Source organism: Hyaena hyaena, unplaced genomic scaffold (assembly GCF_003009895.1).
Source record: "Hyaena hyaena isolate Hyena2069 unplaced genomic scaffold, ASM300989v1 scaffold_39, whole genome shotgun sequence".
Classification (NCBI taxonomy): Eukaryota; Metazoa; Chordata; class Mammalia; order Carnivora; family Hyaenidae; genus Hyaena; species Hyaena hyaena.
Genome location: NW_024080671.1, coordinates 256,416 through 328,255, shown reverse-complemented (window position 1 = coordinate 328,255; position 71,840 = coordinate 256,416). Strand labels below are relative to the sequence as shown.

General features: G+C 46.4%; 1 protein-coding gene across 1 annotated transcript; it reads right to left on the bottom strand.

The window, feature by feature from the left end:
* Positions 1-18,451: 18,451 nt before the first annotated feature.
* On the bottom strand, positions 18,452-61,238 carry GNA13 (G protein subunit alpha 13). The gene is made up of 4 exons (XM_039229779.1): positions 60,824-61,238; positions 58,215-58,441; positions 29,830-29,880; positions 18,452-24,004 (listed from the first exon to the last, which is right to left on the bottom strand). The coding sequence occupies exons 1-4, from the start codon at positions 61,104-61,106 to the stop codon at positions 23,432-23,434; spliced, it is 1,134 nt and encodes a 377-aa protein (XP_039085710.1). The 5' UTR covers positions 61,107-61,238; the 3' UTR covers positions 18,452-23,431.
* Between the last annotated feature and the right edge of the window lie 10,602 nt (positions 61,239-71,840).

Below are 71,840 nucleotides of genomic sequence, written 5' to 3'. Positions count from 1 at the left end.
GCCCACTCAATCGGTGACCTCCATGGAAAGACTGAAGACACCCTCACCATCCCCTTCCACTTGCTGGGGGAGGGAACGGCCCGAAGCAGCCAGCTTCCCTCCGGCCGGGTCACCGTGGGGAGGGAGCCCCGGGAGACTGGCGGGTGCCTCCCGGCCCTGGGGTGTCCTTCAGGGCTTCCTCCCCTCTTAGCGCACAACCTGGAGCTGCCCAGGAAGTGGTAGATGCAGGTGCCGCCTGGGGGGGCCTCCCCTAGGATCCCCCTGAGCCCTTGCCTCCATCTCACCCTCTAGGTCATTCAGCAACAAGCCCCCACCCAAGCCTGCGGGGGGACTGATGGGCCCCTGAGGGAAAGGACGTGAAGACAGATGACAACATGGTGATTGATATAATCAAGTGTGGCACAGGAATCAGGAGGCAAAATGTCACCAGAGGTGACCCTTGAGTTGTTTAAAGGACGCACATTTCTGGGGCGCCTGGGGGGCTCAGTCGATTGAGGGTACAACTTCGGCTCAGGTCATGATCTCACGGTTTGTGAGTTCGAGGCCCACATCGGGCTCCTCATTGGCGGTGCAGAGCCTGCTTGGGATTCTCTCTCTCTCTCTCTCTCTCTCTCTCTCTCTCTCTGCCCTTCTCCCTCTCCCTTGCTCTCTCAAAATAAATAAATAAATAAACAAAAACACATACTTCTGTGTAGTAGTGGGGCGCCTGGGTGGCTCAGTCGGTTAAGCGTCTGACTTCGGCTCAGGTCATGATCTCAAGGCTCATGGGTTCGAGCCCCACATCGGGCTCTGTGCCGACAGCTCAGAGCCTGGAGCCTGCTTCGGATTCTGTGCCTCCCTCTGCCTCTGCCCCTCCCTCACCCACACTCTGTCTCTCTCTCTGTCTCTCTCTGTCTCAAAAATAAATGAACATTAAAAAAAAGAAAGACAGTAGTAAGACATATGTATAATAGAAAAAGATCTTCAAAACAGAATCTACAACTTGAGCCTATTTATGGAGCAGCATGAGTGTGTGTCAAACATGATTATCTGCCAAAAACTGTTAACTTCCGTCTTTATATCTCTTAGTACTCTTTAAATATTTACTGTGATGAGCACTTAGTAGGTTTATACTTTTTAAGTATTTGTACTGAAAAATAAATCTTATGTAAATCAGTACTGGTTGATATAAAATATATCCATTATATGGTGGATGGAAATGAGTTACAAATCCCATACACCGTATGACACCGTTTTGATATTTTACATTTTTCTCTACAAATGTACATAGTTTGTGTGAAGATGTATAAACACAAAAACATAGAAATTACAAATATTAAGGATAAAATTCGCATATGCGTGTTAAATGTGTGTCTAAAAGACACATTGAAAAATGTGTTACCTCGTGCTTGCTTTTAAAAATAAGGATGCTGTGTTATATTTTAAGCAATAGTGATATTTCCCCTGTGCAGAGAAAGAAGCAGTATCTGGGGCTGAGTCGGGGGTGGGGTGTAGGGACTGGCCGGTTCCGGATAGTCCAGACGGAGGGAACAGCATGTACCCAAGACACAAAGTCACAACAAAATGGGGCACATTATCGGCCGTATCACCCCTAGCATCTGACAGCATGGAACATTCCTGCCTGGACACTCTCCTCCTTGCCTTTCTGGGTCACTGGTCTCCCTGGCCTGCCCAGTGGCATTGGTCAGCTGAGCAGGCACGGGGGGGGGGGTGCGGGGAGTAGGCTCAGGCTGACAACCTTGGTGGGGGTGGTGTGGAGGGTTCTGTAGAGTTCATGAGGATGAAACCAAACTACTTCAGGGGCACCTGAGTGGCTCCGGTTAAGCGTCTGACTTCGGCTCAGGTCACGATCTCACAGTTTGTAGGTTCGAACCCCCACGTCAGGCTCTATGCTGACAGCTCAGAGCCTGGAGCCTGCTTCGGATTCTGTGTCTCCCTGTCTCTCTGGCCTACTCCTACTTGTGCTCACTTTGTCTCCCTCAAAAATAAGTGTTAAACCAAACTACTTCATAATATTCTGGGGGCACCTGGGTGGCTCAGTCAGTTAAGCATCCAACTTTGGCGCAGGTGATGATCTCACAGTCTGTGAGTTCCAGCCCCACGTCGGGGTCTGTGCTGACCGCTCAGAGTCTAGAGCCTGCTTCTGTGCCTCCCCCCCACTCTCAAAAAAGGCTTCAGGCCTGCACACCACAGGCAGGGAAGCTAGAATCCATGGTCAGAGGGCTTGGGTTTAAGTTGAGGCACCACCACCCTCCCCCTCAGTAGCCCCTCTCGGACAAAATACTTTACCTCCCTAAGCCTCAGTGTCTTGAACTACAAAATGGGACAGTAGGAACCTGTACCCCGTAGGGTGCTTAAGCGGATGAAATAGAACTTGGGAAAGCCCCTTCCAACTGTTTATGATCAGAGGAAGCCGGCCACATTACGAACAGCATGGCCAAACCACAAAGGCAAAAACACGAAGCCCTAACATGTTAGCAGGTCATCTCTTTGCTGATCGACCGGCGCGCACGACAGGTCCGTGTGATGCCTCCTCGTGGTTTGACTTGTCGGTCACAAGTTCTGATTATGGAAATGCTCTCTGACAAAACAGCCTGCTGGTGTGAGTCACTGTGGCGGTTGAACTCTGTGGGCCCGGTGCTCTCCTGGGAAGGGCTCGGGGTATGTGTATTCAAATGAAAGGAGAACAGTGATTTATAATCCTTTCCCTCCAGGGGATGAATTTACAGTCCTGACTGTGACAGGCTTCTGAAACGGCAGGTGTCCACATAACTGGCCAGGGGTCTCCCACCTTGGGCTGCCTTCCAGACCCTTCGTTTCTTCTGTTTAGAGTCTCTGATTTCACATACACCCCTGGGTTGATTCAGGCTCCAGCCTAGTAACCTGGGTAAAGCCCCTTAAATAGTCATTCAAATAAATTTGGCCCTCTCGCAAAACACAAAACACGAGAAGATTCTTAATGCCGGTGGCTGCACTGTGGCTTTAAAACTGACCAGGCTTTTACTGATGGTCTTGGATGTGACAGGGCCTGAGGCTGTTTCTTTCAAGGCTGAATATTTCTTATTCCTTAATATTTGGATTTCACATCTGGAGTCTTCTTGAGCTTGTGTTTTGGGCTGTCCAAGTCTCTGCTAACCTGGAAAGCTCTATTCTGCGTGATTCTATGGCATTTCAGTAGGGACCACATACATGGAGGGATGTCCCCCAAATCTTGATGAATTAAAACAAAAAGGGTTCAAAAGAGTGTATATAACTTGAGCCTATTTATATAAAAACGTGTGTGTGTGTGTGTGTGTAAAGAAAGACGCTTGCACAACTGTCGATAACGGTCAATCATCATAGGAAGAGCCCACGGTGTTTGAGTCCCAGCTGGCCCACGTACTGGGCGTGTGACCAGGGACAAGGTGCTGTAAAATCTCTCTTCTTGATCTCTACAGCTGAGATAGAGTTGTTCAAAGGTTGTGGAAGAGATAGGAGGCGCTTAATAAATGCTACTGATGGGGCACCGGGGTGGCTCAGTTGGTTGAGCATCCGACTTCGGCTCAGGTCATGATCTTGCAGTTCACAAGTTTGAGTCCCATGTTGGGCTCTGTGCTGACAGCTCAGAGCCTGGAGCCTGCTTCAGATTCTGTGTCTCCCTCTCTCTGCCCCTCCCCCACTCGCATTCTTTCTCTCTCTCAAAAATAAACATTCTTAAAAATTTAAAAATAAATAAATAAATAAATAAATAAATAAATAAATGACCCTGCACTTAGACCCTGAAGAAATGGATTCTGGGGGCACCTGAGTGGCTCAGTGGGTTAAGGGTCAGACTCTTGATTCCCATTCAGGTCATGATCTCACACAGTTCATAAGATGGAGCCGGCATTGGGCTCTGTGCTGACAGTGTGGAGCCTACTTGGGATTCTCTCTCTCACCCTCTCTCTGGCCCTCCCCCGATCACATCCTTGCGCGCTCTCTCTCTCAAAATAAATAAACATTAAAAAAGAAAGAAAGAAAGAAAGAAAGAAAGAAAGAAAGAAAGAAAGAAAGAAAGAAAGAAAGAAAGAAAGAAATGGATTCTGCCATGTGCTGTAGCAGACAGCCCGCAAAGCAGAGTGCAGCAGTTGAGATAAAACACAACTTGCTGACCCTGGGTGTCACCTGGGGGTGATCCAGCACAGAGAAGATGGTGTAAAAAAAAAAATCCCCAATGTCATTTAACAGTTACCCTCAGAAGGCTGAATATGATACACGTATTCCCAGCCCAAGATGTTCACTCCCGGGAGGCACCGAGTGCCAGATTCCAACAAGGTTTCCTGGTGAACACGGGCACTTCACGGTGACCCCGGGGGCCACCCAAGGCCTGGTAAGTCTATCTCCACAACGAGATCAGGGCACCCTCCATTCTCCATTGCTGGCCGACCCCTTCCTGACTGGCACATATGTCACAAGAGAAGGTGCGAAGTGTTTCTGTAAATACGCTTTCCTTATATTCTCTCATTACAGTCCAGTCTTGCTGAAGGACCGATTTCTGACTTCCTAAGCTGACTTCACATTTCTTTCCCTTTTTTTTTTTAAATGTTTATTTATTTTTGAGAGAGAGACGGAGCACAAGCGGGGGAGGGGCAGAGAGAGAGGGAGGCACAGAATCTGAAGCAGCTCCAGGCTCTGAGCTGTCAGCACAGAGCCCAACGCCGGGCTTGAACTCATGAACTTCAAGATCATGACCTGAACTGAAGTCGGACACTTAACCGACTGAGCCACCCAGGTGCCCCGCACCAAGTAGGGGCTGCCAGATACAACGCGGGGTTCCCAGGAATTTAAATTTCAGAGAGGCAATAAATAGCCTTTTGGCATAAGCGTGCTCCAAGTATTGTATTGGACATACTTTATTCTAAAAAGTTATTCATTGTTTCTCTGAAGTTCCAATTAACTGGGCATCCTGTACTTCTATTTGCTAAATCGGTTAGCCTGATCTCCAAGGGAAATCTTATTTTCCTATATGCAAATTCTTGGAAGTGGGGGTGACCTCATGGCTGCTCACGTAACCTCACATACCCACTTCTGGAAAGATAAGAAAGGTGATTTTATATGCACAGAGACAAATTCCACACAAATAGCAAGTACTTCGCCATGCAAGGCACCGGGCTAGGTGACTCAGGGAGAGCAAAGTCTGGTAAATCACAAGCCCTGTCCTCAGGGACCTTACAGTGTAGAACACGCAAGAGACCCCATACCGGGCCCACACGAGAGGCACACAGAATATGCCTCAGGTGTTCTGCGCTCAGAGGAGGCGAGATCACATTTCCTCGGGGGGACTGGGTGAAGAAGTCTCCTCGCAGGAGCAGCATTTGTGTAAATCTTAAAAAATATCAGCAGGTGGGGGCGCCTGGATGGCTCAGGTCACGGGTTCAAGCCCTGCCATCGGGTTCTGCTGACAGCTCAGAGCCTGGAGCCTGCTTTGGATTCTGTCTCCCTCTCTCTCTCTGCCCCTCCTCCACTTGTGCTCTCTCTCTCTCTCTCTGTAAAAAAATTTTTTTTTTTAATATTAGCAGGTAAAGAGAGCATAGTCTTGCATGTTCGATGGAGGGAATGATTTGAACGCACGTAAAGCAGAAGGAAAACACGAGATGTATTTAGGGACTTCCTTGAGGCAAAGCATAGAAGACAGAAAGGCGGAGAAGAGAGTTAAGGTTGGAGAAAGTAGTCTGATTAAATAAACACAAAAAACAAAAAACAAGGCAAGAAAAGAACCCATGGTCACCAAATCATTTCTCAAGTACAGTTCTCAAATATGGAGATGTTTCCAAATATTCTCTTCGGAGAGGAGGTGGGGGGTTATCTTGTCCTCCAAGGAACTAGTTTTATCACATTTAGGAAACATGGGGACTTTGGGGTGACCCCAGGGGCCCAGACCCCAGACAGTGGCTGCCACCATGTGCTTCATTTGGGTTCAGGCAAAGGGCGTGAGAAATAACCAGGTATATCCAAGCAAAGCAGTGAGCGTCTGGGTGAAGGTAGCCTGTGGAAGAAAATACGGGTATCTGTCATTTTACAGATTAGACACAGTCAGGAGAAATTGGCTAGGCAATGAATTTCTGAAAAGTCCATTTATTTCCCTATTTTTCTTTCTTTTTTTCTTTTAAGTAAGCTCTTCGCTCATTGAGGGGCTTGAACTCATGGCCCTGAGATCAAGAGTCTCATACTCCACCAACCGAGCCGGCCAGGGGGCCCCTATTTCCCTACAAAACATGAGAGTCCTAGCTCTCAAGCCTCATCTGCTCCTTTTTTATGTGGTCTTTGGCAAGTATATAAGCTAAAAACTCAGATGAGACTCAGTTCTCTGATGTGTAAAAGAAGGTGGCCCAAATGCTACCTTTCCCTCCGGCCAAGCCCAAGGAAAGCTCTTCGGGACCCAGGGGTGAGCGGTACGACAGACAGGTCCGCTCAGATGGTTCCCCTCTCCTTTCTGGAGGAAATGAATGTAGATGAAGCACCTCCTAGGAGCCGGCCATTGGGAAGGGTGCCGAGGGGCAGAGCCACTCCTCCAGACCCCAAAGAACCACCTGGAAAGATAAGACATGGAGGCTAGGCTGTGACAGTGGCGGCCGCCATGAACCACTGGTATTCGCTCCGCCTGACACCCCTGACTTCCTGGTGGTGAAGGTATCCATCCCTGAGCCTGGGCTGCTTAAAACAGAGGGGACAGTGCACCAGCTCTAGGCTTATGCCTTAGAAAAGTCTGGTGGATTCCACCCCGGCCTTCTCGGAGCCCTGAGTTAGCCCGTAAGGAGACTGCCTGCCTCTCCCGCTGCAGAGGCCACGTGGAGAGGGACGGGCCCGAGCCTCTGCGAGGGAGGACTGAGGGACTCAGCCCAATGTGCGCCCCTGTGCCGGCCGGTCCGGGCACCCCCGGACTTGGCTGGGAGCCAAAGCAGCTGAGCCGCCCAACACGGTGGGGGTGGGGCTGGGGGAGGCGCGTGTCTGATGTTCCACCCAGGCAGAGACCAGCCACTCCCCCCACCCCCCACCCCCGGCCTTGTTTAAATTCACAACCCACAGATGCAAATAGCATCGCTCTTGTTTCGAGCCACTGGGTTTTGGGGTAGCCTCTTACGCGGGGGACGGGTAACGAAAGCCCAGCTCGCAGAAACTAGGGAAAATGTCGTAACAATGTCAGGAATCCGTGCCGTCCGGCCGGGCAGGGTGCTCAGGATGTAAAGCAAGGACACGCTTTCCGTGGAGGACAGGAATGCTTACGACTGGGGACCGAAGAGGAATCCCCTGAGGTGCCCAGTTTTCTGGACTCTGGGGTGGGAACAGGTGACACGCCCCCGGGGGAAGTTTCTCGGCCCCTGGACACAGGGCACCCCTGGGCTGAGGGGCTCACCCCGACTTTGCTCCCCAGAGAGACGATGGTGTGAAGCGTCACATTCCGAGTGGGAAGTTCTGGGGCCTCCGAGTCAGGGCTGCCTCTTCTGGGCAGACCACCGTGATGCCCCCCACCTCCCAGGCAGTGGGACCGGGTGGATATGGAGGCGGAAAACTACGAAGCTGCCTCCCAGGGGCTCCTTCAATGAACCCAGGGCAGGAAGCAGGAACAAGGTCGCAGATGGGTACGCACCAGGAAGGGGACTAACTTGAGGGCGCTGGACTGGAGTGCACGGCGTGCTTCGTGGCCACGGCCGGGCACTGGGTGCTCTGCACAAGGAAGGATCAGGGTGCTCTGCGCACAGGGGACGATGCCCTGAACGTGCAGAAACATGAGTGCGGGCACCACAGCCGTGGAGGCGGGCTGCCTGGGGGCAGTGGGGGCCCGGGGAGGCGGCGGTGCGAGAGGCAGGTGAGACACACGAATGCCAGACGCCGGCAGCAGGCCGCCCAGATGCCTCGCTCATCACGGGGCGCCCCTGCCCCCCAGAGCAGCTAGCACATAATAGATGCTTAATAAACGTTTGCTGACTAGTTGGACCTGACCTCTGCGTCTTGGGGAGATGCTGACACCATTTCCCTGGGGTGACCCAAGTCAGGTGAAAGCAGTGAAGCAAAGCTGGGGGGACTGGCCGGGCGGGGGACTGGAGAGGCCCCCGGGGTTTCTGCAGCAGCCTGTGGAGAGGAGGCGAGGGCGAGGCTGGAGATGAAGGGCGTCCTCAGGACGGCGCTCACCAGGATGGGCAGCCATGGTGGGTGGGTCTGGGGGCCCCGGGCTCTCAGCCAGCCCTGCCCTTAAATCGCCCTGCCCTTAAATCGTGGACAAGTCACCACGTCTGTCTGGGCTCAGCTCTGTCTCTATGAATCAAAGGTACTGGGTGGGAAGGTCCTCCCTCTGCTCAGAGACGTGGGGATTTTGAAGTCTCATAAAGTGTGGGTGGGGTGAGGTCTGGGTAGGGAAGGAGCTGGAAGGCTCAAAGATATCTCCGAGGAGGGTCGTGGGGAAAAAGAGGCGGCTGTCACAGAGACAGGGAGTCAGGAGGGAGCTGGGCTGTGTGGGGGAAGCCCGAGCGTTTGCTGTCAGGGAAGGCTGGAGAGGAGGAGGGCACATCTCCGGCAAATGCGAGGGAGAGGCACAAAATCACAGCCAACTGGAACATTCCCTCCACGGCCCCCTGGAGATGTCCAAGTCCTAATCCTTGGGAGCTGTGGATAGCACCACATATGGAAAAAAGGTCTTTGCAGGTGTGATTAAGTCATGGTCTGGAGTTGGGGAGAACATTCTGGATATTGGGGTGGATTTGCTACGGTGACAGGTAGAAAAATAAATTCAGGAAGGTGCTTATAAATAGATCACCTCAAACAAGCAATACAAAATGTAGACATCTGAATGCAAGGATCCAAAGCCAAAGGGTTGGGGAGAAAAGTTGCCAACTGTGTACATTTGCCTCTGTCTTGTGCCCTGCGAGCGAGTAGGAGCCCCTGGTCCATCGTGGAGAATGGAGAACCATCAAGGCGTCCTTTGTAGATCTGGGGACATGTTGCCCTATCTCATCTCTGTCTGTCTGTTTCCATTCTCCAATTTACTATAGGGAGCTAGTCTAATTAATAGCTTGCTCCATGGGAGACCGCCATTATGAGCCACCCATCAGCCAACAGACGGTCCCACTCTGGTCACGTGACCTCCCTTGATCCAGTGATGTCTCTGACTTGCCCGGAGTGGATTTGCAAGGGAGTCCTCTCTACTGAGGCAGGTCCCAGGAGCGAGCCTAACTGAACCAGCTGTGGGCAGAGACCACATCACATTCCCCCTTTTCATGTTCGAAGAGCCAGACCAAGATGGGGCACCCTGGGACCCCATTTTCTCTCTATCAAACTTGCCTGGATTAAAAATGTTTGAAAGATGAGTATAAAAACCTTCACCCACTGAGCAACACTTAGTATCTGCCTGAACACAATACTAAGCTTAAAAAATACCTATTTCATATCTTCCCATAGTAAAAATAGAGCTGCACTCTCTTCACATTGGTCATTGATTTAATAATGCCTTCTACCTGTAGTGCTGGGCCAATTATAAGGTTGAGGTGCACATGCATTTTGTTTACAGGATCCTTTTTTCTTAATTTATTTCTCTGAAAAGAGAGAGCACGCATGTGCACGAGAATGGGAGAGAGGGCAGAGAGAGAGAGAGAGAGAGAGAGAAAGAATCTTAGCAGGCTCCATGGTCAGTGCAGAGCCTGACTTGGGGCTCGATCCCACAACCCTGGGATTATGACCTGAGCCAAAATCAAGAGTCGGACACTCAACCAACTGAGCCACTCAGATACCCCCAGATCCTTTTAATATAAGGTTTCATTAATACAAGATAGACTTCTCCAACCCCCAACCAAATGTCAACACGACTCCGTTCTCAGGGACTTTCAGCTCAAGAATTACCTCTGGATGGCAAGGGTAATATTACAGCGGAGAATTCCACACACTGGTTTCCGGGTTCTTTGAAGGGGAGATTGTTAAGGTGGAAAAAGAAACAAAGAGGGAACTGGGAGGGAAGAAGGAAGACAAAGAAATCAAAGGGAAAACAAGAGAAAAATGAAGATGAAATCAAAATCTAGCTAAAGACAAAAATAAAAATAGCTACCCCCAATTCCAATTCCATGCCCGTCACTTTTTCTGCATTTGATGGTTGATAACAAACTTACTGCAGTGGGTGCGATACTCAATGCCCAGAAAGGCTAAGTCATTAGCCTGAAGTCACACAGCTCGGTGAGAGAAGTCTGGATTTGAATCCAAGCACATCTGGTTTCCAAGATCACACTCTTGTTTATCCTTCACAGAAGCGCCCCGTGGCTGTTCCTTAAACAACCTTACAAAACAAAAGGCAAAAGCAGCCCAGCAATTCTCTAGAAAAGTCATCACTGGGATTTGGAAGCTGGAGTGAAAACAATGTAATGAGGTCCATCCTGTGCTGCACGAGGCGGTTTGGACCTCCTGTATTATTGAGCAAAGAGGCCATTACAGAAATGGATCGCACGCAGGCTGGTGAGAGCACGCAGCCCCTTGGGGCTTCTCTGTAAGGAGGCCACTGGCGGGTTGTGGCTGGGATGAAAAGCATCTTGATGTCATGGGCTTGGCCTAAAGCAGCCCTTCATGCCTTCTGGTACGGATCCCACCCAAGGGGAGGCTTTGACACTGTTTTTAATACTTACGACACCACCCCAACAAGGCCATGATGTCTTTCTTCTTTCTAACTTGTTATTACGAAACATTTCAACTTACACAAAATTTCCAAGAACGGTATAATGGACAATTAATGTTTTGCCGCTGGCTTTGCCTGTGAGGCTCTTCTCAGGCTGTCTCTCAGGGAGAGTTCTTGCCGCTACCCCCACTTGTAAGCTCCGCCGGGCCCCACGGCCGTTGCACATGCTGTACCCTCTGCCTAGGACTCCCTATGACTTATTCATCCTTTATCATAGCCTTTCATATTTTTGTCTCCCCTACTGGACAGCAACCTTCCTAGGGTGGGGACAGGGGAGATGTTTCTCTTCCTTACTTCCAATGCCTAAAAAAGGCTGCTCAGTGAAGGTACTTTCTCATTCCCATGCTGTTCCAGCTAGCCGGCAGACAGCCCTTCCTTCCCACCGGTACGTCCGGGGACGTGTAAGTCATCTTGGAAGGCCCAGCCCAAATGCCTTCTCTTCCACAAACCCAATTCCATCTTGATGGAAGTAATTGCCTTTCTCTGAAGGCACGGCAATTTGTCTAGCCCTCTTGGGGGGCATTTATTACTGTATATCTTGCTTTAATCATTTATGCACATAGTTTCTCTCCACTAGACTGAAAGCATCTTAAATTCAACTCCATAAATGGTCCTTCGTGTAATCACAGAGTTCTGTGGCCATTACTCAATCTACTTTGAGAACAATATCACCGGCCTGCAACAGAAGCCCGTACCCATCTCAGCAGCCCTCTCTGCTTCCCCTGAGCAGCCACCAATACATGTTCTGTGTCTGTACATTTGCCTATTCTGGATATTTCCTATAAATGGGGTTATAGAATATGATTATAAAGATGAAGCCTTGTGTGTCTGGCTTCTTTAACTTAACATAATGTTTTCAAGGTTCATCTATCTTGCAGCATGTATAAGTAAGTAAAGGTTTATTTATTCTGAGAGAGAGAGAGAGAGAGTGGGGGGGAGGGGCAGAGAGGGGGAGAGAGAGAATCCCAAGTAGGCTCCACGCTTAGCACGGAGCCCAACATAGGTCTCTGTCTCACAGCCTGAGTCACGACCTGAGCCCAAATCGAGAGTCAGACACTTAACCAGCTGAGCCACCCGGGCGCCCCTATTCATTTTATTAAGTGATATTTCTTTGAATGGACATGCCATGTTTTATCAACTCATCATTTGTGGGGCTTTTGGGTTGTTTTCACTTTTTATCTATTATAAGTAATGCTGCTATAAACATTCGTGTGCACGTTTTTACATGGAAGTTTGTCTTCATTTCTCTTTGGTCTATACCTAGGACTATAATTGCTGGATCATGGTAACTCTCTATTTGACATTTTAAGGAACTGACAGACTACTTTCCAAAGGGGTACGTACTGTTTTACAATCCCACAAGCAATGTATGTGGGTTACAGATTCTCTACATCCCCACCAACACTTATGTCCAGTTTTTAAAACCCTAGCCCTCCTAATAGTTGTGAAGTGGCATCTTGCTGTGGTTTTGATTTGTGTTTCCCTGATGACTAATAATGTTGGGTATCTTTGGGGCACCTGGGTGGCTCAGTCGGTTAATCATCTGACTCTTGTTTTCAGCTCAGATCATGATCTCTCTGTGAATTTAAGCCCCACATCACGCCTGCTTGGGATTCTCTCTCCCAGTCTCTCTGTTCCTCCCCCACTTGTGCTCTCTCACTCTCAAAATAAACAAATTTAATGTTGAGCATATTTTCATGTGCTTGTTGAAATCTCAAATCCTTATTTGGACATTGCTACAAAAACCTTGTTTACTTGAGGAAGGTGTGAAAGGTAGGTATCAAGTCACCAGTAGATAAAAAATCTGAGATTTGGTAGCCAAGTGCCCTTTCTGGGAGCTGCTCCTGGATGGGTTTGAACTGGCTTTTGTAAAAAGTCATGAGGACAGCCTGGGACATAAACCCTATATTGCTAGAGAATGTCCCTGGACACACAAAACTAATTTAAAAAGCCCCCCAAATCTAGGAACATAAGTAAAACTAAAGTGTAATTTTACAGTGCAGAAATAAAATCATTTTGCTATTTTTTTATTACTAAACGGGTAAAACTATTTACGATCAGGTTTTGAGATATCTTCCCCAAACCGAGAATTATGCATGCATGATCAGTGATCCGCACAACATGGGATCAGTTTTAGACTTTTCTGTTTTGTTCTCTGGTGCCTCAGACAAAGTGTGGCTCAGCTCTCATGACAATTTGGAAAGTCTTCGAGATACTGGATTTATGAGGGCATTGGAAGATTTCAGAATGAAGCGCTGGTGTCTGGGAGAAAAAGTTCGGTCCGAAATCATCTGATTTTCAAGCATTTGAAGACAAAGGGGCGCCAATCTTACGGCTGTTGTCAGAACAGTTCATATCTCTAGTTTGGGCGAGAAGTTCACGTAGAAAGATAAAGATATAGGCAGGCACTCAGTGAAATACGTAAGTATTTAAACCAGTGATCACCAGGACTTATGCTAATGACGCGTTACTAAATCATATGCGGGGAAAACTGACAAGGCAGAACGTCACACTTATTTATAGCAGTTGTGATAGTGTGGTAAGATTAGAGACGGTTTTTCACCAAGAGTTTTTCGTAGTGGATGAAAAAAAATTATACCAAAAAAGGTGTCGAACAGAAGCTCTTCAGAAACTGCTGGATCCTTATCTCTGCACTGATCACTGAAAAAAAAAAAGTGGTTTTTCTTAGACAGGGGGAAAGAAAAGGCAGAAAATCAGGCTGGATTCAAGCCATTTTTGATGACATTTTGGTGACTATCATGAGCTGAATGTCTGTGCTCCCCCTCCCCCCACCCCCAGCCAATTTACACCTTGAGACCCTGATCTCCCCCTGCCCCCCCGCCCCTCCCCCCCCCCCCCGCAGTGTGTGATGGTATTTGGAGATGGGGACTTTGGGAGGTAATCAGGTCATGTGGGTGGAGCCTTGATGAATGGAAAGTAGAAAAAAGGGGAAAATGGAAAAACTAGTTCTTTTTCTGCCAAAGTGAAGCCAGCAGTCTGCAAACCAGAGGAGGGCCCTCCCCCGGACCCCATCACTCTTGCACCCTGATCCCAGACTTCAGTCTCCAAAACTGTGAGAAACATTTTGCTGTTGTTGTCTTTCATAAGCCACCCTGTCTGTGGTTCTTTTTAGAGCAGGCTGAACTGTGACAGTGGCCGGAACACAAATGAATCTGAAAGTGCCCATTAAGTGCCGGAGGCTCCCAGATCTTAACTTTCAGTAACTCAGGAAGATTAACACACTCTGGAGTATCTGGGGCCTGTTACAAGCAAATTCCCCACGAAGACAGAGTGCAGGGGAAGAAACCACAAAACACTGGGGGTCAATTTTTTCAGAACCTGTTGAGTTACCCTTCGCACCTTCAAAGATATTTTTTCCCTTTGTAAGTCCCCCTCTTTCCTTTTTTTTTTTTTTTTTTGAGGAAAAATTAAAGAATTTATCACAGGAGCTTTGTACTACAGACTATAATATTATATGCTTCTAGAAACAATTTGTGTCGGGGCGCCTGGGTGGCTTAGTCGGTTAAGCGTCCGACTTTCGCTTAGGCCATGATCCCGTGGTTCGTGGGTTCGGGCCCCGCGTCAGGATCTGTGCTGACTGCCAGCTCAGAGCCTGGAGCCTGTTTCAGTCTGTGACTCCCTCTCTCTCTGACCCTCCCCTGCTCACGCTGTCTCTCTCTCCTAAAAATAAATATTAAATAAATATTAAAACATTAAATAAAACATTAAAAAAAAAACTTAAAAAAAAAAAAGAAACAATTTGTGTTATGTGTTGGAATGTTCTAGAAGGCTTTCAAGAATCCAAATGTAGTCCCAATCGTTCATTTTTGCTTTTGATTCCCTTGCCTTTGGAGATGTGGCGAGCAAGAAATTGAGAGCCTAAATGTCCATCAACTGACGAATGCATCAAGAAGATGTGGTTTATCTATACAATGGAATGCTGTGTGGCAATGAGAAAGAATGAAATCTGGCCATTTGTAGCAACGTGGATGGCACCTGAAGGTGTTATGCTAAGTGAAAAAAGTCAGGCAGAGAAGGACAGATACTGTATGTTTTCACTCATATGTGGAACAGGAGAAACTTAACAGAGGACCATGGGGGAGGGGGAAAAGATAGTTAAGGAGAGAAAGAGAGGCAAACCATAAGAGACTCTTAAATACTGAGAACAAACTGAGGGTTGATGGGGGTGGGGGAGAGGAGGAATTGGGTGATGGGCACTGTGGAGGGCACTTGTTGGGATGAGCACTGGGTGCTGTATGGAAACCAACTAGACAATAAAGTATATTAAAAAAAAAAAAAAAAAGAATCCGAATGTAGGAAAGAAAGCGGAAGCCATTAGCTCAGCCTCCTGATGTATCAGATCAGGTCACTCCTGAAGCTGGTGACGGTCAACTCCTTCTTCACAGTGAGGCTTTCCCTCAGGCCCCCATCACTTGATTGTGACTCTCCTGGGAAGGGGACTCTGTGTCGGTTACTCTCAGGAACAGTCAAATGTGTACGATGGGAACTTAGGGAGCTTAGCAAGAACGTAAGTTCATGTCACCATCAGCAGAGGATCTGAGAAGGGAAGAGAAATAGCTCTAAATAAGGTGCAAGGCTTGACGTGCCCCGAGGGAGGGAGGAGATGGGTGGCGAACACAAAGGAGGAGAACTGCTCTCGGTCTTGGGCTGGATGGAAAGCCAGCAATCTTCTTCAGAGCCAGGCTCCAAGATGAGTAGGATCTGGCCTGGGAGGCAAAGTGAACCAGAGAGGGGGCGTGAGGAAAAGCGCTCGGGAGTGCAGGTGGGTGAAGGCGGCTGGAAGGGAAGCTTGGTCGCCAAGGGAGGCTGACGCTAGATGCCTTTTGAGCGCTGGGCAGGGGGGGTTGAACGTAATTCTGCTCTGTGCCCTTGAGAAAGGGTTATGCTGTATAGGATGCCTGTGTTAAATTGGTGGTGCTCTTTATTTCCATAAAGCTGGGCATCCAGCCCTCACCTGGAACCATACGTATCCCCTTGACACCGATTTCTAGCATCTTTCCCCAAACTGTATCCCGCCACTACATGCAAGGATTGCACCTACAGTATTAACTTCAATATGTGATGTCACCAATATTGCTCAGCCATGGGCGCTGTGATGCTCTTTTATTCAGGATAACGTTTCGACGAACTCATTCTGGGGCTAAACAAAGCGGAGAGTTAAATCCCACGAGGTTTACAAGAATTGGGATTTTCCCTGTAGAATAATAGAAAAGTAAAACAAACCACGTATACTTTTTTGCTCCCAAGGTCAGCCGTCTGACCTTCGGTTTCATCTTATGAGCATGTTCTCTCTCTTCTGCGGTGTTTGAACCGAAAATCAAATCTGAGTCTAAAGCTGCAGTGTGGTTAATCACAAAAGAAGGACCGGGGCACCTGGGTGGCTCAATCGGTTGAGTGTCTGACTTCCGCTCGCGTCATGATCTCACGGTTCGTGGGTTCGAGCCCCCTGCATCGGGCTCTGTGCTGATGGCTCACTGCCTGAAGCCTGCTTCGGATTCTGAGTCTCCCTGTCTCTGCCCCTCCCCCTGCTCTTGCTCTGTCTCTCAGAAGTAAATAAACGGTTAAAAAGAAAAGAAAAGAAAAGAAAAGAAAAGAAAAAGAAAAGAACAATCAACTTTTAAAAAGACTTTGCTGCTTACAGTTTCCTATCATGTACTTTCATGGGGAAAAGAAAAACCAACACAGTCCTCCACTCAGTATAAATGTTAATTCTGGACACAACTTCTCTTAGTATTCTTTTCGCCAACAGAGAAGCTTCACACAGCGCCTTGAATAGTTAGTTTGTATCGAATCCTTGTTTGAGCCTTTTGTTGCCTCCTGTACTTGAAAAGGGACCCTTGTGAAATACAGCTGCCCAGTGTTTTCCTAGATACTCCTTGCTGCAACCACAATACTGTATTTCAGTTGCCCCACTAATTTCTGAGGGAAAAAAAATACAGTCTATATTTTAAAACACAGTCCTCGGTCGTTAGTTTTTTGAGGATTTGCTAAATTTCCTGTCACCAAAACAAACCTCTGGTTTAACCTATGAACTCTTGAATTTCCGGCATTCTTGCCACGAGTCTCCCTTTTCTCTTTCAACAACCTGCACTGTGGGCAACAGAACAGTTCACTTTAGATCATCTCATGCCAATTAACCATGGTGGTGCTAAACCATTTTACCAGATGACAGCTAGAGTTTTAGCCATTTCCTTTGATCAAAGGAATCTTCTTTTTCCAACAACAGCATAAATTTTTTTAAAAAAGACTTCTTGACTTCTTTTGTGGATTCAAATGCTCAAGTGAGTTTAGTTTCCATTTTAAAAGATCTTAAACCTCTCAAAGAAAAGCTTTCACAACCTGTTTCCAAGGTACAGATCTGGAGAGATGTGTAGGTATTTCTAAGTCCCAGTTTGTCTATCTCAGTTTTTCTTGGGACCAACAGTGAAATTTCACATTAAAGGTGAGATCTTGGAACAGTTTTTATTTGCCACTAAGGCCTGGGGCCAACCAGTGTGGGGGTACAGCCATTGCCCTTGAACCTTTATGGATACCTGCTTTGCAAGTCCTGTTGTGGGGAAAGATCCTTCATTCCGCTTCGGGGAAGTATATGCTGTTTTCAACATGGGCCACTTAAGGAAAGGTAGGAACATGCCAGAAGTTATTTAACAACTTCTCATTTAGCTGACGTTGCAAAAGGAAAAGAGAGGTGTTATGCTTGGATAGGATTTGATGAGAACAGTACTTTGCCTCTGCGGCCCCCAAAACACACGGCCGAGTCTAATCGTTGAGAAACACATCCAAAAGATCTCGGCAGAGGGGCGATCTGCAACACACCTGACCGATGTTCCTTCTCAAACCCACCACGGTCATCGAAAGCAAGGAAAGTCTGAGAACCTGTCACAGCCGAGAGGAGGGAGCAGAACACTGAATGCAGCTGGCATCTTGGGTGGCATTTGGGAGCTGAAAGGGACATCAGGGGAAAACTAAGATCTGAATGAAGTGTGGGGTTGCAGTTAACGATAAAGTAGGATTATAAAGGTTCATTATGACAAACATACCAGACGAAGTAAGGCAAGACGGTCATCGGTGTAACTATGTAAAGTGTGTGGAGCACTGGGGAACTCTACTACCTTATCAAATTTTCTGTAAATCACAATCTAAAAGAAAAATGGGTGGTAACATGTGGGTTTGTTTTTAAAACACCATCTCAATTACAATAGACCTAAGGGCATCATTCCTGCAGGCTGAGAAGTCCTGAAACACCCTAGCGCACCTGAAGCGACCTAAGGGGAAGGGCGCCTAGGTGGTTCTGCCGGTTAAGCAGCCCGACTTTGGCTCAGGTCATGATCTCACCCTTTGGCTCAGGTTCGCCAGTTTGAGCCCCGCACTGGGCTCTGTGCAGAGTCCTCAGTGCCTGGAGCTTTGGATTCTGTGTCTTCCTCTCTCTCTGCCCCTCTCCCACTCACGCTATCAAAAATAAACACTAAACAAACAAACAAACAAATCTTACGGGGGAGTAGAGAGGCAAGTGAGTGGTCCCCATGTCCCCATTCCCACGTCCAAACGTGCTGAGTGTCTGGGAAAACTTCCTTGATGAAGTCCACATCTCCATCTTTGGTAAGGAAAAGTTTACAGATTAATAGTGAGACAAAATATTGTTGGAGATCTGCCCAGAAGAGATGTTATGTGCTTTCCGTTACTATGCTTCGGCTTTCAAACTTTAGGCATCCGCTCTACACTTTACGTTTATCAAACTTTGGTTTAAATAACATCGTAGTGTTGAATGGTTTATAAATGTTTATTAAGTGTCAGTAATTTTTACATATTAATAGCAAGAGGCGGAGTTTTTGCAAAACATGTACAAAAAAAGCCCTAATGACTAGCAACTTACTTTATAAAATCAAATCATTCTTTCCACTTTCAGACCTCCTGTAGAAATAATTTATTGCCAATCCTTGAACTAAAGCACTGACAGAAAAAAAAATTTACAACAGTATCAGATAACGTGCTTATTAGTTCCTGGAAAGTTATAAAAAGATATCATATGTATAAAAAATCCTAAGCCACAAATACTTTTATACAAAGCTAATTAATACAAATCATGTTTTTGTTGGGTACAGGATCCGTGAGGTTGTTACAAAATATACTTTTTGATAAGGCTTCTTGTGGTCAATGAGCGCTCATCACCAGAGAGTAGTACAGAAAAGCCATTTAGAACATTTTGCCATTCTGCCTTCAAGTAAGAGATAAAGAGAGGGTAAATGGTATAGGTGATTGCATTGTTACACATACTTTCCAAGAATTAAGTCCTTCCTCCTCCCTGTGTTTCCCCCTTGGTCCCATCAAATAGGCATTAACTGAGGACAAATATATCACTTATGGCAAGAAACATCATGTACGAGCTTTCTAAATATGAACCCAAGTCAGATACCAAGTAAGGAGCATACTTCTATCATGACATCCGCACACTGGAAGTTTATGCATGGTGGGCCCGTGAATACTTCCATCCATCTGGAAATTTTTATCATTATCGACAGCAGATTTGGACAGATTTCCCAAACCTCCCATCACCCCAGTAAATACTGCCCAATCCTTAACTCTTTTGGTTCCCTCTGAGCTCTGGCATTCGAGGTCAGATGGTTTAGACCTGGATGCCACAAGAATGCACCCATTTGCTTCGATGCTAACGACATGTTCAAGTAAAGACACAAGAATGATACTGGTACAAACACTGTACCTCACATGATGTTAGTAATCCCTTACCGGCCTAAGGCTAACATTGCCTCGATGGTACTTGAAAAAGCCAAAAACTCCAACCTGCTTCAAGTGTTCAGGTTTAGACTTACACCTCACCCTCTAGGATAAATTCATTAAGCCCTAACCTCGTACCATGAAATAATGGGTGTGTATTCTACCGTTTGCCGTATTTGGAATGTGGAGCCTCACGCCCCCTGGCCCCTGATCTCGTCCATGCCCCACTTCCTCGTGTTCGCCGGGAGGCCAGCCTGGGTCCTGTCAAGAAAGGAAAATCAGTCCGTGTCGAGGCGGCAGCACAACGGAACCACGCGGTGAAATGACAGGGAAGCGACACAAAGTGAGCCCTGGGCCACATCACACCTTGAACTGAAAAAGACACAGGCAAAGTTCTGCTCTGGATTCCTTAAATAAAATTAAAGGCACTAAAAAAGGTTAGCAGAGCGTCTTTCTCTAGATTTATTGGGGGAGTTTGTTACAAATGTTTGAGCTTTACAGACATGATTTCATGGATTCGAACAGGAAATTCAAAGTTAACACTGATAGCCTTCTTATTACATACACAGAAATGACACTGCTACAAACTGCAGTGGAGAGAACCTTGTTTCAAATGGCTTGGTTTGGGGTTTTGTCTCAATGTATCATCACATAATGAAAGCACCAATTTGAGGCCTCCTCAAAGAGTGACTGGGATCTCAGACCAGAACAGAACTTGGTAACTTTCTATTTCACATAAATTAAGGCATAACCGGTTACGGGGACTAATGTTGAAAATACATCTCATCAAAAGCATAAATACAAATATTTGGGGCTACACCGGAAGTTATGATTTCCTCATCCTCCCTTGAAAAGAAAAGAAAAGAAAAGAAAAGAAAAGAAAAGAAAAGAAAAGAAAAGAAAAGAAAAGAAAAGAAAAGAAAAGAAAAGAAAAAAGGAAAAGGGAAGAGAAAAGAAAAGAAGGCCAGGAGCATAACTCCTGTTACATCCGAGCTGACGCTCCGAATCACTTCCGGTACCCATGGGCTCTTACTTCCTTCTGCTTTAAACCAGCCACCGCCAGCTCGTGAGAGAGGATTTCCCTAGACACCTCCACCTGAGCTTGAGAGAGATCAACCAGAGGACCTCCACTGTGTGAAACACCCGACAGGGCGGCTTCAAAGAGAACAGAACAAACAGGGCCGATCTAAATTCCACGTCACCTTCGGCTGTGGTTGCTCTCTAACCAAAGTGCTCTTCCAGGCGGTAACACTCACGTGAACACTTCGAATTCGTACACTCTTTGGCAGAAAGCAACGACTCGGGCCACGAGAAAATAATTTTTAAGTGGTGGGGGCAAACCTTACATTATGTGGCTCTTAGAAAACATCTGGCAGAAACCTTTCCCCTGTAAAAATCAAGGCTCAAATGTGTGGTGGTCTTTGATTTATAAGGCAACTCTGTAAGCCCTATATTTCTTCAAGGCCAATGAGGACACTTGTATGACATTTTTAAGAATTAAATGAGAAAGACATTCAGATTCAAAGAACACAATGTAATAGGGGATTAGGCACATTTTATTCCAAATCACAACCGTTAAGACTTTCAAAAGCCAACACACCAGAAAAACTGGATGCTACTCTGAGGAGAAACTGGCTGGGTGAAAGCCACGAGCTCCCTTGCAGTCTGCTACTAACTTTCATCACCTCCGTCTTCACACAGTGGTGTTTCTAAAGGACCTAGTTTTCATGATACACGTGTGAGACTCCTTCGGACGGTTTTTGAGAAGCTGACCTAAAGCCTTCCGACCACTGTCTAACGAGCCTGCCGTTAAACACAAGAAATCCGCTGCCTCGGGAAGTGGCCTAGACTGTACTTTAAAAGAATGTGGAGACATTGGAGGCGGCTTATTGGGAAAGAGACATCACACACGCACAACATAATACCATTATCTAGGTGATGTTCTGACACTGCCTGGGGGCAGTCAGCATGGGGTAAGGGGGGGGCACTGCCGCTTCGTCGGGCAACAGGCATGGTCCGCGTGCGCCTCTTCAACAGAACTTAAACAACACTGAGTTTCCTCTTTTATAGGAACTTAACTTCAGCCTTCACTAGAGTTAAATGGTCTTGGCCATCAAGTGGACGGTCTGCAACATCCGCCCACAGACTCCAGCAGAAAGTCCCAATGTGATCGTGCACACACTCAGATACTCACGAGCACTGAAACTGAATTCTGTGAACTGAGACACTATCTTCTTTTTGGCAAGAAGCACTGGCTGTAGAACGACTCACACGTGCGTGACTACATGCTACGGCCCCTCACGCTGTGACCCAGGGCTGCGTCTGTGGCTCGTGGCGCACCGAGGCACAGAAGCACTGAGGCTAGTCTGGATAAAGCGGCAGTGGAGATGCAGGAGCGGTCAGGAGCGGAATGAACCACCCCCGGTCCGCTCCCTGGAAAGCCCCGCTCTCACACCAGGCAGCGGACGGACCGAGAACCGCGGTCCTGGAAAGGCTGCGTGATCCGTCACGCCGACCCACCTTTCCAGGACCTTCTAGCCAACAGAATACCTGAGAACACAGCTCTACAGTAACGTGACAGAGATCACAGTCTGAAACAACAATTTCCAGGAAAAGGAGAAAAGCCCTTGGACTTTCCCAACGGCCACCAGCCTCGACACCTGCCTCTCTAGTCCCGCTCGAGCAGCACCCAAGCTACCGGCAGGGCCCTCTGGACTGCACGCCAGCCAGGCCGACGAGCCTGTCATCACACAGCCGCTTCAGGGGTGCGCTGCATGTCATTTAGGGGCGAGGAGGGGTCTAATGTGAACAAAAAAATGGCTATGTATTCTTACAAGTAGCCCTAAAACATTCCAAATGTACCTCGGTAAAGCTTGAAGCTCATGAGCAATAATGATACAAGCACGTGCGTGCTGCACCTCTCGGAGAGCCACCGAGAATGAGCTGGAATCTCAGCGCCTTCTCGAGTAGCGGGACCCGAAAATCCTGCCCTTGGTAACCCCCGAGGAAACACAACCTCCCATAAATGCCCGTCTGGAGTGGATGGGAACAGATAGGAGGAAAGGAAATGTGTCTGTGACAGTCTCCACAGTGCTTGCCTGCAGGGAGGACCCAAATCTTGGGACAGGAGGTCAAAGTCTGAGAGGTAAAAGCACAGAACATCCCGGAGAGGCCAGGTTTCTCTAGAAAGCTCCCTTATCAAGCCATCTGCCATTTTCAGTTGCTGCTTGGCCAAAACGTTTTACATACGGCACATTCATGACACAATATTTAAATATGAAGAAAAAAGCAAGTTATATTTCACTCACTGCTTTGGATCAAAACACTAAGTAAGGCATTTTGCTTGCTCTCTGCCCCCTGCCCCGTACCATGCGTGAACTTTCGTTAGCATCAGACCAGGAATCCTTATGTAAACTTTAAGACACTAAGAACATTACCTTGAGAAACCACAGAAATTTTAAAACGAGACAACTGCTGGTTATATAAGCAATTAAGAAAAAAAAAACACGAAGGCTAAATGTGTGCACATCTACAGAATGCCAGTCCTTAGATCAAACTTTTTCCCGATGGCAGCCCTGCAAAGCAGGTCGCTGCTGCGGGCGGGGCAGATCAAAAGGGGTCTTGTTTGTTTGAGAATCGAATATTCTTAACCTCATCCCGATACACAGTCAAGGGCACCTTCTCTACTTGGCACTATGGGAGAATTCGGCAAGAAGCGAAAGCCTGAGCGGTACCTAGTCAGAGGCTCGGCCAGAAGCTACCCCCGTCACGTGGAGGCCGCAGGGAAACAGATCAGAGGCTGCACTTCAACAGGGATGGGCAGGCGCTGTGGGCAGCTCTCCGCCACACACCGAGGTCCACAGGGAGGACGACTAAGGTTTCCAAGAAGTTAAACTTAGAATCGAGACGTTTCTAATTCCTGCTGTAAACTGCTGTGTTAAAAAACAAAACGCACAGAGAACAATCGAAAGGACAGAGGGTACGAAAGCGGTCACAGTCTCCCGTGCGTCACTGCAGCATGAGCTGCTTGAGGTTGTCGTGAAGAATGGTATCCTTGACGTCGCGGAAGACCAGGCGGATGTTCTCCGTGTTGATGGCGGTGGTGAAGTGGTGGTACAGGGGCTTCTGCTGCTGGTCCCGCCGCTTGTTCCGGAAACATTCCACCAGGAATTTTTGGACGTCTCTTAAGCAGTGGGGGTCCCCTTCAAATTCTAAGAAATAGTCTTTGATGCTCACAATTTGCACTTTCTCCTCAAGCAAATCTGTCTTGTTTAAGAAGAGGATTATGGAGACGTTGCTGAAAACCCGGTTATTGACGATCGTTTCGAAAATGTTCAGAGATTCTGTCAGGCGATTGGTCAGTCGATCTTCCATAAGCACCTGGTCAAATTCACTCGAGGACACGAGGAAAAGTATAGATGTCACGCTGTCAAAGCACTCGAACCATCGCTTTCTCTCTGACCTCTGACCGCCTACATCAACCATTTTGAAAGGGACATTTTTAATCTCAAAGTCGTACTCGTGAATGCCTTTGGTGGGCCTCCTGGCAAGCAGGATGTCTTGCTGTGACGGGACGTAGTCCTGGAAAAGAGAACAGTGCTTTAGACTCAGGCAGCCAGAAGCAGGCAGTTTCTAACGTGCCGCAGGCTGGCCGAGGCAGGGGATACGCAGACAAACTGGCCTTTGTGACGACCTGGGGCTGCGCTTGAGCATCAGCACGACTATCCCCCCTGGGACAGTAAGCTGTTCTGGGACGATGGCCAGCTCACAACGCACCACAAATGAGCAGCGCCGACCATTTTCTTCACTCCCACTTTTTCGGCAGATTTCAGTCTCCTCACCAGCGGCCTTCACCCCTGCCCGCTGCTGTGCCTCTACCTTTAGTATCAGTCCTCACCCCCCTGCCCCGCCCTCAGCTCCAGCCACAGCCCTTCCTGCACCTGCGCCCGCCTGCGCCTCGCTCCTCCGTGGAAGGCAGTGAGGGCTGAAAGGCCAGTTCATGAGGGTCCCGTCCCAGGGCAGGCTCTGCCCACCTGGTTCTAGCTCATTCCAAATGCTCCCATACTGTGCCCATCTTCGCGACTAGGAACGCTGACGCCGGCCGCCCCGCCCTACACTGCGGCCACAGCACGCACGTGGGGACAACTTCCCTACCACGGCTGATACGCTGAATTCGTGCTGGGTCATGGGTTTGCTTCCAGGGGCCGGCCACGCAGCTGTGCCCCACCTTCTCCCCACTGACAGGCGCCCCTGCCTGTCACATGGAGACCACACCCAGCCCAACTGCCTCAGGACAGCTTTCGCAAAGACGGAATGAGCCCCTCTCTGGGAACAGGACCCTGGACAGAAGCTGCCCAACCGTCCCAGGACCTGTCCCCTGCTGACGCACTTCCTGATGCACTCCAACTGGGTCTTTCTTCTCAGGCTAGTGTTCTTCCAGAACTCTGACCTGGCTCTTCAGCGATACTGAACAGGAGAGCTCTTTAATGCTCATCGTCAAGGTCAAAATAGTTTGTTTTTTTAAATCTAGGCAAGATTTTAAAACAACACTGATCATCACAATGCTGTATTTTATGCTTTTCCAAATAGCGTAATATAATTTTGAAATTTCATTATAATGCGAACAGTTAGTTCAATGGTACAATGGAGTTAAGAATAATAAAGGAAAGTAGGCGGTTCTCAGTTATCCATATCATTTAGGACTGACTCTGGGGTCTTCATAAAGCCTGTGGGCATTTCCAGGTTTCCTTTTAGCTTCTGTTCCCATACTCACTACCCTCCTGAGAATCGGCACATCCATACAGCTTTCAGCCTGCCCCTACTTTTTGGCTGAACACTTGATCATGAATGGTTACACAGGCTGATTCAGTTGTATTTCATTTTAAAGGAGTATACATATACCAACCGCATTAATGTCTCTAATTTTACATAAACGTTTGCCTTAACGGTGCTCATTAAGGTTGTTTCTTCCATTTTTTGATTTAACAGAAATTTTTCAATTAAAATTCTCACACTTATATTTTTCTCTTCCCTTTTGGACTATTTCCTGAGATAAAATAACCAGGAATAAGATTATGAGGTCAAAGGTTATGAACATTTTGGGGATCCCAGACATTAAAGCCTAACTGCTTTCCAGAAACAGGGCACAAATATACCATGCATGCACGCGCCAGCTGCCCTGTGGCGCTGGGGGGTGCTCAGTCCTTAGGCATCCAACTCGATTTTGGCTGGGGTCATGATCTCACAGTGCAGGAGTTCGAGCCCCGCACTGGGCTGTGTACTGACGTTGCAGAGCCCGTCTCTCCCCATCTCTGCTCCTCCCCTGCTTGCTCTCTCTCTCAGAATAAATTAAAAAATAATAATAAACTTAAAATAAAAAGAAACACACCAGCCCTGAATTGTTGTTGTTTATTTCTAATTCTATAAAAATTAAAAGCTCTTCACTACAGCCTGACTCAGAAGCAGAGTCTAGTCGGGAAGCTGAAGGCTAATTCCTACAACGCCTCCAAACCAGGACAGTGTAACCGCACGCCACGTGGCCTGGCAGAGTGGCAGTGAGGGCCAGAGCCGGCTCTCCACGCACGAGCCGGGGGGCCCCGGGCAGGGCCCCGAGTCCTACTGTGTCTCCATGTCCTCACTGGTGAGATGCAGGTACTAAGGCTCGCGGGGGGCCGCGAGGACCGGGCGAGCCAGCCGTGCTGGGCACTCAGTCCAGCTGCTCTGCCGTGCCTCCGGCCCGCGTCGCTGCAAAGAGAGTCCAGAAGGCTGGGATGGCCAGGCCTGATGGCCGCCCATGTCTCTCGCGTCTCACTGCTCGGTGGCCTGATCAGCTATTCACACGCCTGCCTCGGTAGGAAACCGCATGTTGTCCTGCAGCACCAGGCCCTCTGGGCCCGCAGCTCACTCAGCTCCCTGCCCGCCACCCATCTGGGCGTGCTCTCAGCCCCTCGTCCCCGTGGGCGCCTCTCTCTCATCACCTGGTCTACTTCAAATCCTGTTTCTCTTTATTTCTGCTCGCCCTGATTTCCTTACCACCTCAGGTGTGGACCGCCATCTCCCCACTCGCTCCCCGGCCTCGGATGCCTCGCCCTGCTCGGGTCCGTCCTGACACCACTCGGGCCAGCCCCCCAGCACGGTGACTTCAGGACTTCCCATGAGGCTCCTCACTGCATCCGATCCACACTCGGCTGACTGGCTTTCATGACCCTCTTTCCCCCCTGGTTTTCTGGAACCGGCAGACGCTGCTCTACACTGTCCACAGAGCCGAGTGCCCAGATGTGCCCAGTGCCGCGCACCCTGATACCACTCTGTGACCGTCCACTTGCACAAGTGTGCAACTACTGGGAACGATCCATCCACACCTGAGCTAATGCCTTCTGGAAACCTGTTTTTCCAAGTTAGAGCCAAGAGTGTCACATGTCCTTGGTCAGACGGATGTGCCTCCTAAAAATTAAACACACCCAGTGGTCTCCCATCTGGGGGCCGCACACGTCCAAGTCCACCTCACCCTTCGACAGTGCAGATTCAGTCACTCTTACGGGCCAGCCTTGGCCTCTCTGGTCAAAACCCTGCTCTCTATTCCATGAAATAATATGATCTTCATGATTAGTACCACTTAATTGTCCTTTGCCTGGTTTTATGTATGTTGTAATTTTGTCTCTAACTAGAATAAGTTCCCTAAAAACAGGCATCAAAGAACAAAACAGCCAACACTGAGCATTTACTACACGAAGGCACTGTTCCAAATACCCTACTGAGCACTACAGACTGAACTACGTCCCCCCAAAGCTCACATGCTAGAGCCCGAACGCCAATGTGACGACTGTCCCCTGGGCCGGGGCTTGTAGGACATGGGTAGACAGATGAAGTCCTAGGGAAGGGTCCTAATCAGAAGTCTTGGCGGTCTTAGAAGAAGAGTTAAGATGGGGCACCTGGGTGGCTCAGTCGGTTAAGTGTCTGACTTCAGCTCAAGTCATGATATCACCATCTGTGGGTTCGAGCCCTGCATCAGGCTCTGTGCTAACAGCTCAGCCTGGAGCCTGCTTCAGATTCTATATCTCCCTCTCTCTCCGTTCCTCCCCCATTCATGCTCTGTCTCTTTCTGTCTCTCAAAAATAAATAAAAGTTAAAAAATTTTTAAAAAAGAAGAAGAGTTAAGACATCCCGGTCTCTCCAAGTGTCTGTGGAGAGTAAAAGCCACATGAAGAAGCCGCAGAGAGGCGGCCACGGTCTGCAAGCCAGGAAAAGTCCTCGGTGGAGAATGGCCACGCTGGCCCCTTGATCTCAGATGACTGGCCCCCAGGGCCGTGAGACATGTCCACTGTGAAGCCACCAGTCTAGGGTACTTTGTCTGGGCACCATGAGCAGACTAAGACACGGGGCTTCTTTCACGTCATTACCCACAACCGTGCGAGGTCAGGTCTCTTACGACGCCCACGACAGGAAGTAATTCGGGTGCAGCGATGCCCATGGTCACGCAGAGGCAGTGCAGCGGGGCCGGGATGGGGACCCAGCTGGTGTGGCTGTGGAGCCACGCCCCGGACCCTGTGCTGTCACCTCCCGGAGGCCGAGGGGCTTGGTGCACTGCTGGGCTTCCCAGGTCCTGGTACTTCGGAGACGGAGGAGCAAACACAAGCCTGTGACTGGTCGGGTACGCACAGGACGAATGGCCAGCCCGCAGCGCGGTGGCGTCATTCTCCCTCCTCGACACCCACCTACTGATCGTAGTGCTTTTTTCAGTCTATTCCAGTTGTGGCCTCAGAACTGTTCTCAGCCTAAGTCTCTGAGCAGCTGGTACCAGCTGACTGGAGTCAGCCTACAGCCATGCATTCAACAGCTATTCGTTAAGTGCCTGCCAGGCATTGTCACTAGTCATCAAGAACTCAACTCTTCACCATCAAGAGATGAGATCCTTGGGGCACCTGGGTGGCTCAGTCGGCTAAGTGTCTGACTTTGGCTCAGGTCATGATCTCATGGTTCTGAGTTCAAGCCCCATGTCGGGTTCTGTGCTGACAGCTTGGAGCCTGAAGCCTGCTTCAGATTCTGTATCTCCCTCTCTCTCTGCCTCTCCCCTGCTCATCCTGTCTCTCAAAAATAAACATTAAAAAAAAATTTAAGAGATGAGATCCTTGCCCTTATACCAACAAGTATAGGTAAAAGACAAGCAAAGAAATAACCAACTGTAGAAAGAGCAATGATATTTCAAAAAAGCAAGGACTGAAACTGAATACAAGGTGAGGGACCTACTTTGAAGGCTGTGCTCAAGGAGAGCTGATCTGGAAAGGTAAACTGAGAAGATGAGGTCAAATCAGCGCTGTCTGGTTTGGAAAACATGCAGTAACTCTTAAAAATTAGTTTACCTGCTAAGGCTCTCTCCACTTGGCCTACGTTAACTTTTTTAAGGCTTACATTCTAACCAGATGGGAAAGAGTCAACGAAATAGTCTTAATACACAGATTCATAGGGAGATCCCGACTTCTGGAACACACGTGTATAGGAAAAACACACTGGCTTGAGGGCAGACAAGTGCAATTTGGCAAAATCCAAACCAAGAGGATGTAAAAATCATCTTGCAAGAAGAAGGTACACTTCACGTGTCATAGAGGCCTTAGAACACCACTGTCCTACTTGTGGCGGGGTGTTCATTTTGTTTTCTTTCAGTTTTATTCTTAAAGCCAACCTCAAAGGACCCCTGAGACTATACTACAGCGTATTACAGAAATCTGCTTAAAGAGGAGGCAGAGAATGCTGTGGGAAGTCCAGCAGGTGACAGATGACTGCAGGGCAGGGGCCTTCAAACATTTTCTGAGCAGCAGCAACCTATCTTCCAGGGTAGACTCTGGCATGAGCCCAGCACAGAGAACAGAGCAGATGCCCTGCCCGCAGCAGGGCCAGGGCCAGAGCCAGCCACGGCGCCAGCGGAGAGGAAAATCAGAAACGCTCCCTCCAAGGGGGACTCCATCTCCTACTTCATGGAGCATCTTCAGCCGGCCTTCAGAATCCAGCCCTCCTACACTGTCACTCAACACGAAGGGGTTCTGCGCTAAAAAATACCGTTTGCTAAAAGGTTTTGAAATCAGTCAGCCAACCCACCATGTCCTGTTTCTGCTTACAAACGCGCGCGCACACACGCACACACGGCACTGAAGTAGAGCAGATAATGTGCAATCTCACTTCAAACATAAACTTTCTCTACACAGTTTTATGCTCTGAACTCGGGGACAGGACACTCCCCGGGGAAACGGCAGCGATGTGGATGACAGAGGGAGACAAAAGGAAGCTGGAACAGTCCGAATGCTGCCACTGGGAAAAAGGAAGACGCCAACAGCTCAATACATAATTTTTCTAAACCTCCTAATATCCTGACTATTGCTTTCAAATAGCAATAAACATAAACAAAAACTTACTGCTTCTCCAAGTTTATCCAAGTTATCCAGGAAATATTTTACAGATTCACCCTAAAACAAGAAAAAAAATACATAGTTATTAGAGCTTAGAAATGGAAGATTTTGTTACAACAGTTTACATTAAACTGTCTGGCTGTACACTTAATCCAAACATACTTTGTTTAGTCACAAAATTCAGACTGAACAACTAACCCCACCAAAACGTATACAACGTCTGCTTCTGCCCGAGTGTGGCAGCCTGCTTAACTTCACAAATGCCTTCCCTGAGCGGCACCCCAGCAATCCGCTTGGATGGCGTCACACGGAAGCGTACTGATGGAACTATCCATGCATCTGAAGGAAGAGGGAATTAAAAGGTGAAAACTGCTTTTGCGATAAGCACTACTATTTAAGTGTCTGCATTTTCCCCCCTTAAGTTTATACCAACAGTGCTTTAGTATCAAGAGCAAACCAGAGATGAGGTGAGAACACCATAAAATCTCTTCGTAACTGACACCTGCTTGGACAGGCGTGCCTTGCTCCAGAAGGTTCTGAATACTGCTGCAGGCTTCATGTCTCCATGAGGTCTTTTCCTGAGTGAACAGCCTATTCTCTCTGAGCCCAGATTTCTACTACACCTCCAGTCAATGGCAGACACCTAAACTCTATGAGAATACATTCCTAGGAGGGAATATTTGAACAGAGGACAGACAGCTAAGAGGGGAGCCATTTGGGACAAGAAGGGCTCTTATTCCCAGGATGCCGTCCCTGTGTGTCCATGTCCCTGCTGTCTACCGCCGCGGCACAGCCCTGCCCCTGCCCTTGACCGCTCCCACAAGTTGCTGAGGGCAGTGCTTCTGTGACGTATAGGGGAATCGCCTGAAGATCTTGGTTGATTAGAAGTTCTGATGTGGACGGGGAAGGGGAAGGAGGGGGCTGGGCAACCAACCAACCGTTTCTGCCATTCAGGTGATTTCTGGGACCACACTGAGTTACAGGCCTGAAAGCAGCAATTTTCTATTTTTTTGGGGGGGGCTCTCAGAATCCCTTTACATACCTTAGGATTCTCAAAGACCCCAGACAGACCCTCTTTATGTGGGTTATAGCTACTAACGTTTATCATATTATAAAGTAAAACTGAGAAATTTTTTCAAGTATTTAAAAGTTCCTTTAGGGGCTCCTGGGTGGGTGGCTCAGTTGGTTGGGTGTCTGACTCTTGATCTCGTGGTTCATGGGATCAAGCCCCATGTCAGGCTCTACGATGGGGGCGGGGAGCCTGCTTGGGATTCTCTCTCTGTCCTTCTCCTGCTCACACGCTCTCTCTTTCTCAAAATAAGTAAACTTAAAAAAAAAAAAATGAATAGAAATGGCTTAAAAAGTATCAATGATAAACCCATTAAATGAGAACATATTTTAGTACAGCTCATAAAAGACAGGGAGACATTCATCTGCTTCTGCATTCAAACTGCTACTACAGGTTGTTCTACCTGAGCATATGCATAGAGTCTGGCTGTTCACAAAAACGTAGCTGGAAAAGGGAGTATTTTAATAAAATATTTTCAGATAATTATAGACATTTTTGCTACTATACCCAAACTTAACAAGTTTTTAAAAATGTTAGTTCACTGTGTCATAGAAACCTTTTTGGTCTGAACCTTTCATACTCCATGACATTAAAATCCACTGGCTTACCCTGTACTGAGAACGGAGCTTTGACTCCCCCAACCCCCAGCCTATGACACCAGGCACTGGTCCCGGGGAACGTGGCGGGAGGCTGGCTAGCACCCCTTCCTCCCACATGCTGGCTTCCTTACTCACCGTTAAGAAAGTCACAGTCACCAGTATCTCTTTCGCCTCATCAGAAGCCTCAAGTACTGGGAAGCTGACAAGCTCACAGTGGTGGGCCCCAAACCAATTTTCCTCAATTCTGATTTTCACTTCAAAGCTCGAGTTTTATCAATGGCAGCGAACACTCCCCCCTTCTTTTCCTTGAGGTAACAGGCTAACTTCATGTATTTTCTAAAACATGTGTTTTCTGTCCAATGGCCAAGTCTGAGTAAGTTGACTGTTCTCTCGAGTAAAATGGTGTTCCGTGAAAAACACGGTCGGTCCTGCTCACATGCAGAACATGCTTTCCACCCGCTTCTGCCTTCCACATGCCTCCCGCTCTGTCATACAGGGTCCTCAGGAGGTGTGCACTCCAAGGTGGGGATTTTTTTTTTTTTTTTGAGAGACAGTGTGAGCAGGGGAGAGACAGAGAGAAGGAAAGAGAGAATCCCAAGCAGGCTCTGCATGTCAGTGGAGAGCCTGATAAGGGATCAATCTCAAAACCATGAGATCATGTCCTGAGCCAGAATCAAGGGTCAGACACTCAACTATGGCTTAGACAGTTAGACAGACGCCCCAAAGGTTGAGATTTAAAACAGTGATTTTTCATGCCTAATTAAGGATAATCTGAAGTGGAACTGGTGTGTGTGTGTGTGTGTGTGTGTGTGTGTGTGTGTGAAATGGCAGCTGCATGGTGGTGTGCCTGGAGCCAGTGTGTGCACCGACTGAAATATGTAAGCCAAAGTGAATCTGGGCTTAATCTATAAATATATCAACATTTACATATAGGACTCTTTGTACAATCCAAAAGTACTTATTTATTTTTTATTATTATTCTTTAACGTTTATTTTTGAGAGAAAGAGAGAGTTGTATGCGAGGCAAGGTAGGGGCAGGGAGAGAGGGAGACAGGATCTGATGTGGGCTCCTCACTGACCGCACAGAGCCCGATGTGGGGCTTGAACTCACAAACCGTGAGATCATGACTTGCGCAGAAATCAGACGCTTGACCGACTGAGCCACCCAGAGGCCCCTCCAAAAGTATTTAAAAAGTAAAATTCAAACAGATAACAACAATTCCATTATACTGAAGTAGAGCCTCTTGGACAAATACAATAAAAGATAAGTCACTCTGTCTATGTATGACTGAGATAGACAAAACTGTCACCCTTTCAGTAATGTGTAAATTGAATACTTACATAACATCAGATACCTTAAATGAAATCTAGTGAATTTCTAAAAAAAGGTGTTTTTTTGACTCGTAGTATTGTATATTGCCTTTATTGGCTTTTCCCTTGATTTTGGATTTCATATAAATTCACTGTGGAAACTGATAACCAGAAAAAGGTACAGAAAGGAAAGAGGCAAGAGCCATCCCTCCACCACTTGGCGACCACAGTTAACATCTAGGATATTTTCTTTCAATTATAGCTGGAAAAACACAGACAAGTTTGCATCCTAATTTTTCCACTTAGTAACTGGGAAGTGAATCTAGTGGTCAAAATAATTCTTAGTATTTGTTATATAAAAACCTAAATAAAACCACTGATCTAATGTTGGGTATTTTAATTCTTTTTTTTATAAGCACTGTTAATATTCTGAAAGTAAATAATACTGTGATAAACAGCTTTGAGTGCAGTCGTATGTGCTCCTGAATTATGGCCTGAGTGATCTCAGAAGAATTACCAAGGTTAAGCATTTTTAAGGCACTCAACTCCTCACCGCCGAAGGTTCTACTGATTTGCTCCCAGCCAACGGTGTGAAACTGGGATGAAGATGAACCGAGCCGATATCCCAGATGGTGGTTTTGCAGGTGTGTCTATAGTAACCTACGGTGCAAGCCCGGAGAAGCTCTGCATCGTGACGACCGATGCTTCTCGTTTCAGAAACCCCAGAGCAAGGGCACTGTGTGCGTTGGAGAAAATGACAGGTTCCAGATCCAAATCGACCACAAAAGTCCAACCACACAAAAACTTATGTCAATTAGCACTCTGTTTATCCTAACTAATGGTCAAACAAAAGAGAGTTAAGGTCACCTTAAGATGAACACATCGTCTAAAGCAGCCAAGCTCCCACTTTCCCTTTAAAAAAAAATTGATGCTTATTAAGCAACCCACTGTCTCGGGGGTCTAGAGAAGTTGGTACGCTCTTTCCAGTGACTGTGCAAATTACAACTTTTTAGAAGGTTATGAGTAGTATGGGTGAAACTTTCAATGAACTTTTACCCATATTTTTAAAATGTATTTATTTTCAGAGACTTAGTTGTGTGTGTGAATGGGGGAGGGGGGGAGAGAGAGAGAGAGAGAGAGAGAGAGAGAATCCCAAGCAGGTTCCACACTGAGCACAGAGCCCCACACTGGGCTCACGAAGCTCATGACTTGAGCTGAAATCAAGAGCTGTACTCTTAACTGACTGAGCCACCCAGGTACCCCTGAACTTTCTACCATTCTAAGGAATGTATAAAACACAAACAAAATATTACAAACAAAAAAATATTTTACTCATCACTACCTATGACAGCAAGAGTTGGAAGTCCATTTTTCCACTTAGCATTAAGGTAATGATTTAATAAATTTTGGTCTATCATCCAACAATTATTTTAATATAATTGCCACATATGAAATATTTATACCATTAAATCTAAATTAAAGTAGTAGATCACCAAGTGAAGATTACAAAGAAATTACAACCCCTTATCTACAAATTCTTTTGGTAAGCTTGGCTCCAACACTCAACTGGAAGCAAAACGGCCTGAACTGATATTAGGTTCTTTAGTCTTTATTTCTCCTACTTAGTAAAACTATTAGATGTTTTGCTGCAAAAAAACAAAACAAAGAAAAAACATCTATGGGTATTATATAACAAACAGTACATGCACGGTATTATCTTTCTGAAACCCAAACATTCTAAATTTGGTTAACAAATCTGGATTCAACAATTTATAAGAATCGGTCTGTATCATGCTTTGCTTTAATTCTTCTACTTAAGTATGGAAAAGGTAACTTTGTACCTCAATGAGTGCCTGCCTATATTCTCTTTTCAAAAAAAGATAAAAGGAAGAGAAAATCATTCCTATTTGTTCTTTTCTTGGTATTGCAAATAGAAAAAAAAGAGTTAAGGTCTTTTCCCTGTTATGTCCTGATTTAACTGCATTCCCTAAGAGGGGACCTTAGATTTTTTAGGTTCAAATTACTTACAAGCCTCTGTTTATTATGAATTCGTAATCTCACCCAAATCAAATGATAAGAGAGAAAAATATGCATGTGTTCCTGTTATTAAATTTCAACATCTACTCAAGGAAGTTTTGTCAGTGTAACTTACGGTCTTTTGTGCACTTGAGATTGTAGGAAACATTTATAATTCACTCCCACACATTTGAATGTGTGCATTATCTCTAATAATTATTTAAAGTTCCAAATAAGGCACCTGTCTGGCAAAGGGTTAGACTTTGACTAGGAGTGACCTTCTCCACTATCACTTGGCCAGTATCTATTCAAGGAGCCGTCAATACTTCAAAACATTATTCCTACGAAAAATACAGTATGGTGGTAAGAACTCCCCAAACATAAAAAGCTATGTTAATTCGCCATTTTAGTCCACAGGTGAAACTGCTGATCCTTCCGTGAGTTGGAAAACCCTGAGTAGGAGGCACAGGAACAGCTCCAGAATCTTCTACTGTACATGACTGTAGACTAAAGCCTCCTTCTGTGATGGTCAGCCCCTACCCCCCAAGCTACTGTGAAACAATTTTAAACCCACATACACAGAGACCCCCTTCAACACGTGCGTGCATAAGCACGTGCAAACACATGTGCTATAAAAGGATGAATGCTTTTTTTTTTTTTTTTTTTAACGTTTCATTTATTTCTGAAAGAGAGAGAGAGACAGCGTGAGCAGGGGAGGGTCAGAGAGAGAGGGAGACACAGAATCTGAAACAGGCTCCAGGCTCTGAGCTGGCTGTCAGCACAGAGCCCGAGGCAGCGCTCGAACCCACGAATCGTGAGATCATGACCTGAGCCAAAGTCGGACACTTAACCGACTGAGCCCCCCAGGGGCCCCGGATGAATGCTTTTCTGAGTGGGTCATGTAGGAGAAACTTCTTACACTAGTTTGAGAGGGCTTTCCTGAAAAAAAGAGAACCTGTCTTTCTACAATCTCAAAAAAATTCCAAATTCCAAATATAAAATAGTTCTTACTTGCCCTCTAACCACAAAGGACATGGAAAATGAACACGGAGTCTCTGCTCTCAGGCAGCCCCACAGCCTCTGCGGGTCACCTTCTGCTCTCTTCGTGCTTTACTGCCCTCATGCAAATCTACACCACGTTCAGCGCAGGCACCTGGCGGCCTCCTCTCCTTCCTGCCCCACGTGTGTGGTGAACCAAGTGTGAATTACCAGGGGGGAATTTCCCTCAAATATTTTGTCCTCAAAGTTTCAGAAGTGATCCCAAAGTCTTCTAGTTATCTATCATTAACAATAAGGAAAAGGTGTGAATTCGAGTCCTTTTTTCTGACACTGATCTGGCGAGTTTCTAAACTTCTCCAGGCCTCAGTTTAACCGTCAATAAAATGAGGAAGTTCCGTGGTTCAATGGATCATTACCGAAGTTCTGCTCCAGGCACCAATTTCAGTTTGTATCACTGATTTCAATTTAAGTTCTCCTTTTCCTATATCTCAGTGTCTATTAATCCTAAATCCACTTTTGCTGTGACTCACTATTCAAGTTATGTTGCTTAGTCCCTTGGCTAATACAGAAGTAACTAATTTTGGGTACCAGGCCAGAAATACCAGGGGCCCAACACTCACTCTCTGTTGACTATGGCTTGAAACGACACTGTAACTTTCCCCATTCTGTCTGATGTTACTGAGAGAATTTTCAGAGAATTGTACAGAACAGCCATTTCATACTTACGACTTTTAACATTAAACATGTCTTCTGTCATCCCTTTGATCTTTTTTCCTTGGTTCACAACACTGACAGCCCATCAGCTCTATGAATTGTATTTTGTAAATTGTGTCTAAAGTAGGAAAAGCTTAAAAAGCAAAACATAAAAGGAAAGAAACTAGGAGTAGCCTTAACGTTATCCCCCATTCACAAGAATCATGTTTCATTGCTTGCGACAAAAGAAGGTAGAGGCCCTGAGTGTAAAGGTAACGGAGAAGCTGAGAACACAATTTAGAATATAGTTTTTATTAAACAAATGTGCAGCCCTAGGAAAGCTTGGCAGTTTATGTGCCCAGTTATTGAAAAAGTGGCAAATTTATTCCATGCTGTCTTCTGCACAGCTAAAATGTATAAAGGACTGCATTTAGAATCTACAACTTTCAAAGGATGGGGAATTTAAGCTAGACTTAACTCAGATTTGTAAAAAGTAAGGCATGCATGTTCTAGAAAGCAACTTGGCAATGGGTAACAGGAGCTTTAAAAATGACCCTCCCTCACTGCAGAAGTACAGGAAACATCTATGCAAGTACAGCAGCAGCACGTTCCTGTCGGGGCACAAGGAAAGGCTGAAGGGGAACCATTCAAAGACTCCTCGTAGGTAACACCCCTCCTCCGTGTTCTAGAGCAGAGGTCCTCCAACCAGGACCCGCAGGCCAAGTCCAGCCACCGCCCGTTTTGGTGTGGACCATTCCTAAATGGCTGCGGGAAAAAGATCATTAGAATGACTTCATGACACCTGAAAATGATATGAAATTCAAATTTCAGGGTCCATAAATAAAACCATATGGGAACATGACCAGCTGCTCCCGTGCTGCAAGGGTCACAAGCAGGTGCGACACAGGCCTTGTGCGGAGCTCCCGTCCCTTTGCAGGACACAATGCGCTGACGCGATTACAGCCTGAAAATGTCCCAAGTGTCACTGTGAGTGGTACAGCATGGTTTCCTTACTGTTACTAGCGCATATCCATCAGAACAAAAAGCAAAAGAGGGCCTGAAATGTCCCGCCTTGGCGGCTCGATGGAATGTGCATCATTTTGTGGCACAAAACTCAAAGGAGCAGCATTGTGTTTGCTGTGTGTGGACACCGCGGCTACGCTAAGACAGTACAATGCACTCAACGTTACCAGACTAAATACTCTTCAGAATCATCCCAATTTGCGGCGCCTGGGAGGCTCAGTTGGATAAGCATACGACTTTGAATCAGGTCATGATCTCGAGGTCCATGGGTTCAGGCCCCATGTCGGGCTCTGTGCTGACAGCTCAGAGCCTGGAGCCTGCTTCAGATTCTTTGTCTCCCTATCTCTCTGCCCCTTCCCTGCTTGTGCTCTGTTTCTCTCTGTCTCTCAAAAATAAGCATTAATAAAAACCCATCCTAACTCACAGGGAAACAACAGTCAGAAAAATCACAAATTTTAAAAGAGAAAAGTTCATCACTGCAAGACTTCCTCGCAGGAGTACAAGATGGAAGAAGACTGAAACTAACCAATGACAGTTTCTAAGTGGCTCAGACTTGCTGGCCACTTACTGCTCAGTGGTGGTGGTTTACTCTGGGAATCATTGCCGGGTCTACAGTGACTAGAGGATTCGTCTGTATGAAAGGTCCGTGTGGTAGAACTACAGATGAGAAGACATTGAAAGGAGCTGAGAAAACTCAGTAAGCACAACCTCAGCTGTGATATGCTACGGTCTGTTACAACTGATGGTCGTCAAAATATGTGTGCAGCAGAAAAAAGACAACTTTAGAAAGACTGTAAAAATGACCGCACATCGTATTAGTAGGTACTTTGTAGGAAGTACAGGGATCTGTCTCGTGCTATTGACCCAGAAGTGTCAACAATAAATTTAACTCACTCGCATAGACTTAACCGTCATCAGTTCCGTGAATTTTTGTAATAGGTAGAAGCCGAATATGCCATCTTGTCCGATCACTCAGTTCAAGAACTTTGCTGAGGTCAATTTTCACTGAGACTTTTGGAACGAATGGATGAGCAAGAACTACCTTCAATCACTAATGGAGACACTGAATGGCTTTGGACATTAGCTCTAGGGAAGACTTGATTATACACCTTAAGGAATTCAACCCCAAATTAAATGGCCCAGCAGTTTTTGCAAAATGTATACTGTGGTAATTCAACAAGTGGCATTATTTTAATCAGAGGCAACAGTGAACTGCTTTCTAGAATTTCTCTGTTGTCAAAAGTTGAAACAAAAGATGAGGTCTCCGTCTTCACACAAATTTGCAGCGGATCTATTTTTCTGAAATTAAACGATAGTTCCAGCGCTCGCGTTGGTGGCACATATACAAACTGTACTTCCCGCACCATTTATCGGACCCGGATGTGAGTAAAAAGGACATTTTCATATTTCCAAACTCCACTTCACTGTGCAGTGAGGGGCTGCCACCTAACCTCCCACTGGAAATGGACAATGTGCGACGCGAATGACAACACGCCAGGAGACAACATCGAGAACCTAACAGAACTGTACAAATGTCTTCCGAGCAACGAGCGTGCGCAATTAAATCACATGCTCGTTTGGCAGCACCCATCTGTTGTAAAAGACATTTTTTTAAGGATGAAATGTATAAAATCTTACTACAAATCAGCCTTAATGAATGAATACTTGCAACTGATCTTCATGATAGGACACTGGAACCTGAAGCCCTCATGAAGCAAAACGCCCGTCTCCAAAAGAACCCCATTCTTCTCACTGGTAAACCGACCCTGAGCAACCCTGTCTACAATTTTATTATTCCATTTTGAATTTCATCTATAAAAAAACACTTGCAGAAATTTGTGTTTTCTCTTGTTATATAAATACTACATAATGCCCTTGATTTTGTCCGTTGGCACGCACAGTTTACAATATCATACTCATACCACCTGGCCCTTTTCAGAAAGTCTTCTGACTCCTGTTCCAGACCCATGGTCTGAGGCCTGGCAGAGCCTCGGCACTTCTAACATGCTTGCTATAAGATTGTCAAGTCTGCCACAGATCCACCAAAGCAAACTCTTAACAAGCTCCAAGAAAAGGGACTCTGAGATAGCCATTCCAGCATCGGTTCAGATCTACACATTCATTTTACGCAAAACTGGATTTTATATTGATTACTCAAATCAGTTGTGTTTTTTTTAGCCTTGCAAAAATTCCAAAAATATTAAGAAACTAGATTAAACATTTAGCTTTATCTTACTGTAAAAATAGGCGTCAAGGATCACTTAGGTTCAACCAGATCTCACAAGTAAAACATTCAGCCTTCAACCAACAGCTCTGCATTGCATAGACAGTTGAATGAAGCCTACGAGTAGAGCCCTCCCTTTCTTTCCCTTTACCGGTCTGCTCATGCACACATGCTTTACTACCATTCTAGCTGCCTTCCTGGCCACATCCCTGGAGCCTATTTTCAAATGTCAGCCTTCAGAGCTAACACCCCAAGATTTTTATGTTTCAAAAATTGATAACTGGTAATCCAGTTAGAACACTGTTAAGCTGCTAAAAAGCACAAATGAGAAAAATTATTAGGACTGCTTCTTATATTTTAGCATAGGATCCTAAAGAACTTATTTAAAACCTCAATTAAACTTACAAAATGAATTTGCTTAGACAACAGACACCCACACTTTGCATAACTAGGAAGAGCAATGCAAGGTGCTTAATAAGAAGCACTCTACTTCTTTTTTAATGTTTATTTTTGAGAGGAAGAGAGGGTGGTGGGGGAAGGGCAGAGAGAGAAGGAGAGACCATCTCAGGCAGGCTCTGCTCTGTTGGTACAGAGCCCGACGTGGGGCTCAAACTCGCAAAATGTGAGATCAAATCAAGTGTTGGACGCTTAACCGACTGAGTCACCCAGGTGTCCCCAGCACTCTACCTTTTTATCTGGTAAACAGGTAAAAATTACACCGTGGGATGAAAAGGCCAAAAAAATTGGATCAAATGCAAACTCTCAATAATACATAAGATTTTACTTTGCTACTAAATAAACTGCCTGTTTAAGCTTGTAAAGTGTCTAGAATTTAACTGCAGGACCATTAAGCATGTCTGTAGGTGGCAGAAAACTCACTGTGAAAAAATAAGTCAGAAAAAACAGTGAATTAAAAAGTATCCCATTTTTACGTATTGAGGCCTTTTGTTATGAGACCAGCATTACCTAAAATAGTTTTCTGTTTTAAAAATAAACATGATGGTACAAGAAATATTAGAGAAAATCTGTATTACCGAGGTAATTAAGCAGTGAGAAATTTTCTTCTGAAATCCAAGTATACATGTGATTCTGAAAATGACAGCATACCTCAAAGTTAATATCCAGGTTCTCTTTATATACTGAACTAACCACTAACCAAGTGCTATAAACAGCAAAACATTTCCTGAAGAAGTACTAGTAAACTACAAAATAGATGTTTGTGTTCTAAACTGGCTAAGTCCAATGGCTTAAAACTGTTTACACACTTTCCAAGCATAATGAGTCTTTTTCCATTTGCAAGTCTGGAATATTTCAAACAGGAAAAAGACTGAAGAGAGAAGAGAGAAACTAGAGGTGTAACTGTAAGTTACATTGCTGTCCTGCATTGCCTCAATGCCACAATAGGGTTGGGTATACATGTAATAGGCCTTTAGTTTTCATCAGTCTCATAATTTCCCATACGAAGCCAGATCAAGTTTTCTGAATATTCATTAGGCAGGCTTCATTACATATACTTTTGGAGAAGTCTATTCAAAAGGAAACATCCACTTGTTTTTAAAAGCGACCTGTAAGTTTTTTGGGGGTGCCTGGGCAGGTCAGTTGGTTGAGCATCCAACTCTTGATTATGGCTCAGCTCATGATCCCAGCCAGGGCTGTGGGATGGAACCACACATCGGGCTCTATGCAGAGCCTGCTTAAGACTCCCTCTCTCACTCTAACCCTCTCCTAAGCTGTGTGTGTGTTTCCTCTCTTAAAAAAAAAAAAAAAGAAAAAGAAAGGAAAAAAAAACCTAAACAGAAAACAAAAACAAAAAAATCATAAAAGTGACCTATATATTTTTTAAGTAATAATTCAGATTTGCATACACTAGTAATTTAAGCCCTGCAAATATCATGGTGAAGCCATATTTAAGAAGCCATATCTAAATAAGAAGGACAATATTCTACGAACAGACTTTGTGTAATGTAAGCCTCTCCACCTAGCATTTACTTACACAGGTTTAGAGTAAGACTCCAAACATAAATAAGGTACAAACTGGGGCGCCTGGGTGGCTCAGTCGGTTAAGTGTCCAACTTCGGCTCAGGCCATGATCTCACGGTTCGTGGGTTCCAGCCCAGCGTCGGGTTCTGTGCTGACAGCGAGCTCAGAGGCTGGAGCCTGTTTCAGATTCTGTGTCTCCCTCTCTCTCTGACCTTCCCCTGCTCATGCTCGGTCTCAAAAATAAATAAACTATAAAAATAAATAAATAAATAAATAAATAAATATATAAATAAATATGGTACAAACCGGAAAGGTGTGGGGTGAAAGTTGATTAATGAATCAAGACTCTGTCAATCTAGGGATGTGGCTAATAACAAAGACAGAAGGTAGTATTTTTTATTAAAGACTCAATTTCCCATCTTATTTGTCCCTTCTCTATTCTCTTCACAGAATCACATGAAAATATTAAAGTTACCATGATACTGCTCTGCTCACACTATCTAAAATCTAAGATTCTAACATTCTACTTAATTTCTTGGCATTACACATAATACCTGGCCTATTTTAAGAGTTTGTCCACAGCTTTGAAAATGACTCCAGAGGGGCACCTGGGTGGCTTAGTCGGTTAAGCGTCCGACTTTCACTTAGATCACGATTTCGCGGTTCGTGAGTTCGAGCCCCGCGTCGGGCTCTGTGCTGACTGCCAGCTCAGAGCCTGGAGCCTGTTTCAGTCTGTGACTCCCTCTCTCTCTGACCCTCCCCTGCTCACGCTGTCTCTCTCTCTCCTAGAAATAAATAAAACCTTTAAAAAAAAAAAAAAAGAAAAAGAAAATGACTCCAGAATGAAAAGAGCCTGCCACCATCCTATTTCAAATATCTGAATTATACCGTCTCTACAAAGGGCTCCAGGTCTTTCCCCCCATTAATTTGTCCTTCAAACTAAACTATGATAAAGAGGCCAGCTTTACACAGAGGGCGGCCACGTGGGGCAGCCCCTGGCCTCCCCCGAGCTCAGCCCCGGAACAGCTCCACCTCTTCTTCCAATCAGCCCCCTTCTAACACTCCCATTCGGCCTCCTCTTCTCAAAGAACCTATTATTCCGTATCTTTGAGATGACCTACCTTTTTTTTTAAAAAAAAAAAAAAAAAAACGGCTTTCCCTATTCATTTTTCTCTAGAAGAAAAATATTATAAAGTCTGATGGGATACACAGCACAGGTTCTGAATAAGGATCAATATTATCATCTTTATCATGAAAATAAAGTACTACCACTCATGCCTGTTGGGTTCGCAAGGAACAAGGCAGCATTTACTTCTATTCAAAAATATACAAGCAATTTTTCTTTGTCAAAGGAAAATGGGTCACTATTCAGTAGGCTCCAACTGAATGCACAGTTTCAAGTTTCTTGCTAACATTTTCTGTGTGCATCACTTGAAAATGCCACAAGAGCCAAAAATTAGTTACATTAAAAACCACGCCAGGATGTGAAAGTATTTTCTTCCCAAAGGAAATACCTTTCCAAACTAATCTGAGATAATTTATAATAGCTTAAACAGAATTTTCCAAAAAAAAAAAAAAAAAGTTTTTCTAATTTAGGCAATTAATTTCCATTTTCTTGCATATAAGCTCTAAAAACTAGTGAACAAAATTAAAAATAAGACACTTTTGGAAAGAACTAAGTTATCACTTTATTTTGTAAACCTCCTTTTTCTTGCCATTGCTCACAAATTTATACATTCCTTTCTACGGTTTCTCAATTCGACTTAGTAACGATCATATTTTTCTAAGAGTATTCCTGCGGTCCTACCAAATTCCAATGTCACACGTAACACAAAATGTACGATGTAGTTTAGTAATTCTCCAACTACAGAAGCCACAAAAAAGAACCACCTTACTTTTATTAAAACATTTGATCCTGGAGAAAGAAAGAAGTTTAGCCATAGCTTAAGCAAGTACTTACAGGCATATCTGTATCTTATACTTATGCATATGTACCTTAGACACAGAAGCTGTTCAATTTTGTCAAAAGTATCAATTACTCTCTAAACCCTATGTAAGAACGACAGCCCCTTCCTTAAAAGAATACAGGTTTCAGAGTGGAGGTCAGCATTCTGTTTTCAAATCATCCCTTAAAACTTAAATTCAAACTTACACGAGGAAGAAGTTTAGTATCACAGAGATGGGGCCTAGATCTGACACAGTACACATAACTGTTATTCCACTGGGCAGCAACATGCTAAGATATACCCCATACTCCATGCTGCCATTTAGCACCACCACCTTTTGTTCATAAAAATATAGATATGGGAAAGAATTTTCCATTTAAGTAAAAAGTCACATACATGTCGAGAGGAATGCCTTACCGGTGGTTCTCTGAGAGAATCACCTCCTCCAGGAAATGCTAACGTTGCAACATTAAACGAACGGGGTATAAAATCATACACAAAGTATAGAAAAGCTTATCTCTGTATCCAATATTGTATTAAAGTACTGGAAGGAAATATACCAAAATGTCAATAAAGATGCCTTAGGATGGTGGTTTAGGGGCTAAACAGTTGATTCAAAATGTATGATGATATGTTTCAAAATGCAAACTTTAGGCTTTAGGGGGCGGGAGGGGGGGTGGGGCTCAGCCAATTAAGCTTTTTGCTTTGGCTCAAGTCCTGATCTCACAGTTCTTGAGTTCGAGTCCCACGTTGGGCTCTGTGCTAACAGCTCAGAGCCTGGAGCCTGTTTCAGATTCTGTGTCTCCCTCTCTCTGCCCCTCCCCTGCTCACACACACTCTCTCTCTCTCTCTCTCTCTCAAAAATAAACATTAAAAAAATTATAAAAAATAAACAAAAGTTAAACTTTAAAAAAAAAAAACTAATCTGGATTCTGGAGCCTGTAAGTAATTCTTTCAAAAAACAAAAACAAAACAACTTTCCCACTTTTCAGTTTTCACCTAATGAGAACACTTAAAGCTTAAGAGTTTTCAGCTCTGGGGCACCTGAGTGGCTCACTCGTTTAAGTGTCTGACTCTTGGTTTCATCTCAGGTCATGATCTCACGTTTCCTGGGTTTGTGGCCCTCCTCCTCCTCCTCACAGGATTCTTGCTCCCCCCCTCTCTCTGCCCCTCCCCTGACTGCTCTCTTTCAAAATAAATAAATAAACTTAATGGGGCGCCTGGGTGGCTCAGTCGGTTAAGCATCGGGCTCTGGCTGACAGCTCAGAGCCTGGAGCCTGTTTCAGATTCTGTGCCTCCCTCTCTCTCTGACCCTCCCCTGCTCACACACTCTCTCTCTCAGAAATAAAATAGTAATAATAATAAATAAACTTTTAAAAAATCAAGAGCTTTCAGCTCTGAAAGATTCTTCAAAGTTAAAATACTCTTTTGAAAAGGGTCAATCACAGACAATCCCAACAGCATGAAAGAGCACCGAGCCCTGCCAGAACTAGAATCTTCAGTAGTACATTTTTTTTTATTCTCAAAAAGCAATGACCTCAGTTGTTTCAAAAAAGGAAAAAAGAATACAGTTTTCCAACCCAGGACATACTTCCCAAATACAGTTTCAATTCCCCTGCTATCTAAACAAAGGGGCCTGTAAGAATCCCTGCGAACGTACACCAGACAGGGCTGCTCCGTGATGATGTGTGTACTACACTGCATCTTGAAACCCCCACAACTCAAACCTCATGCACCAATCCCATCATCAATTAACTAACAATCAACACTCATGAACTAATTCTATGCCTCAAATCGCAGAGCAGACGAGAGGAAAGCCCAGTTCCCTTTACTCCCAGTTCAGCGGCCACTCCATCACCCTGAGCTGTCTCGAGCCAGGGCGGCCACGGGAGCATTAGCCGCCATCCCTTCCCCATCTGCCCATCGGTCAGGTCAGACAGCAAAGCAACACCCCCTGTGAGCATTTCTGAATACTGACAAGCGTGGGAAATAGTCCCAAACGTACACTGGCATATCAGTTTGTTTCCAAATCGCTGCTCAGTTAATCGAGTTACTGAGGGATGCAGGAAAGCACGGAATGGGTACCGCACGTGGGCCATGGGGTCGTACAGGCCTGAGTTTGAATCGTAGCTCTCATCGTATCTAGCTGTGACTTCACCCTCTACAGACCTATGTACCCTAGGTTTTATGTACAAAAAGAAGTGAACTGGACCCACATACTCTCTTAGGTCTTTTCTAGGTTAGTAAACACTTAAGAGATTCTGCATATTCTTGGCCGAAAGAAAAGAGAAAAGGCAGGAGACTACAGCACTTAGCATTTCATTGGCAACCACAGCTGGATGACCTGTCGGCTCCCACCAGATCGGGGCCTCCATTAAGGCAACCAGACACACAGACCTTGAGGCCCCAGCGCCTGCTCGGTCCAGAACAGAGTGTGCCCAGGTACTTAACACGTGTTTGCGGAAGGGACAAAGGAATGAAGGCTATTCAGTGGTCAAGTTTTTACCCTCGCTAAACAGGACATGGTCATAAGTGAAACTCTCAAGTACAGAGTGAAAAACTCTCCTGTGTTTCTCTGGCCTTATGTTAACGTTATTATTAAGTGGAATTAACCCTGCTTCGGAGACTGTGAGGTTCAAAGAAATCGGTTAATATAAACACAACGTCCTCTTGAACTTTGAAAAGGCTTGAAAAAACCCAACCCGCTAAGCCAGATGGTTGAAAGTAGTGCAAAAGGGAAACGAGAATGGTGGGCGCATTTCAAGCGAACCTTCTCTACTTCCTCACCTGTCCTCCCCCGCCAAGCCCTTCCAGCCCAGCCTCTCCGTCACCAGGTCACCTGCCATGCCAGAGCCCTCCTGCTGCCAAATCAGTGGGCACGCTGGTCTTCACCTTCCTAGGCCTCCGTGGCAGGTGGCACCTCTGTCCACCTTTTTCTTCACAGACACTCTTTTCTGGCTTCCGTGGCACATTTCTGAATTCTACCTTTCTGGCCATCTCTGCCACCATCCCCTTCTCTGAACATTCTCAAATGATGCTGTCCTGAGCCCAGTTCTCTTTGACACCCTGCCTTCCGTTGAGTATACATTCTAGAGACTTTAAATATCACCCGAACACAAGTAACTCTTACATTTCTACCTACAGCCCAAAGCTCTGTTCCCATTTCCAGACTCACGTATCAAACCTTCTACTTGATTCCACCCATGTCGCACAGAGATCTCTACCTAGGATGCCAAACTAAAGCCTTAATCTTCTCCATCAAATCTCTTTTTCATACAATCCTTTCATTTCAGCAAAAAGCACCACCATCTACCTGGTGGTTAAAATCGGAAGCCTGAGTCACTCGTAATGTACACCCACCCTCCCTCTCACATCTGTTTTGTCAGATCCCAATGACTTGCCCTACAAAGTGTGCCCCGAGTCACTCATAACGTAGCCCGCCCGCCTCCAGCTCATATCCAGTTTATCAGATCCCAACAATTTGCCCTCCAAAGTGTACCCCAAGTCCACGGTCTTCTCTCCATCTTTACGGCCACCGCCTGCGACAAGCAGCTCATTCTGCTCTTATCTCCTAACTCGGGAACCGCTCCGCATCTAGGGGTCCTCGGTAAATATTTACTGACTGGCGACGGCTCTTCCCATCTGCCTCCAATTCCCAGACTCCAGCCAGCCCTTCGCCACACACAGCCTGCACGCACGTCTTCCTTCTGCCTGCCTGACCTCCCTTCTCCTCGCCTGGCTGACCCGTTCACATCCGTGGGGTCCGAAGCTATATAGGTCCCCTCTCAGACCATCCTCTGGCTCCTCAGAGCACCCACCGCGTGTGTCATGGGTTTGTCTGCCTGTCAACGTAGGTTCCCGCAACTAAGCAAGATCAGTGGGAACTGAGATCGCTTTCGTTTGGTTCACTAGCAACCGCCCAGCCTGCAAAGAAGTGCCTGCTCATTAACAGGTATTCAGTAGCACGCTATTGGATGGCTGCTGGGAGCCTCCAGTCAGCTGTCATCGGACTTGTTAAAGAACAACAGATCTCCTGAAATCTGCCACTCAAGGCCTTCTTGCCCACATCGTGTTTCTGGTTTGCTTTTCACTTTCCCTATTTGAGAAGAGAATTCAGATTATTGTCATGAAAATGGACACTCAAAGTAATGCTCTAAACCTTCATACTTGCACATAGTACAAAATATAATTGCATATAAAAATAGGAGATGAACATACACATTCCCGTCAAAAGAATGCATTTCTACAGTGAAAGTTTAAAACAAACAAACAAAACAAAGAGCCTTCTTTTTCAAAACAAAGGTATCTTACATTATGGCCCAATAAACAAAATGCTATTTCACAGATGAAAGCCTTGGTTTCTTACTAAATTGTAACACTAACTTTAAAACGGGTTGCAACATTTGCTCCTAATTCAAAAAGTCAAGGGAAAAATTAAGCAAGTATATGTAATTCTCCTTGTCCTAGTCTAGAACTGAAATGCCTAACATCTATATGGTATAAAGTCCTGTACCTAAGAACAAAGACAGTTTTACTGCACATGTAGTAAGTTAGTAACAGCTAAAAACAGCAAATCATGGGGCGCCTGGGTGGCTCAGTCTATTAAGCGTCCAACACTTGATTTTGGCTCAGTCATGACCTCACACTTGTGGGACTGAGCCCCACAGTGGACTCTATACTCACAGGTGGAGCCTGCTTGGGAATCTCTCTCCGCCCCATCTCCCTACCAGAATCCCTCCCTCCCTCCCCACCTCTCTCTCTCTTTAATAAATTAAAAAAAAAAAAGCAGATCATTAGTACTGCAATATCTTAACTAGCTAAATCATTCCTCTTTTTAAAATATTTCAACTAGGATAAACACTATTTGCAGTTTTGTGAATATACAGCATTCACATACTTAGGTCTTTAAAAAATTAATAAATAGGAATTTAGAGGCCATCTTCCATCTGAATGACCATTTAAAGCATAATGTTCTTGTCTGCCAGGCCCCACATAGCACACACACAGCTGGCCGGGCGGTAACTTGTCAGTGACTCTTAAGCAACTCTGAAATCCTAGTGCGGTTTGCTCACTGCTAGTAGCTTCCACAAGTTTTTCTTTACTTCGTATCAACAAGCGGATACAACCACATTTCACGTCGTGAGGCCTATACAACTCTATACAACTCCTACTAGGCTGTCTGTCTTACTTGACAGAAAACTAACTTTTGAAAAGATTATCCAGGTAATAGAAAAAGAATAACCAGGATGTTGAAAAGGAAAGTGAAAGTCTCTTATAGCCTCACACCAATTATTCATTAGTCCAGCTCTTTTAACCCTAGAGGAGAAATGTCCTATCACAGGCTAAAGGGTTCCTAATCTCTGGCTCAAGGAAGCCAAAGACACTGTTATATTTTAGCTAGAGGGTTTTGTTTGCTGCCTAATGTTGTTTCTAAATGACAAAATCAAAACATGTTTTTTTTTTTTTTAGGGGAACAACTCTGAAATTTGCTTCTTTTGCTCCCCAAGAAAACAGAGGAGTTCTGTTAGACTAGTGCTTTTAGTTGGTTTTTATACCAAATGATCCGAAGTTATACAATCTCACAAAAGTAACATGAAATCTTTAAAAAATCGTTCTGTATTTTGTAAGGAACATTTTTTCTGACCTTGGAAAAGCTCAAATACCCTCTTCCACAGGCCTACTCAAAGCCTCTACCAACTACAGGCACAGGAAACGGGGGGGGGGGGGGGGGTGTGCAGGTGTGTGGGTGGAGGAGCAGCACAGAAACAGCAGGGAGGAAAAGAAAAAGCAAGCAGCNTTTTCTGACCTTGGAAAAGCTCAAATACCCTCTTCCACAGGCCTACTCAAAGCCTCTACCAACTACAGGCACAGGAAACGGGGGGGGGGGGGGGGGGGGGGGGGGGGGGGGGGGGGGGGGGTGTGCAGGTGTGTGGGTGGAGGAGCAGCACAGAAACAGCAGGGAGGAAAAGAAAAAGCAAGCAGCACATTCAGTGGGAGTGGCAGGGCACCTGTACCTATGCCCAAGGTCATTTCCAGGCTGCCAGCAGGAAGACAAGGATTTGATTAACTCCGCCTACGCATCGGCTTGACTCCTCAGCAAAGTGACGGGAGAAGACAACAAGGCCTTGAACGAGTGATGCAAAGTTCAATTCTCTTGGGTAGAGAAAACATATGGTCTGATGAGAAGGTCAGTCCTAGCCCGGGTAGTTTAGGATTCGGGATTTTATACTGGTAATCTACAGAGTGAATCAAATCAATGCCTACAGGAATTTATTTTTTTAAAAAGTTACTTCTGGTTTATGTGCATGTGGCGTATCAGGAATAACATCAGCTCATGTTCGGGCACTGTGCCAAAGGCTTTACATTATGTAGATCATCTCATGTAATTTCTACAACAACCAGTAATGGCAGGTCCTCAGATAGTCCCCATTTCACAGTTTCAGACACAGAAAAGGCTGGGGACTTGTTCAAGCTCACAGCGTGAAGGGCAGAGCCTGGGCAGGAGTCCTGGCTGGTCATCCAGTTCCCCGTGACCCAACAGCAGAGCAGGTAACCACAGCGAATTTTAAGGTCCTCACATTAAAACCATTTGTAAAAATGTTTTACGACAGGTGAAATAAATCAGTAAATTTGAATATGGTTATTTTCGAATTTGCTTGGAAGATACACGTACCAAAGCCACCGTTCTTATGACTTTAGACCTAACACCCAAAAAAAGTCAGTGAGGAGTAACTCTACTCAAGTTTTCTGCGTCTATTTTACAATAGTTGGGGATGAAAAAGTTCACCTACAGCACTGATTTAAGTCTTTTTTATTCATTTTGCAAAAAGAAAGAGATTAAGTTGGAAAGACTAAGATAAACAACTACTGTCACTGCAGATTGGTAACTTTAGCCAAGGCCACTGAAGTCCTGTTCTCAAAACAAAATTACTATTTCATGGATCCCTATCTGCCCATTCTAATAATGCTCTGCTAACGTGGATGTATAACAGATTCTCTTGAAAAAAAAAAAAAGGCATATTGCAAAAAAAAAATGTTCACAATAATGACACAAGTAAACACACAGCTAAAACACACACACACACAGAGAACTTTCAAGCAAGGAAATAATAATTGTCAATTTCCAGGTATATGCCATTAAAAAAAAGTTTGTAACTGGAACAAAACCCAGCACAACACATGATCTGGAACGCTCCTCAGCAGTATAAAACCTAGGCCAGCTACACGAGCAACACTGCAAAGGAGCTCAAGAGATAACAGAGCACTGGTGTCCCGATGGCCCTCTCCACACCAGATGCAAATCTGGGCAACCATATCCTGACACGGGCCAATCTCCAAATGACACTTTCTTAGAAAACTACATCGCCGCCTTTGGTGCTGGTTGCCATCAGACTTTCATGTTTAGGGTGCACGCTAAAAGCCATGTTCACTGCCAGAACATCAGGTGAGGCTCACTGGTACAGGTGGTTTTCAAGGAGGCGAAGACTCAAACAGCCTTTATCATGATGAGCTGTCCCCCTAAGTTAATAAATCTCCCATTAAATGTCACTTAAAGTTAGTTACCTTGTAACTATAATCTAAGTTAATGAAGTAAAAAAGGAATGGCACGAGGATATTACGAAAGTTCAGGATGTAAGGACTATGTGACTACCAGTGCAATGACATTGATTGATTGGTTTTAATGTTTATCTTTCAGAGAGAGCATGAGCCAGGGAGGGGCGGGGGGCAGAGGATGTGAAGCAGGCTCCACACTGACAGCAGCGAGCCTGATGCGGGGCTCAAACCCACAAACCAAGAGCATGACCGACCAAAATCGGATGCTCAACCAACTGAGCCACCCAGGTGCCCCCAGGCATTCTTAATAAAACCTTACACATATCTAAAACAGAACCTTCTAGGGGAGTGTTAATTATTGGCGTGTAGGGGTGTTGGCCAGAGGGGCTGGAACGGAAGGAAAGAACGCCCCATGGATGTAACGCCTGAGCGCTTCACAATGGTTCAGTGCCCAGCTCTGCCGACCGAGAGTCAGCAGATCGGGTTCCAGGGGCTGTTCTATCACTTACTAGCTCTGTGAACCCAAGTATCAAGAAACCTCTCTGCATCTGAATCTCCTAATCTGTGCAGTGGAGACAACAATATGTATTCTATTCCTCTCGGAGGTTTTTTTTTTTTTTAAAGGATTATAGGATAATGTATCTGACAGGGCTTTAAAAAGTACAAAGTAATTTTTATAAAACATAAGGTATTAAAAAGTGATAGAAGTATCAGCCCGTGAATTAATTTTCTGGAGAAAGAACCTGGCACCTGCTCGGGTCTAACAGGACGAGGTACCCCAGCCTGGTGCGGCCTCTGCCCATCTGTGAGAGATGAAGAGGAAATAGTCAACCCAGAAAGCCTTTGGCAATCACGGTTTTTTCAAACTTGAGCTCACAAACCTTTCTCCCAGGTTAGGGGTGCTCTAGTAAGGAATTCTGAAACTAAAGTCTTGTTTTCACAACAAAACTATTTCCTTGCTTCATCCTTGAGTTGTTTAAGGAACATTTTCAGAGCAACATAAATTACTATACCACTAGCTTTATTCGGCAATGAAAGTAATACAGAAACCAGCACAGTATTTTACAATATCCCTTCAGCACCCAGAGCCCAGACATCCCATAGGCAGTTAAGCTTTTAACAGAAAAAAAAAAAAGACATAAACATGAACACATAGACGTAATATATCAAGAGATACACATCTACGTAAAGGCGCATGCACGCACACACAATCTCACAAATTTATATTAACATTATAAGCACATGCCAAATCATCCTCTGTGTTTTTATTTTTTACTTATTTTTAAATGTTCATTTTCAGAGAGAGCACGTGCACGTGCAAGTGGGGGAGGGGTAGAGAGAGAGAGAATCCCCAACAGGCAGAGCCCAAGGTGAGGCTCGATCCCACAACTGTGAGATCACAACCTGAACCAGTTATCAAAAGAGGGACGCTTAACTGACTGAGCCACGCAGGTGCCTCTCTTTGTTTTTTTAATTTACAGTACTGTAACTCTCTGTTTCTAAGATCTGGATAAAATGAAGCCACTTTCATCTGATCAAATTCACCAAAAGGAAATTCTATCTTATAGAGACCTACATTTTAAAAACGCCACAGTTTTTAATGTTACATATAATCCTTTGGTTATGTAGGCTCAAGTATTTCACCATGATCCTAGAATCCGTAGACAATAGGGTTTTTTTTGCAACTTGGAAGTCAAAGTCCTGATTTGATTTTATTCATAAACAGACCAATTGCTTCTCTAACAGAAACACAGTATTTTGCAACAGGAAACAGTAATTGACTCACTTAAAAAAAATTTTTTTTTAACATTTACTTATTTTTGAGACAGAGAGAGACAGAGCAGGAGTGGGGGAGGGGCAGAGAGAAGGAGACACAGAATCTGAAGCAGGCTCCAGGCTCTGAGCTGTCAGCACAGAGCTGATGCGGGGCTCGAACCCACGGAGCGCGAGATCATGACGTGAGCTGAAGTCAGACCCTTAACAGACTAAGCCACCCAGGTGCCCCTTGACTCACTTTTTAAACCCGACCCAAATTACCATTCAAGAATCAACCAATGCCTCGAACTCTATAGTATTTCAAATCCATTTTTGCAATACAAATAAATAAATATTTTAGCCCAAACTGAAGTTCCTATTTTACTCAGCAGTCAGCTCCTTGTTCCGGGTCAAAGCCTGAGGCTAAATAGTTTACTCTGTTACACAGACTGAGAGAAGCTCTGTCTGAATGGATAAACTACCTCATCAGCTTGGAGAAGTGTAACTATCATCAAGCACAAACTGTACTATTTGGGTAAAAAAAATTAAGTCCAACTGAAGGTACTTTGATTTAAAAAAACAAAACAGCTTTGGTTTCAGGAATTGCAAAGAAAGACTGGTCATTACAGGAAGCTGTATTAATGCTGACAAGTCAAGATGTTTATAGAAACTAGGAAGCTCCGGAGTGTCCCTCCCACTCCCACTTTCCTGCCCTATATAACCAGGTCTATTAACGGTGTTTATGTTTCTGAATAAGAAACTGTGGATTAAACATTCAAAACAATTAACTGGCACTGATTCCTGGCCGTTTTGTTAGGTTTGCTCCACATTTCCAGTTATATCAGCTCCCAGCCAACCCATGTCTCCCATCTCCAGTCCTAGAAGTCACCAAATTCCCCAACTACGGTCACACAAGGTTTTCCGAAGAGAGGGTAGCTCATCTGTGTGGTGACAGGCCCCGTAAGCGTACAGCCGGCGCACGACATCCGGATATTTAACCCGGCCTAAACGGGACCACTTCGTACGACGTATTATGCTGTGAGCTCCTTTCTAAGAATTAGGAAGGTGCTGTAAGCTAGAACAGCAGTATAAATCTTGGATTTTTCTTTTTCCACAGTAAACTATTTGGCTTACCCATAATGAAACTAACCAGAAAAGGAAATGTTTGCCTTTGGGAGCCTGGGACAGAAAACATTCATGTTTGCACCCGAAGTTATTCCTAACAAATGAATGGCTGGCTCAAAACCTAAGCTGTGACACCACTACCCTTTCCGTTGCTCCACAGGCTGATTATAAGGCAGTTGTTCATCTGAAGCAAAAAGGCCAAAAAGAGGCTTAAAACCTGTTCCCAGTTGTTTTCTGCATTTTGCATTAATCAATTTGCATTAGTAAATTTAATAATCAATCATCACTGGAAACAAACAAAAAAGGCTAGTTTTATTCATCTGCTCTTTCCTTTCCCTGTGAAGGTTTACTTTTTCTATCCAATTCAAGAATATACACTGCTAGGGGCGCCTGGGTGGCTCAGTCGGTTAAACATCTGATTTCAGCTCAGGTCATGATCTCACAGTTTGTGGGTTTGACCCCGTGTCGGACTCTGTGCTGACAGCTCCGAGTCTGGAGCCTACTGCAGATTCTGTGTCTCCCTCTCTTTCTCTGCTCCTCCCCTGCTCACTCTCTGTCTCTCTCAAAAATAATTAAAACATTTACAATATTTTTAAAAAAGAATATACACTGCTAAACATAAAAAGAAAAATCATGATTCTGTAATACAAGGACTTTCCATCTCCTAGAAAAATTAACAAACTACGTACAGAAATGATTCCTATTTCCCAGAAGAAACTTAACGTGAGAAGTTACTTTTTTTTCTAGAAGAACCTTAGAATGTCTAAAAATGAGTTAATAAGAGGCTTATGCTGGTGAGTGAGAAAGACAGACAAGGCGCGCCAAGAGAGCGTCTACTTTAGTGGGAGGACCACATACAAGCGCCCACGAGTGAGGACAGGCGACCGAGGGCCAGCGGCAGGCATACCAAGGAGAGAGGACAGGCCAGGGAGCCGCGTGTCCCAGCTGGGAGGACTGGACAAAGCCACGACCCTGAGGCGCCGCTCCCCAGGGGGGCCGAGGAGCAAATTCATCCCCATGGCTCCCGGACTGCCAGATACAGATAAATACGCATCACAGGGCCACCTCCCAGATTCCTGAATCAGACCCTCTTGTGGTGGGGTCTAGGGCCATTTTTGTTTTGTTTTGTATTAGACAAGCACTGATGCAAGGGGTCCAGGGACCACATTTAGTCACATTAAAATGTGATTACTGTTCTTCTAGGTCAAGGGTAAGGCTAATAAATAGATACAATAATGAAAATCCCTGGCAGACCTTGTAAAGACAGCCAAAGGAGCAGATCAGGGTATGTGGAAATCGACAGGTTATAGGGTGTGTGAGGCAGTCTAATGAACATGTTTTTTGAATCACAGGGAAGCTAGCTCGTCTTGACTCAAATAAGGAGGCTGAACTCTATTCTGGACGTAACGGAGAGTGAGTATAGCTCTCCCAACAAACCCACGCTATGTTTGCACAAGATTACCAGGGAGTCTGCGCAAGGGGCCCTGAGAAATCAGTGTAAAGGATCAAAGAAGGGAACGGACACAGATTATCTAGGGGGTGGAAAAGACAGGACTCAGGGGCTTCTGTGTGCAGAGAAGAAGAATTGAAGAGAACTGTGAGGGAAACGTCAATGAGCCAGCTGCCTTCCGAGGGCCCAACGCAGCTACCCCAAACACCACAAAGCCTCCATAAGTCTTGAGAGTCATTAATTCAGTGCGATAATGGAGCACCTTCTATACATGCCAGGTACCATCAACAACGCCAAGTACACCCAGGAAAAAACTCCTCCTCCAGGGGTTTAAAATTACATCTCTCCAAGGCGCCTGGGCGGCTCAGTCAGTTATGCATCCGACTTCGGCTTAGGACATGACCTCACGGTTCATAAGTTCGAGCCCCCCATCAGGCTCTGTGCTGACAGCTCAGAGCCTAGAGCCTGGAGCCTGCTTTGGATTCTGGGTCTCCCTCTGTCTGCCCCTCCATCACTTGCATTCTGTCTCTGTCACTCTCTCTCTCTCTCAAAAATAAATAAACATTTTTAAAAAATTACATCTATCCCTGTTCCGCTTTTCTTCTGTCCCTACATTTTAGGAGGAAAACAAGTATTTCTGGAACTTGCCTCTCCTTGTGCTTGACGCCTTCTTTGCTACAAAGCATCAGCTGGGTCAAGACCATGCGGGTCCCGGGCAGTTTTACAATTTGTTCTGAATGGTGGACGCTTAGGAATGTGTCCTCAACTAGGATGACCTGCAGTCCTGACTGTTCAGATGTAAATGTCCCAATTCAAATGTCAGTGGAGCCCAACTTCAATTAAATGGACTTCTGGAACTTTCCTAGAGAAAACTTAGAGTATAGCTGTTTACTTATTCATCCAACCAATAGGACCCATATGCTTTTACAGACGGAGGTTCCTTCCCTGACGTGGAAGGATGAATAACACTGGAGAAACCTTGGAGGGAAGGTGTGATTTGTCAACAAAATGAATTAGGAAGAAAGGAGAGCAAGAGCACTTACACCAGGAGGGATGGTGACAAGGGACAGGAGGGTGTAGCGAGGAACTATCAAGTAACAAACACTAACTGGGACAAAACTCCAACGCAAGTCCGAGAACTGGGCGGAGGGCACCTGTCAAGTGAAATTCCTGGTTTTCACCAGGATGTGACGCTGCCAACGCCTCCATATTAACAAACGTGTGACACACGCTTTGCTTCCCGCTCACGGACAAACTACTGGAGCCCACATGCACGCTCCAGACAAGGGGACTTGGTGAGGCACGTATGTACCAAGTGCTCAGGGTGTCCACGAGAACCGTAATGCAAAGAAAATAAAGACTTGGGACCAGTCTTACAAAAAGCTATCACGAACACGTATCTAGAACTTTTCACAAGCAAGACTGGCTTCTGAGCAAGAACTGAAATAGCAAAGACGGCCAGCTGCACGTCATCCTGGAGCCACACCCAACAGCGTGGATCCCTTTAAGGCCGATGACATCATCAAACCACTTTCTAAGCAGTTTTACTTTTAACTGTCACTTTTTTTTTTTTTTTTTTTTTGGATCGCAGTATGGTAAAACACTTCAAATCTGCACCGCCTCCAACCTGCATACGGCCTAGATTATTAACCCTGGGATCCTTCCAGTCTTTGGCAAATAAAACCCAGAACACAATCAAAGCATTCATAACTAAACTGCAAAACAAGTGATTAAAAAAATCTATTTCGAGTATTATTTGTGCATCTTGAACCCTGATCAGATCCTTTCTTTTCTATCCTACCTTCAGTGCTGTGTAAGTTACAGAGTTTTATGGTGTACTAAGATTATTTTGTTTTTTTAAAAAGAAACATTTTGGGGTTGCCTGGGCAGCTCAGCTGGTTAAGCATCCGACTCCTGATTTTGGCTCAGGTCATGATCTCATCGTTAGTGAGTTCAGGCCTCAAAACGGCCTCTGTGCTGACAGTGCAGAGCCTGCTTGGGATTCTCTCTCTCGCTCTCCCCATCCCCACTCTCTGCGCCTCCCCCATTTATGCTGTATCTCTCTCTCAAAATAAATAAATAAACTTAAAAAAGAAACATTTTGTAAAATGTGCTTAGAAACATTAAAAACACACAGAGAACACAAATAAAAAGTACAAAGACCTAAATGTTATAAAGAACTTTAATCTGTCTTTATATTAAATTAACCTGTACCATAAAATGAGTACCTCCAAAGTCTTAATGACACATCTGAACAACTCAGTTCAGTTACTGACCTCTCAGTCCAAGCAAGAGTAAAAGATCAATTTCTTTTAGAAGATTTTCATTGTGGCAATTGAGAGGAAATTATTTTCAAAAGGAGAATAAAATGAGGAGAAAGTACCCCTGAAAATCACTAATGTCTTATTTGCAAAAATAAAAAATGACCAATTAAACATATCTGCTTCATCAACTCTATGGGGTTCAACGTATTCTTATCTTGCTTAGTCAGAAGCTCATCTATACAGCAATCCAATTTTCTGAGGCTGAAATTCTGGACAGATACATTTCAATTGTGGGAGTCGCTGAAAAAAGGCGTATTAGAATCAGCTGCCGATAAATGTCCCTAAAATAAACTGACGACAACATAAAAGAACAAATCTCTTACCAGTTGAAATTCTCGACGCCGGTCATAGGCATTCTGTATGCCACTGTCTGCCCATAACGCTCGTATAACGGGGAGATATTGTAAAAACACTCGAGTTTCCACCATTCCCTGGGCCGCCATGGGGGACCGCGTGTCAAACGCCATCATCTTGTCTCCATTGGCTTGGTTCAAGTTATCTCCCCACGGAATATGCAGCTTCTCTCGGGCATCTACCAGCACCCTCATACCTTCGTTTAAAAAGAAAGAAAAAGACGGGCTAGGCGTCATTAGACATTCTCACTGGCTCTGTTCCGGTATGACTTTCTGAAACTTCAGTCCTCCAAAACGGAGACGAAGATCAAAAACAAACACAGGCAACTTCTCAGAGCTTAAAAAACCGGTTGTTCACAGTCATGAACTTAAGAGCCTGGACAAGCAAATACTATTAAACACAATTGCTCTTTCTCAAGGATTGTAACATGTTGCAATTTATAAAATAACTTTTTATACGCTCTTAATAGAGGGTAGTCACATGAGAACCAAAGCTGGTGGAGGAAACAGAAACTATGCTCCCAGCTCTGAAAACACCACCGACTAAGATTTTGAGCCCCTCAAAAAGACATTTCTGAAAGGCCAAGAATCAAACTTATCACTCAGGGTTCTGAGCATTCTGCTTCAACCCAACACCCAGTCTTCTAAGAACACGTTCAAAACTCAAAAACTCCTCCCAGACCAAGCCTCAAATCAGTGTAAGTCACAGGAGAGCCTCCGATCTCCCTAACGGGAAGGAAGAGTAACTGCAAAAAGGGTATCAAAACAGAGCACTCGACTGGCAGAGGTTAGTTCAAGCCCTGGATCTCTAATCCCTACACTGTCACCTTTGGTCCATCGAAAGTCACAGGGACTACTCAGCGGCTGGTCCGCATAACTGAAAAACCGCTTTCCCGTCAATCTTCCAATCGTGCCAACTCAAAAGAAGTAGAGGTCTTGTGAGTGACTTCATCTCATTACCAATGTTCAAAGTAGGTCACATCAGGGGCCTGTGCGCACAGCGCCAGGTGTTGACTATTTATTGACATAATTCCTGAAGTTCGGCTGCATCAGGATACAAAGGTACTTTCGATTAAGGACCGGCAAGGCGGAGTCTGCAGCCTTGAAAGAGCCCTCAATTAGTCTTGTGCTCAACATAAAGATGGGATAACCAGGAACATTTTACACAGCTCACGTGCAGCGGTACCAGTGCTCAGAGCTGGCTCGCTGTGGGCTGAGCTCCTGGCCCAGTGCTCCCCTCCCCTCACTGCCCCTGGATCCCCACTCCCGGGGAGTTTTCCTCTACTCAATCCTGAGGAGAAAAAAAAAGGGGGTGGGGGAATGAGAAGGAGTTGCTTAAGAACTTCCTGAACAACAACAACAAAAACACCACTTAAAAAAACACTGCCTGAAAATCGGCTGAAATCTGTGGCAAATGGACAACTGCTACCCAGATGGTGGTTTCCTGATGCACCTGAACTCCCCGGCTCTGGGTCTCAAACCTGCCAAGACGCCTTTCATGAACAAAGTAGAAACTATTTGATACTAAGCATAAGGAATGCTAATTACCGCTGAAATAAGAATCATCTTGGCCAACTGTCCGAAAGGGCAGAAATAAAATTCACTTAAGAACAAACTTTACTTTCAAAAACACTGTCAGACAGAAGCAGGGTCTACGATCCAGGCAGGCAGTGGTCTGCAGGCTCAACCTGCACAGGCTTCGCATCACTTTTTAGGCCAAAGATTCTTTATACCAACACGCAACTCCATTGAATTACTACAGCAAGGGGGGGGGGGGGTCGTACCCCCTCCGGCCCCCAGTTATTAAGCAAAAATGAGGGTGGAACGTGTTGTATAGTGATTACAGGCAAAACATCCTGCCCGACCGTGACAATGGGGCGAGAAACCACTGATGCTAATTTTTTCAGACTAACTGTACGGCTCTACCCTTTCCTGATGCCGGAACAGTACACAGGACTCCCTGAAGTTTCCCATCTTTGCCAAAAGGGCCCAGCAACTGTCACCCTGCGCCCTTGACAAGTCTCAGGCAAAAGTTTCCTCACTGAGACGGTTCCAGAACTCCCTTGCTTAGGAAGCGGCGCGGGGAATTGGGAGCAGCCCCGACCCCATGTGACTCGGGTCACCCACCCCCGGCGGCGAGGCTGGGCAGGCAGCGCCGGGGCAGGGGGTGGGGGAGTGTGTGGGTCTGGGGTTGGCCCTCGGGTCTCCCGGCCTCGTCCGGAGGAAGACAGGAGCGGTCACCCCGCACCCCGAGGCACCCGGCTCGCCTCACTTCCCTCTCCGAGGAGGCGAGGCCAGCGGCGAGGCGGGGTGTAGGGGACCTGCCGCGACCCTCCAGTCCAACGGCAAGGGGGATAGCGGGGCGCCCCCGGGCATCCTCTCCCCTGGGGTGGGGGTCGAGGGCACCCCGGGCAGGCAGGGCGGCCGCCCAGGGTGGGCGCGCCCCCTTCCCGCCCGCCCGCCCGCCGGGCCGGGTCCTCCGCCCGGGAAAGAGCGACCGAGGGCGGTGCCCGGCCGCCTCCGCCCCCCGCCCCGGCCCGGGCCAGCGATCCGGGCGGCGACCCCCGCCCGCTCTGCACCTTTAATCACGTTGCTGTAGATGGTGGGGCGGAACTCCTCGCGCGCGCGCTGGTCGAAGTCCTGCCCGTGGATGATCCGCATCTGCTTCAGGAAGGTGGACTTGCCGCTCTCGCCCGCGCCCAGCAGCAGGATCTTCACGAGCCGCTTCACGTAGGTCTTCTCCCGGGACAGGCATTTGTCGATCTCCTTGGACTTGCGCTGCTGCTCGGCCTCGCCGCTCGTCAGCACGCAGCCGGGGAAGCACACGGACAGCACGGACCGCGACGGCAGGAAGTCCGCCATCTTGCCGCCGCCGCCGCCGCCTCGGCGGGCCCCTCCGGCTCCCTCCACCTCCTCCTCCTCGGGCGGCGGGCGGCTCCTGCGACGAGGCTCGAGGGCGGGGAGCGCTGCGGCGGCCCGAGCGCGCCCGGGGAGGGAGGGAACCAGAGAGGTGACTCGCAGGGCGGGCCGGGCAGGGCGGGCCGGGGGAGCCGGGGAGGGAGGGAAGGAGGGCGGGCCCAGGAGGGGCGGTGGCCCCCGGGCGCGCGCGCGCCCGCCGCCTCCCGTGGGGGCGCGCACGCACGCACGCACGCACGCACGCCCGCCCGCCGAGGCCTCTCCCCACGGACCCCGCTCCCAGCCTCCGGCTCCAGCCCTGGGCCGGCGAGTCAAGCTCCAGCCCGCGTGCCCGCGGCCGCCGCCTGGCGCGCGCGCGGGGGTGGGGGTGGGGAACTGTGAATGGTCACGTGGTCTTCGGCCTGTCCGGGCGCGCGCGCACGCACGCGCGCGCTGGATCTCAACTTTCTGTTTCCCTTGAATTAGCTGCGCCCGATGGCTGGCAGTAGGGCCGCCTCCCGGAGCCCGGAGGCCGGACACCAGCTCCCAGGCGCTGCCCTTGGGCTCTCGTCCCGCTCTCGCCGCTGGGTTACGTGCCCGCCGCCTGCTGTCACGGCTCGCGCGCCTGATTTCGAGGCCGCTGGCTGGGGTGTGATTCAGACAGCGGGCGCGAGTCTGGAAGGTTTTAGGGCCTTTTCTGGAGGTGGTTTCTTTGACCCGCGGCCCTTCCAAGCCCGGAATGATCCCAAACGTCACCAACCCCCCCTCCCCAACGCCCCCAACCCTTTCTGGCGTTCTCAGGCCCCGCAAAAGACTCTGCTTTCGGGAGAAGGAGCTGGAGTTGAGGTTAACCCGAGATGTGCGAGGAGGGCTCGTTCGTGGCTCCTCCAAGCCGCTCTGAAGTCAGTGGATGGGAGCTGCAGGCGGGTGAGGTCATGGTGAAAATCCCCCTAAACCGGACACAGTGAAGCAGACTCTTCCCTACAAGGAAGCAGATAAGCAAACAGGCCGAGGGCTGGAACAGGCAAATTTTAGGTTTCCTGCCAGATTACGGAGGATGTGACCAGCCAAGGGACTTTTTTCTGTCCTGACAGCAGATTCAGGCCAGGACACCTGAAGGGGCTGCCAGGGGACAAGCGATAAGTGACAGCTGGGGTGTTAGAGGGACTGTGCAGCAAGGACCCCGGGAAGCCAGCTTCTTTATTCTCAGTATTTCGTTTCAGGTGGAAACAGACGTTTTGGTTGGTCTCTGTTCTGGGCAGCACAGCGGTAATGCTCCTTGATTTGGGCCCCTATGGCTGGGAAGCCACGTCTCTGTTGGGCAGTTGAGGTTAAGAGGTCAGCACTGGGAGAGGCTCAGGTTTAAATTGGAAAAAAAAAAAAAAATCAGTGCCAATCAGTTTGCTGTCCGGTTGGCTTAATAGCTGAGAAGCCTCATGACTCAGTAAATAGGCTTCAGTAAACAGGTGGCTATAATAGGACTATGTCCTGTTGTTCTGGCCAAGCCCATAGGGGAGACAATCTACGGTATACAAAGCAGGGCAGGTTCACCTCCTGTATCTGTGGATCCACAGGGTCAGAATCACTGGGCGGTGCCTTCAGGCGACGTGTGTGGTAAAAGTCTACCCTGGATGGAACATGTCTCTACAATCTCAGTAGTGCTTAGGAGGCCTGGTTCTCCAACCATGAAACGGCTGACCTCTGTCCACAATAGGGGAGCAGGTGCGGCCCCCACGCACCAGGCCTATGCGGACTGCAGAGGCTAATCTGAACTCATTGGCAAAACGAGGAGGGAAGCCCGGAAGTTAGGCAGTTAATATATTGCTTTTCTTTTTCCAAAAGTGTGTGCAGCATCGTGGAGAAGCACAGGGGTGCCCGGGAGGCAGGAAGGTGTTTCTGCCCAGCCAGTTCATGTCGTGACACGCAGAGCAGCAGAGAAAGCTGTTCAAAGCCCTGCCTCTGACCCTCAGTTGGAACAAAGTTGGCTCCGATCGAGTCTGACTGCTCTGGTCAGTTTCGGAGAGACATGGTCGGGCCTAGCCTGAGGTTTTCCGATAGCGGTCCAACTGCTTCTGTTTAATAGTCAAGCCACCTTCGGGGCTTCTGGGTGGCTTCGTCAGTTAAGCGTCCGACTTTCGCTTAGGTCATGATCTCACGGTTCGTGGGTTCGAGCCCCGCGTTGGGCTCTGTGCTGACTGCCAGCTCAGAGCCTGGAGCCTATTTCGGAGTCTGTGTCTCCCTCTCTCTGACCCTCCCCTGCTCACGCTGTCTCTCTCTCTCTCTCCTAGAAATTAAAAAAAAAAAAAAAAATAGTCAAGCCACCTTCAAATTATAAGCATAAAAATGAGTTAGAGGTTTGGTGGGTCCTCAGAAAGTTAAACACAGAACTGACATATGAGCCAGCAATTCTACTCGTAGGTATGTGGCAAAAATAATTGAAAACAGGTATTTAGACAAAAGAATCGTGCACCTATGTTCTTGGCAGCACTATTCAGAAAAGCCAGAAGAGGAAAACACGCCATATATCCGTCAAAAGATGAGTGGATAAACAGAAATGTAGTATATCCATAAAATGGAACTATTCACCCATAAAAGGAAATGAAATTCTGATACATGCTACAGTACAGATGAACCCTGAAAACATTATGCGAAGTGGAAGAAGCCAGTCAGAAAAGGCCACATATTGTAAGGTTCCATTTGTATGAAAAGTCCAGAATGGGGCGCCCGGGTGGCTCTGTCCGTTAAGCATCCGACTTCGGCGCAGGTCATGATCTCACAGTTCATGGGTTCAAGCCCCGTGTTGGGCTCTGTGCTGACAGCTCAGAGCCTGGAGCCTGCTTCACATTCTGTGTCTCCCTCTCTCTCTGACCCTTCCCTGCTCAAACTTTCTCTCTCTCTCTCTGTCAGAAATAAATAAAACATTTTTTTAAAAACTTAAAAAAAAAAGAAAGAAAACGTTAAAAAAAAAAAAGTCCGGAATAGACAAAGCCATAGAAACAGTGGGTTCATAGTTGCCAGGGGCTAGGAGGAGGGAAGAATGGGGAGTGACTGCTTATGGGTACAGGGTTTCCTTTTGGGGTGATGAAAATCTTTAGGAATTAGAGGCACCTGGGTGGCTCAGTCTGTTAAGCGTCTGACTTCAGGACAGGTCATGATCTCACGGTTCGTGGGTTGGAGCCCCATGTTGGGCTCTGGGCTGACAGCTCGGAGCCTGGAGCCTGCTTCGGATTCTGTGTTTCCCTCTTTCTCTGCCCCTGTCCTGTTCATGCTTTCTCTCTCTCTGTCTCTCTCAAAAATAAATAAACATTTTAAAAAATTTTTTAAATACTTAGGAACTAGGTATTGGCGATGGTTGTAGCACGTTGTGAATGTACTAATTGCCCTGAACTGTATACTTTAGAATAGCCAAATGATGCATTTGATGTTATGCGGATTTTACCACAATAATAAAAAGTGGGGAAAATAGTATTTTCCATAAAAGAAAAGGCATCATTTAACACTGAGGTACCCACAGTGTCCAATATTCCGTGAATGAACAGTGTGATTGTGTTTGTTTTAAAATAACAATGTAAGGTATATATTTGCATCAGAAGCAAATGTACTCTGGCAGTTGATTCGGGTTACATTGTAACGGTATCAATGCTATTGTAATTTCCAGATAGATTGTTTCATAACTAAAAAAAGAAAACCCAAACGTTGTAAGGGAGTAAAGAGTCCATTGGTTAGAACTCAATCTGCTGGGTGCTAGATTTCCAGAAGACCCAGATGTTAATTCTTTGGAAACATCTGTATTGCTGCTCGCCAGTTAATCCACATGCAAATGAGGGATTCCGATGTCCCCAGAGGAGCACTCATAGAATGGTTGATTTGTTGCAACACTCAATTCTTTCTGGAAACCCATGGTCTTGGCGACAAACAGTCTTGCAAGATAAATAGTGAAGGTGTGACTACAGATGTAGAAATCCCTTTCCAAATGACTCCTCTTCTCTGATGTGGTCACTCGAGGAAGGACACAGTCCCTTTCCCGTAATCCTGCCAAGGCTGGAAATCAATTACTTGTAACTCTTTTGTTGGGATGAAAGATAGGCTTCCTATCTTACAGTCACAGCATTTCTACAATGAAAAGAAAAATGGTATCCTTTAGCTCATTTACCTACCTTCATGCCAAAAAACTTTGGGCTATTTACAAAAATCAGTATTATCCATAAAGGACAAAAATGTGTCACCCTCAGACTCGCATATTCCAAAGACTATGCCAGAGGCTCTAGGAACGATTCCAAAAGAAGAGTTAATTTTTTTTTTTTTGAAGTGATGAGAAATCTAATTTAAATAAGTGTTTCCCATGTCAGGATGACTACTTACCAGTCAGGATAGGACAACGCCCACTTAGGTATGTTTATTTAAAAATCAGTCACATTACTTGATGGTTAAACCTGGTGTTAATCTTCTAATAAGGATGACAACACAGCCAGCATTCTTGCTACACAACTATTTTGCCTCATCAGTGATATAAAATAGGTGGATTCTAATCCTTTCTTACATGTAAACAAAGGCATGGATTTTCCAGATCTTCGTTTCCTGTCCCAGAAAGGGAAGGGGATTCCCTAGCCCTCCCCTAACACCAATTCCATCTGTGTGGGTAATGTTTTCAAGGCCCCAAAGCACTTTGACCTACTTTATCTCATTCTCTGCTCACAATAGCCAGACTAGGAACACCCAGTGTCAATCTGCTCCCCACCTGTCTCACTCTGGGTAGCTGATGGGGAAGAGAAGTTTTTAGGGGACACACCGGAAGCCTCATTCAGCCAGGCCACCTGCAGAGCCAGAACCAGGACCTCCCCCCACCCTTATGACTTTGCATCCAGTGCTCTTTCTGATATGCCAAAACGGCCCGCTGGATGATGAAGTTCAAGCTTAAGAAGCTAACTGTGCTGAACCATGAGACACCATAGAGTCCAGTGGTTTTTACTGGTTGGTGGGTCTGTTTTTCCAGCCCCTCTGCAGCCGACCGTCGTCTGGAAGTCCACCCGCTCTCAGGCTGATTCTGGAATGATGTTCCATACTTAGAGCACAGCCTCTGGCATGTAAACTGTTCCAGGTGCCTGATGCAGAAGTTAGAAAAGAGGAGCCAAGTTTCTGGTGATATTTACATGATGCGTGAACCCCAGACGTTCCCTTAACATGAGTTAGATCTGAGAAGGCAACTTTTTTTTTTTGCGATGAAATTTGCCTCTCGTGTGGAAAGTTTTGTATGAAACTAGGCATGCAGAATTGCATTGCTGGTGAGGGTTTTTGTTGTTGCTGATATTAATGGAAAACGTGACTTTAATTGCTGGCTGTACTTTTCTCAGCCTCTGAAAAAGGTCCATGAGCTGCCGTCCACCAGCTGTGACCTCCCTCGGCTTATCTGAACTCAGAAGCCTGCTCACATGCCAGCACCCATATAATCCCTTACACCTTGCACAGAGCATCGGATTCACTTATGGGCGGTCTATTTATAGGACGCCAGCAAAAAGCCTTGCCCGTAAATCTGAGATCTTTTCTGAGAAACTCAAAACATCCTGCTCAATCCCTCTCCTTTATTTTCCCTCAGAGCTTTTTATTTTATTTTTTATGTTTTTAACGTTTTATTTATTTTGAGAGAGAGAGAGATCGAGAGTGAGTGTGTGTGTGCGTGTGTATGAGCAGGGGAGGGGCAGAGAGAGGGGGGAGACACAGAATCAGCGGGGCTTGAACTCGTGAACCACAAGATCAGGACCGGAGCCGAAGTCAGACCCTCAGCTGACTGAGCCACCAGGGCTTCCCGCCCCTCAGAGCTTTTTAAAGATGAGAGATGCTCTTTATGTTGTATTGCCTGTAAAGGGACTGCCCTTTGCCAGAAACAGGTAAGGGCTCTTTTACGTTAAGTTCTGTTTCTCCAGGTACATTTAAGGCTGCAAAGCCTCAACTTATTCCTGCTCCCAGGGGTGACTGGGTGGCTCAATCGGTTAAGTGTCCGACTTCAGCTCAGGTCATGATCTCGTGGCCAATGAGTTCGAGCCCCTCATGGGGCTCTGTGCTGACAGCTCAGAGCCTGGTGCCTGTTTCAGATTCTGTGTCTCCCTCTCTCTCTGCCCCTCCCCTGCTTCTGCTCTGTCTCTCTGTCTCTCAAAAATAAATAAACGTTAAAAAAAAAATTTTTTTTAAATCCTCTGCTCCTAATCTGGTGGGAGAAGTTTTCTTTCCCCCAGAACACCGGATCACAGGCTCGGATCTGTCGCTTCCAGGACCCAGACTCCTGGTTCCAGCCGGCTGGCCAGGTCACATCACATGTCACGGCCTGTAGACCTAGCCTTGGCTCCAGCATAAACGCGGGAGGTGACCATCAAGCAGTTAGGGCCCACACGCAGGGGCGCTGAGAAATAAGGGTCCCCGTAGACTTTGTCAGAATGCGGCAGCCTGGCTCATGGAGCCAGTAATGTCATCAGCACATCTGTCTCCAAACTCCCGCGTCAGCTGCCAAGGAAAAGCAGGGTTAGCTTATGGTCGGATTCGGGGAAAGGCAGCCAACTGCTGAATCAGAATCCTAGCAGTGAAGGTCTAGGAGCTGAAACACAGTCACCAAGGTCCCTGTCTCTTGCTTCAGGACTTAGCTTTCTCCTGGCTGTGGGGGGGCTAACCAGGCCTGCCCGGAAGAGGAGACGGAGACATAAAAGCAAAGGGAGACAGCTCGCCCTGTCCAGCAGTTTTGTCTGCAGTAATTCTGTACTTATGATGGTTTCCCGTCTTTGCAAAGAAACAGGACCATAAGAAGAAAAAGTCTCTTCGGTAGGAAGGTCATCTACATTTCCACCTAAACTGTACAAATCGTATCGGATGGTTTGCTAGTCATTTTGCAGGGAATGGAGTGTAGGTGCAGAAACTTGGGAAGAAGTCAACGTATTTGAGCCTTGCCCTTCACATCTGCAAAGTGGGAGCGTTTGGACATAAAGATTTGTCCCGAGGATTAAATTCTAGAACAAACGCACTCCATTTCTGTCCGTAAATGAGAGATTCGGTTTTAGACTCTCAGAGCAAGCAGCAACCAAACTTCTTTAACAATGTTTTGAAAGTTTAGCAATATTGGCCTGATCAGAGCAGTCTCCTGATCTTTCCCGAGCTCTTCCTTCTGAGTTTAAAGGTAACTCCTCTGCTCTGATTCATTCGTAGCGGCTGATGTTTCCCCCTCAATAGGATCTCTTTCTGGTCTAAAGAATCTAACACAACAATGAGAAAATGCATGTATATTAAAGGTTGTCACCCAAATTTGAACTCTGAAGAGAGGCAGGGTTTATTACTTCCCATCAATAATGGGCGTGGAGGGGGCGCCTGGGTGGCTTAGTTAGTTAAGCGTCCGACTTTCGCTTAGGTCATGATCTCACGGTTCGTGGGTTCGAGCCCCGCGTCAGGCTCTGTGCTGACTGCCAGCTCAGAGCCTGGAGCCTGTTCCAGAGTCTGTGTCTCCCTCTCTCTCTGACCCTCCCCTGCTCACTCTGTCTCTCTCTCTCTCCTAGAAATAAATAAAAATATTAAAAAAAAATAATAATGGGTGTGGAAGGGATCAGCTCAGAGAGCTGAGGTTGGCACAGTGAATCAAGATCATGGGCTTTGCTTCCAATCTGCAAAATGGGTATAATCATCTTAGAGTTTTGGGGGGGGAGAGTTATGTAAAATGACAGAGCAGGCTTTTAGTCAAAGTCACCATGTCTCCCTTCTGTCAAAGTGTTTACTTGTCCAGCTGATGAACTGGTATCTATGTTGTGAAGGTCATGGATAATGAGGGATGCCTCACGGACATGCATACCTCTGCCTGCAAGCCCTGCAAGCTCTGGTCACACCCCCATCAGTAGACACCTCTGGACAGCCTTTGGGCCTAAAGATGGTCACACCCGTGGTATCGTCGCCCCTTAGGGCAGACCCACACTCAGGGAAACAGACTAAGTCTGCTTGGATAAGGTATAGAATACTTAGGGATTATATATTATAGAATACTTAGAGATTCTAGTTCCCTGGCTTTTTGTCTGGGAGCAGCTCAGGCTCTGGGCAGGCCCCTTGCCCTGGCCCTACAAATAGGGACAGCACTGGAAGACAGCCAGAGCAGGATGCTTTAAGCACAGGTGGAGGTTAGGACCTCTCTTGCCCGGAGCTCAGGGCGGTGCTGTCTTGGAGGATAGAATGAGATAATATCTAAATTGCCCCCATTTTACAGACATGGGGCGTACACTAAACCTCAGGAACGTTCATCTTCCCGGGCTCTTGAAAGTGGATCCCAGTGGTGAAAATGGCTGAAACACTGCACTGAAGTCACTCACGAGCCGGTCCTTGGCTGGGGACTTTTGTGCCCCTCTGGTAGAAGCCTGCTAAATTTCTGGCTCCTCACTGCCCTTTCCAAGGCCACCTTGGGCAAGAAGTCAATGCATGCTTCTATAAAGCAGAGCAGAGAAGAGCAGAGGCATTTTGGATCAGTCTGCAGTTTGTTCCTTCACCAGGGACTTTTCTGCTAAGGGCCTCAGGGAAAGCAAAGTTACCCCCAGAGAGTTAAACTCCAGCTCCAAGAAGAGAGGGAACTTGCAGCTCTGCCCCAGGCTGAGCTTATTACAGGAACTCATCTCCTGTAATTCAGGAACTCAGTGCATCTCAGATGGCCTGGGAGGCTAGATGCTCAGATTTAGAAAGATTGCCTTGGGGGTTTTCTCTCTAAGAATCACGCAGAGTCTAGCACAGTGTTAGAATTAAGGAATTGGGATTTGGGGCCATTTAACTTCCCCTGGGACAAACGCACTTGACCCAGCAGACTCACAGGGGAAGGCACAATGGGCTCTCATGGAAAATCTGAATGAACTGCAGACCTCCATTAATGGCTTGGTTCCCCAAAAGATTTGCTCCTCCATGGCCCTATTCTTAGTCATTTAGCCTCCATAAATAAGGGAGCAAATAATAACAGTGGGCACTTTCTCAGTAGCCCGTTAGGAGGTGTTTCTGAAAAGCCTTCTGTCCATCCCCCCGGTATAATCCTGTCTTGGGGTAATAGCACTTTCTTAGGGAGATACTTCTCTCTCTCTCTCTTTTTTTTTAATGTTTTATTTATTTCTAGGAGAGAGAGAGGGAGACAGCGTGAGCAGGGGAGGGTCAGAGAGAGAGGGAGTCACAGACTGAAACAGGCTCCAGGCTCTGAGCTGGCAGTCAGCACAGAGCCCGACATGGGGCTCGAACCCACGAACCGCGAGATCATGACCTAAGCGAAAGTCGGATGCTTAACCGACTAAGCCACCCAGGCGCCCCAAGGGAGATGCTTCTCTTGACAGATTAGTGTCCTGGTCAATTTCATGCCAGCCATTTTTCCAGCTTGGTGACAAACACTCGAAGTTCTCCCTGGTGTGGCGTCCAGACTGTCTTCCCTGTCTCCCAACCTTCTTTCGCCACCTCCTTTCCTTCAGGCTTCCCCTCCTTCCCTTCCCTCCCTCCCATCTGCTCTCTCCCTTCTTACTCCTCCTAGCCCTCCCTTCCCATGTCTCCCTCCCCAGGTCCGAGGAAGGCAGCGCCTGGCCCCCTGCGGTCCTACGGCATCCTCGCTTCTCCTGTCACAATGTCACAACGCAGGTCAATCTGGCTCTAGTTGTACCCCACCCCCCACCTACCACTCGAGTGTGGGCCCTTTGAGGCAAGGACACAGCTAATTTCTTTCATATCTTCAGCATCTAGTGTGTCATACGTATCGTACTGGCTCACTAAATGTATATAATTAATTTAAATGAGTAGACAGCCATCTGCCTACTTCCAAGTTGCTTTCCTGCATTTCTGAGGGTGGCCAGCTGGATTTGCAGCCCTCCAGGATTGGAGGGATCCGGACAGGGAGGAGAGAGAACACTTTTGGCTCAGTGCCACTAGTCAGAACCAGGGACCTGGGCCTTGCTACATGCTGTGCTAACTTGGAATGGCTGGATAATATCACAATACGGGTTCTTAAGTGACTTGAACTAGCTGTAGGGCTTGCGTGGGGCGTGGGGATGAGGACACACCATCACATGATGGACATCAGTCAATCGAGTAGCCTGCTCACAGGGCAAGCGGGACAGTGGAGTTTGTGTGGGCCACGAAACACTAGAACTTGAGCCATCCTTCTCAACAGCAGACAACTAGCCGGTGCCCATTTCCATCAGGTACGAGCTGGACTCACAAAGAACATCAGTGAGAACTGGGCGGGTGTGGGTTCAAATCCCAGCTCTGCTCTCTTATACCTATCATCAGTATCCTGACATCAACCACCTAAACTTTTCGAGCCTCATTTTTCTTATCTGAAAAATGGAGTCATTTATGCCCACACCTCCCTGGGCCGCTGCGAGGGTTAATTGTCATGACATATGTAAAGCACACAGCAAAGTGCCCGGCTCCAAATGGCTGTCAGATCATAGTAGCATTTGCTGCTAGGCACTGGGGCTTAAAAGCTGTTAAAGTTTTTGTTATATAAATATAAAGATTTTGGGGGTACCTGGGTGGCTCAGTCAGTTAAGTGTCATACTCTTGGGGGGTGCGCCTGGGTGGCTTAGTCGGTTAAGCATCCGACTTTGGCTCAGGTCATGATCTTACAGTTTGTGAGTTCGAGCCCTGCATTGAGCTGTGTGCTGACAGCCCAGGGCCTGGAGCCTGCTTCGGATTCTGTGTCTCCCTCTCTCTCTCTCTACC

Bases quoted from the DNA above. Each gene is read 5' to 3' on its own strand.
- GNA13 (XM_039229779.1), bottom strand. From the start codon at position 61,106: ATGGCGGACTTCCTGCCGTCGCGGTCCGTGCTGTCCGTGTGCTTCCCC. The intron at 58,442-60,823 runs GTGCAGAGCGGG...TTTTAAACGAAG, and splicing joins CTACAGCAACGTGATTAAAG to GTATGAGGGTGCTGGTAGAT. The intron at 29,881-58,214 runs GTAAGAGATTTG...TTCTTGTTTTAG, and splicing joins GGCGTCGAGAATTTCAACTG to GGTGAATCTGTAAAATATTT.